The following is a 60948-nucleotide window of genomic DNA, read 5'->3' as shown; positions in this document are numbered from 1 at the left end:
ATCTACAGAGCACGATATTACAGCTACCACTTCTTTCCTTTTACACTCTGGTAGAGGGTCAGTATCGATGGTTTGTTTCTTGCATTGCAACTCTAGTGTTCCTTCATGGATTTTTGCATAAAGAATCCTTCTCAAAGTTTAACAAGGAATGGAATGATGTCCCATGTAGTAATAGTAACGATAGTACCTTGGGTCTTTCCTATCCTCTCTAAAAGGAAACTTATAGGGTCTTGTGGCTTAATGACTCTGTCACAAACACGATGTCGAGGATGGCATGGAATTCTTCATCACCACGACAATGGTGGTTATGTTTCTTTGTCTCCATCTATTTCATTTCTCTTTCTCGAATTGTAGCCAGGCTTGTCATCAATGGCTAGAGATTGATGAGTCTTGTTCTTTTCATTCTTTCAAGACCTTTCGGTAGTAGGTTTGATCGACATACTGGTTTTTCTTACTGTTTCCAAGAACCTTACGAACTAACTTATGCCAATGTTCTCGAGATACACTCTGTAGCCTGGGACAATGTTGTTCGTGGCTAGAATTTCCGTCGGGGATGTCTCCTAGCCGACGAGCACACAACTCCCCGAAAGGTTGGCGCCGGTTGATGCTTTCTGTCGGGCTTCTGCTTCACTGGCGGGCTTGTCGGGCAAAGCTTGTCGGGCAAGGCTCATCGGGTAAGGCTGAAAGAGAAGGACATATTTAACTTTGAAAGGTGCCTTTGTGGGGCCTTAGGTATAGGCCTTGAGGCACACAATCAAGATTAACTTTTAAGTGCTCAGGTATGCCACTGCCATCTTTAGCATGGCAGATGTAAAATGGATGTTGAGTTTTAGTTGTACATATACCCGAGAGGCCGTGTTAATTATGACAGGTGCTTTTGTGGGGCTTTAGGTGTAGGCCTTGAGGCTTCCGATCAAGAACTAACCCAGTACTCGAATATACGATGTCTATTTTATTGTTTGCAAAAGTGTTATAACCATTATAGTTCTGATTATCCGAGCCCGCAGAGCAGAATGAACCCAAATAGGTGCCCTTATAGGGCCTTAGATATAGGCATTGAGGCTTCCCATCATAATTCCTTCTATACTCAAACGTTCTATTACTCAAAGTTTATGCTTGTATTTGTTTGTTTGATTGAGTGTCCTTATTTCTGATTTCTCTTTCTTCTTTTATAGACACTTGGGTTTGGCCTCATGTAGCAGTAATCTTGCCCGAATGCAGCTTGAAGGGTAATGACTCATCAGCTATTTACTTGTACTGCCACTGTAAAGTGCTTTTGAGCTGATTAGCTGGCTGGTCTATACCATTTGGTCTCTAGGCAGGTGAGCAAGTGGTGCAAATGATCTGCACCTAGTCGGGAAATGCCTTTTATGCCTTCTGGGCTTTGGCTGGGCTTCGGACTTTTCCCATTTTTAGACCTACTTTGGGCCAACTCCTTCTTGAGCCCAAAGTTCAAGTTATAACCCAAACAGTGCCCCCTTCAATCAATTTTCAGACTGGAATTCCAGGCGCCAATATTGATTGAAAAGCTTCCCATTAATACCCACGTCTCTCTCTCCCGGGATTCGCACATTTTTCAAAGATAATCATCATTTTCCTGCGGTCATTCCATTAACTCACGAACCTTTTGCATTCTTAGCACGAAATTCCTCTGTAATTGAAAATTTCCTAACTTCCCAGTCGTTTTACTTTTCTAAATCTTTTAACTCTCTTATGTTCTCTGCCCGACCTCTTCTACCCTTGTTGTCTTCCTTGCCGTTCCTCTTCCAAACTTTATCAAATGGCTTCAGGATCCAGCCAAATCCATCTATCCTATGAATTTGGCGAAGGCACCGCCACTTTGCTCCGTTTACTCAACGGACTGCATCGTCCTAAAGCAGGTTTATATTCTGAGCTTTTCTTTGAAGTGCATGGGGTACAATCGTTGGGTCCCGCATGGATTTCCCGGGTCCCTGCAATGATATAGGACAATATGCCCAGGGACAATTAGTTTTCCCCAAATCCCTTTTTGGCTAAGTCGAGCATTTCTTCATCCAAGTGTTGTCATATCGTCGAGGCTTTCCTTTGATGAACGATCCAGCTTGGGCTCAGTGGGTTGATGAACTAGAGCTAATTTTTAAGAAGAAATGGATGAATAACGGCATTTATGAATTGATAATGCTCTCAAAAACTACCATTATTCCCCAGCCCGAACTACTTGCTTATTCTCTTCTTTTCTAGAATTCGGGCACAAACACTTTTGACTTCCGTATGGGTCCCATGTCTCCGACTGTTCTTAATATGGCCCAAGTCTTTGGGCTAAGGCCATCAGGCAGGATAGTGGATGTTACTCAAGACTGGGCTCCCCCCTCAATTGTTGAAAGCTTAGGTTCATCCGCCTCTTTCCTTTCCTTGGAATATAATGCTGCAACCTTCAAGAGTTACGGGACTTCCTTCAAGGGATTCATCCCTTTCGTAAAGGAGAATTTTGGAGCAGATTCTTCTCATGTTGATAAAGATCAAGAGCACATGTATTTCCTCTTATACTGGCTCAACAAACATGTATTCCCCAATAAGTCTAAGGGAGTAAAGGTTGAATGGATCCCCTTGGTGGAAGCTCTTCATAACTTTGATGATGTAGCTACAGGCTTTCTCATCTTTCACTTAAATCATACCCCAGTTCGGACGAACTTGAAAATTGGAAGGAGATGATCTAGGAAAAGAATCGGTTACTTCTGATAGGTATTTCCTTTTCATATCTTGATTCTATATCCCTTTTAAAGCCCTTTAAATTTTACCTTGCTTGATCCTGCAGCCCAAATGGATGTTGAATCGGTACCCATGGAGTCCGATGATGACTTAGCTGATACAGCAGTTCTTAATGAAGCTGCGGCAGAGGCTGAAAGACGAGAAGCTGGAGAAGGTAGGGATGTTTCCGAAGATTCAGGGGCTGAAAAAGAAGCGCATGAAGTCACCACCCAAGTGTCTAAACAAAGGAAAGCAGTTGTGATCGAAACCTCAGATTCTGATCCTGCATCCCCACCCAAGACTAAATGACCAATTCCTACTAGAAAGAGTAAAAGAACAAAAACCGTCCAAACTCTTAAGTCTTCAGCCTCATCTGCTCCAGTTTCTAAGGCAGACAGAAAGAAGCAAAAATCTTCAAGTGAGTTTTTGTTCTTCTTTATCAGATTGCCACCCTTCTTCTTTATCAAATTACCCTTGTTTTCCTTGAAAACAAGACCTCAAGCATCTAAGAAACCAACCATTGCTTCTAATGAGGAACCATTAGGAGCTAAAATGCACAAAAAGGCTGAAGAATTGTGAAATATCACCCTCAAAGAACTTGAGGTATAGTTTATGTTTATGTCTGCATAATCTTTCCTGCTTCTACAAAACCATGAGCATGATTACATGAGTCAGGCTGCAAGAGAGGAAAAGCTCCGTTCGCCAGAGGTCTCTTCGCCACTTACTCGAGAAACAAGCCTCTCTCCTCCCCAGATTAATCCTTTAGAGGTGCATTTCCTTCTTTCTCAAACCTTGGGTAACTTTATAGTCTCTGGAGCTAATGCCTGAACCTTTCTCTTCTTCTATCTTCATCCAGGTCGGGGTATCTGTCCCCTTGCCTAGTCAAGGTTCTCCTTTGAAGTCTTTGATTTCTCCTTCTGCCCTGAAGGCAACTCTATCTTCTCAATTTGATCCATCCACAGGAGTTATGTTGCACTTTGTGGATAAGGACAGTAAGTTGGTGAGTAACTATCCTTACATTGACTTTCTGTGCATTGCTTCCATATTAACTTCCATTCATATTTCTTGCAGCCTTCTCCATTATATGAACCACCCCAACCGTCAGTGGCAATATGTGATGAACCTATAGTCCCTAAGATTCCTGTGACCTCAGGGGTAGCGGTTTTGTAGGTGTTTGCTTACCCGACGGTTACCATTGATGAACCTCCTTCTTCTCGGAGTCAAACTCAGGTATGGAGGTATTTTCTTCCTGTTTTCCTCTTAGAATCTGCTTACTAACAATTGTTGCTATCCCTGGATACTTCTAGGGCATTGGCGAAGGTTTAGGCGCAGTTTTTTCCTCCCCTGTTAGTGGTAGAGAGTCTTCCCCTCAACCAGGAATTGGTACTCTTCCTTGTGAAGCCCCAGGGCTTATTCAGGTATATTTCTTCTTCCCAAAGCTTCCATTTGCTTCAAACTGTATTTTTGTCTTAATCTAGTTTTCTTTGGTCTTTGCAGCAAGTTCTGGAATAAGCATCTCCTCCTCGCTTGGTTCGTAAATCAAAGCTCCCCTGACCCCATTCAACTTTTGGAAGTGCCGGGATTTCCCATCCTGGAATTGAGAAGACCGGGAAGACAGAAACTGCCCCATCAGTAGGTACTACTTCATTAGAGGAAACTGGAGTGCGAAATCCTCCTCCTGCTTCTTTATTTTCAAAAACTGCTAAGTTGCCCGAACTTTTTGAAGAATTCGGGCAACTTGAGATAAGGCTTAAATCTTCAAAGCATTCTGCCGTATCTTCCGGTCTTCGAGAGCAGCAACAAGCTTTCCAAGAATGGGCTAGGAAGGACTTCTCAGCTTCATTCAGCCTCAAGGCTCTTCATGATATAGAGAAGGTTACAATGGACCTGTTCAAAGCCGGTCAGCTATCCAAAACTCAACATGATTAATTTCTCTCCTTCTTCGAGAACCTGAGGGCTCTCCGGGATCAACATAAGAAAGCTGAAAGACAAGCCAATCGTGTAAGATGTTTCCAGGAGAAAGAATCGAGTACTTCTGCTCAGGTTGAAAGGTTGATGGATGATGGTTTGCTGACAAAAGAAAGGATCGGAGTGGTGACTTCTGAAATCCAGAAGCTAGAGGAACAACTAGTTGTTCTTAAAGCTGAACAAGCAACTCTTCTTGGCACCCTCAAAAACCAAATTGAAGAAGTGAAGAAGTCAGACTCGGAATTAGAGCATACCAGGTCTCAACTTGCAAATAGCCATACTATTTTGGCCGAACCTAGTAGGATTTTTGCCATCGTGCAGACATATCAATCTCGAATAATCATCCTGAGTAAAGATGTAAAATTATTAGACTAGAATTATTTGTAACCCTTCTTTTAGCAGAATGAACATGTATTTTGTGTTTTGCTTGCTTTGCTTCTGGTTCTTGTCTGAACTTATTTCGGGCAACTCTTTGCCCCCTCATCTATTTTCTTTTTTCTTCTGCTTCCCTCACTAATACCAATTTTGGGACATGATCATGATCCCTTGGTCCCTTTTATGGTACTTTTATTTGAGCGAGGGTGTTGGGACAACCTGGGATCCATCTCTCTCCTCTATCGTAACAACTGATGACCCTGGCTTCCCCACCCAAATTAGATTGATCGTGTTGATAGTTGCTTCCGGGAAAGGATTGGTATCAACCATCATACTAGCTTGGGGCTTGTCAAGCAACAGTTTTCCCTTCACTATAAGGTCTTGTATCCAGTCTCTGAACTGGACACAATTGGTTATAGAATGGTGAAAGGTATAGTATAACTTACAATACTTCTTCCCCCTCAACTCTTCTGGCTTGGGCATCTTTTTAGTAATGTCGGGCAAAATTACTCTTGCCCGCACCAGTTCTTCATAAATCTCATATGCCTTGGCCAGATCGAACGAATAACTCTGGTACTTTGGAGGTTTCATAGGGACGAAGCCTCCATCGTTCATCACAATTTTCTGGTCTTTTAGGGGTTGAACTAATCCTTTCACCATCAATGGTTTGAAAGGCGTGGTCATCTCAACAGCACACACCTCAACTTCCTCTCTGTCATGACCACCTTCATGCTCTGGCCTGATTTCTCCTACCTCCACATGATGAATTGCAGCTTTGTTTTTGTATAAGGGATGAGCTTTGGAAGTATGCTTCACTTGCTGCTCTTCTAGCAACAGTTTTTCATACTTTGTGGCAGCAATTACCAACTCATGTAGCTCGTTAAACTGTGTATTATAAAATCTTTTCCTCAAAGGTAATCTCATAGCCCTTTGAGCAATTGATATGAGCTGAGCTTGGTTAACAGGGAATTAGCATCTCATCCTTGTCTTCCTGAACCTCATCATGAAGTCCTCTGTGGATTCATGTTCGTATTGTTTGACTTCAACCAGATCATTAATAGTCATTTCTGGTTCTATTCTATAAAATTGTTTATGGAAAGCCATCTCCATCTACCCCCAGTTGGCAATAGAGTTAGGGGGTAATAGAGAATACCATTAAGATGCTAGTCCCGCCAATGAATTCCCAAACAATCTTAACTTGTAGTTTGGGTTGTCTTCATATGCTACACAATGATTGGAGAATTTTAAAATGTGGTCCCTGGAGGACACACTGCTATCTTCACCTGTGAATGTTGGGAATGCAAGCATCTTGAAGTTGAGAAGGAATGGATTTTGCTCATCAATGTATTCAGGATAAGGCTTTTGATAGGTAACCCTGAACACTGGGCGAGTCTGTGGTTGAGCATTTTGAGCCAATGTCCTCCTTAATTCAGCCAACTCCTCCCTCAGTTGTTGAGTAGCTGTATTATTATTCTGGAATAGAAGGGCAGACTCGTTCTTCAGGCTTCGGTCCCCGCGAATGCTTCTTTCTTTGATTCAGGCTTTCTCCAGTTGGCTCTTCCTCCCTTATGAGCCAACGGGGGTGGCTTATAAGGAAGAGGTTTATCCGAAGTTGCAAAGCTTTCTTTTCCGCTGGACTCTCATGTTGTTATGGGCATCCCATACTTCGTCATTTCTTGCTCGCTTTGTTTCCTATTATTAAATGATAATAATGGGAAGCTAGGAAATTCTTTCTCCAGAACTGGTTCTATCACGGGTTGACTTCCTTCAAGAACTACTTTCTTCTTTCCCCTATCATTTTCTTCTTCTAACAATGGAAATAAGGGAATAACTGGTTCACTTCTGATGGTACCCTGACTTATCCCACTTCCCTGAGCACCTTTTGGAGTGGAAAACTCCAGATCTAACCTTCTATGTAGATTCCCTGTTAAGGTACACAGTCTACTGACTTCCCCCTTGGTTTCCAAAGAGATTTTTTCCATACTCCTTAATACTTGTATCATAGTAGCCTGTAATTCCTTATTAGTTTCTCTCCCTTCCGACTTTCCGGATGAAGATAGGCTTTCAGGGACCACCTGTCCTGATGGGGAAGAAGGATTTCCTGATTGATCTGCCATTTGTAGCAAAGGTTGAGAAGAACCGTCCTTCGTATTCTTTCTGCAAAGTTTATGGCTTTCCTTCTTGGACGTGCAAGATTAAAAAAAATAAGATCCTACCGGGCATGCCAAAACTATATTCATGGCTAGAATTTCCATCGGGGATGTCTCCTAGCCGACGAGCACACAGCTCCCCGAGAGGTTGGCGCCAGTTGATGCTTTCTGTCCGGCTTCTGCTTCACTGGTGGGCTTGTCGGGCAAGGCTCGTCGAGCAAGGCTGAAAGAGAAAGACAGAGTTAACTTTGAAATGTGCCTTTGTGGGGCCTTAGGTATAGGCCTTGAGGCTTACAATCAAGATTAACTTTTAAGTACTCAGGCATGCCACTGCCATCTTTAGCATAGCAGATGTAAAATGGATGTTGAGTTTTAGTTGTACATATACCCGAGAGGCCGTGTTAGTTATGACAGGTGCTTTTATGGGGCTTTAGGTGTAGGCCTTGAGGCTTCCGATCAAGAACTAACCCAGTACTCGAATATACGATGTCTATTTTATTGTTTGCAAAAGTGTTATAACCATTATACTTCTGATTATCTGAGCCCGCAGAGCAGAATGAACCCAAATAGGTGCCTTTATAGGGCCTTAGATATAGGCCTTAAGGCTTCCCATCATAATTCTTTCTATACTCAAACGTTCTACTATAATCATAATATAATAGAAATAAAACTAAGAGATAGATCGATTACTTGTGCCCTAAGTAACTTCGGACTTCTTGTTATCAAAGCTTGTCGTGGATGGGTTAAGTCCACATAAAGTTCTTTTTTATGCCTTGAGGCCAAGGACTTTTGAATGATCAATCTTACATGCCCGAAAGCTTAGAACTTAGATCTGGTTTAAACTGTGAAGACATATTCAAATCGGATTCAAGAACTAAGAGAGTCTTTTAATCATCATCTTACTAGAAATCACTTGAATACAACTGGAAGTATATAACATATTGCTAGGATAATGAATGAAAAGACAAAACCAAAGAGGGTCAGGCAAGGCTGATTCGTCTTGCAACTTCCTATCTTTGTGGTTTATCAAGGGGTTTGAGAGCTTTAGAAAATGAGGTAGGGAGTTGAGTTTGCAGAAAGAAATCGATACTACAGCAAGCTTAAGACAAGGTAGCAGAGCTATTACAAAGGCTTTTGATGAGGGTTTATCCCGAAAGGGATGAAGGCTTGGGCTGACTACAGCTTCATTTGAAAGCAAATCTGGCTTTTGAGCAGAGTTTGTGCTTGTATTTGTTTGTTTGATTGAGTGTCCTTATCTCTTATTTCTCTTTCTTCTTTTATAGACACTTCAGTTTGGCCTCCTGTAGCAGTAATCTTGCCCGAATGCAGCTTGAAGGGTAATGACTCATCAGCTATTTACTTGTACTGCCACTGTAAAGTGCTTTTGGGCTGATTAGCTGGCTGGTATATACCATTTGGTCTCTAGGCAAGTGAGCAAGTGGTGCAAATGATCTGCACCTAGTCGGGAAATGCCTTTTATGCCTTCTGGGCTTTGGCTGGGCTTCGGACTTTTCCCCTTTTCAGACCTACTTTTGGGCCAACTCCTTCTTGAGCCCAAAGTTCAAGTTATAAACCAAACAAATGTTGCTAAAGTAAATTTCCACAAGCGGTTCCTCATCATTTTGATCATAACAATCAAAGGCAAGGTCCCCAAAACGGCTGACGAAGCTTAGAGGATCTTTCCAATGCTTTTGTGGTGTGTGTGTTGAGTTGGGTTTTGGTGACCCAATCTTCATGCTAGAAGTACTTTTTACATAACTTGCCAAAACTTCCCAAGCTCGAATAGAATGGGGTGTACCAAGTATAGACACGATCAGTGAGGCCTTTTAAAAACTCCCTGGGACAGAGGTTATGGTCACCAGCATGAGGACCTAAAGCCTCAATGAAGCGGCTTATGTGCTTCTTTGGGCTACTGTCATGCCCCAAACCTAAGATCGGTGGAAAAAAAACCTGCACTCAGTGTTCAAGTAAAAATTAAAAAAAATAATAAATAAAACAAACTTCTCTTATTCAATAATCCGAAAACCCTTACAAGGTGTATAAAATAAATAAAAACCTTTAAATCCCTCGTCTAACACAACCTCAGCTTATCTAATCCCTGTCTTGCCAAGTAACTCATCTTAAAAATAACAGGGTGAGGGTGAGCAACAACTACCGTCGCCCAGTGAGTAGAATATGTATATGCCAATCAAGCGATGTTGTTTTTCAAGTGATGCTGTTTTACTCTCTAGAAAATAGAGTACATATAAAATCATATATCACATAATTCCATATTACATCATCCCTTTACGTGTTCATTATCCTTCATAATATGTAGCTCACCACGTGACCCTCAATGGTCTTTCTGCGCTAATGTCTCCGTGTGTTGTTTATAGTTATCCCTCAAATTGATGCAACACTAAATATCTCATGCTCCATGAACAATCTCAAGTAAATCCACATATTCTATTTATATCTCATCAAAGCGTTTCACAAAAACAAACATGCTTGACTTGAAAATAGAGAGATATTTGGAAATAGAAAACCCCTCAATAGCTTGTGGTTTTCGTTTATCAAAAAATAAGAATATTTTGAACACATTACATAAACCACACCTCAATAATTCGAACTTAGGCAAAACAACCCAATAACATCTTCACACACCTCAAAACCTAACTCTCTCTCTTGCTCTTTCTTTTGACTCTTCTATTTATATAAAAAAAAAAATATATATATATAATCTACGTGAATTGCTTTCACAATGCATGCAACCTTTTGCATGATATAAAACAATGGGGCATGCCTATTTTTAGGAGATAGGAGTCGGCTATCAAAGGGGAATGTGATCAAATAGCTGGAAAGGTAACTGTGACATCTAAGACGTTAAAGAACAGATGATCTTTAAATCTACTACGTGGTGGCCAAGTAAATGCAAGCAAAAGGTGTCATGCAATATGAAAGACCAACTGCCATCTCCTTTTACAGGAAAAGTGCTTACAAGCACCTTAAACCTCAATGTAAAATATAAAAGGAGAGAGCTATAATCTATGGTGTGCCACGTTAGAGTATAGCTTCCACCAGTAAGCAAACTAGACTAATGAAAGAGCACCTTTTGCTCTCATCCTAATATTAGGGTTCCATCTCCTGCTAAAAACTCTATCTTAATAAACTATCTAAAGTAGCCACCTCATAATCAACAACATATGGCTCATAATGGAGGTTAACTCTCAAACGAATAAGATGGGAAAATTCTAGAAGATAATACAAGGATAAATGAACATGAATTTGGTGGGTTACGAGGAAAATGAATGGTTGACATAAGGTAATTCTAATATAGGCCCCGTTTAAAAGTCAATTTGTTATAGTGTCTCTTGATGATGCTATAAACCATATAAACTTACTTATATAAAAAAATAAAAAATACGAGTTCTCACAGCTTTTCCTCCCGTCAAAGAGAACAAAACTAGGAGTTCCATAGTTTTTAGGATATGGCATGCGGAGGAGACTGGCGCGTATGGCGGTTCAGGAACATAATTTCAGTCTTCAGAGCTTCAGTGACATCTTCCTAGGTGACGAAGGATGTCCCTTCTCAGAATCCTTTCTTGTAGCAACGGCTGACTCCTCTTGAAGGGCTGTCTACGCGCAATCATTTTCACTCATCTTGTTGCTTAGTTGCGGGATTGAGTTATTTAACTCCTTTACTGATGCAAAAACCTCCTTTTGGACTTCCCCAAAGCATGAATAGCAGCAATAATGTCAAGCATGGCGTACTCTTTCAGGTTCTCTTGTCTTTTTTGTCCCTGCTCCTTGCGCTAGGATTCGTTCAGCCTGGAAGCAGCCTCGCCTGCGTCCTCTGAGGCGTTGCCACTTCTAGAGGTGTCTTCTGGATCTTGGAGTCATTAAATCAGAGTTGCGACCTGGTCCATAGTGAAGTCGCCAATTTATGTTGAGGACATTTTGATCGAGTTGGGTTTGAGTCTTGGTGGAAACTCTTTGACCCCTTGGTTCATTTCCAATAGCAAGCATGAGATACCTCGAAAGAGTTAATGTGCCTTAGGAAGTACCTCAGTTGAATCAATGGCTCAAAGATTGGATGATTATGTCAAGTTAGGGTTGTGTGTGTGAAGAGTGGCATGGAAGCTAAAAGCTTACTGGTTTAGCGTGAAAGAAACTTGTGCATGCTTCCATGGTTTTGGGAATGGCCAACCTAGGGTTCTTAATGCTCTGGGAATATTCGTAGTGATTAAGGAATTTAAGGGAAGCTTGAGGAAATCCCTAAAAGGTGAGGAAAGTTCCTTCTTTAAGAATCAAGGTGTCCTACACTTAGAAAACTTGCTTTACCTGGTGCAATTTTGCCTTGATCCCCTCTCCCTCTATGTTGTCTCCGTTATCCTCCTTCATGCTGACTTCCATCCAATTTTATAGACGTAAGGCTCCTTTCCAACTTCCACTAAGGAATCCTTTGGTTTCCCCATTTCTTCTTATTTTCGTTGAGTCATTCTTTCTCATTTACATGGGCGCGGCTATAGCTTTTCTTTATGGTCAATTTCCACATACTTCTTTTTTGGCAACGTTCCTCCTTGTTTTCCTTCCTTGTGTTCATGTGTGAACTTGGAAGTGAAAGATCCATTATCTCATCATTAATGAGGCTCACGACTCTTTGTTTTGAACGTGACCCTGTAGGCAGCTCAGCTTTGGGTTTTGGTTGTTTCCTAAGTATCATAGCTGGTTTGCAAGGGAAAGGGAAACTTAGTATGTTCTCTCTCAGATTTACCCACATGAAACCAAAGATCATGGGCATGAACTTCTTGTGCTCCCAAGCAGTCCAAAGTCTTTCACAACCTTAGCTCCCCATAAGCCCAATAAATTTCCATAACCATCAACACCACGATCCACTTGGCAAGCCCAATATGTGGCTTGACACACCCCAACCCGGAATATCCACTTGGACTCCGAAATCGAGTTATGTTTGCCGACACCTAGAGCTTAACGAAGCTATAAAGTGTAGTGTAGTGTAGTGGAAAAATGTGAATTAATTTAAAGGAAAACTAATGAAAAGGACTTCAAATCTTTGCATTTTAATAAAATAAAATAAAAAAAAACCATACACAAACTTTATTTAATGATAAGGAAAAAAACATAAAAAATAAAAATCGAGCTATGCGCTCTTCCCTTACCCACCCCCCAAAAACTCCATCAGACAACTTCGCTTCTAATCAACTACCACCCCCCCCTTCCCCAAGCTTAGACAGACAGTTCTTTCTTCTGCATCATTCCATTCACAACCGCAGCAGCTTTCCCACCTTGCAAGTTTCCTTCATGGCCCGTTCCCTTCACAGACCATGAAATACAAAGCTTGGCGGGAAGATCAAGCACCACAACATGAACATCAACCTGGGCACTACCACCAAGCTTCACAAACTCATCCATTTGTTCTTGCTATACAATGCACTTTCGTTTCAGCTTTATCATTTTTCATAGTATCCTACAAAAATATAACAGCATAAACAAACCCAAATGAACAGAAATGCGGAGTGTCATACTAAGTACTGAGATATACCTGCAAACGTGTACCTAAGGGAGAGTGGAGGAGGAGCGCATGACATGTTCACAAAAGGTGGACATGCCGGTTCCAGGCGCACCCACCAATATTACTACGACATGCTTTCCTTGCTTTTCTTCCCCTATCAAAAGCGCATACTGGTTTTGTAATCACCGAAGGTGCCGATGACCCAGAATGATACCCATGTCCATGTTTTGGAAGACTCTGTGTGGCAAGTTTGAATTAACAGTATAATAAGTTTCATAAATAGTGCCGTAAGTTTCATAAACAGTGTCGTAAGTTTTCATAAACAGCGCAGTAAGTTTCATAAACAGTGTTGTATGTTTCATAAACAATGTAGAAGTTTCATAAAAAATGTGAGGACGCGTGGGTCAACGCGTCAGATTTTTTTTTCATATTAAAATTATGTCTTTTTCATTAAAATTTAAGTTCTTTTGTCCTTTTTATTAAAATTTAAGGGTTTTTCATTAAAATTTAAGTCTTTTTCATTAAATAAAGTTATATCCATGGAAGAAAATGCCGATAATATCGGCGAAATATCGCCGATATTATCGGTTTTTCGCGCAATGGATATTTTAATTGGTATCCGAATGGTTTTCGTCCAAATATCGCGATATTATCGAAACTATCGCGATATTTTTGGAAGTGGGCTTCTCGGAGAAGAACGCCGGAAATGGGTGTACCGATTCCCGAGCCGATTTCGTCCCAAAAACCTTGCAAAAACACGATTAAGATCAAGATCTAAGCTACATAGCGATTGAAAACACAACCACAATTCATATGCATGAATCAATCGAAGAGGTAAGAAGGTGAGGGACCGGGAGTTGACCTGACCACCGACAGCGATGGCGGTGATGGCGACGACGGTGACGACGAATGCGCTACCTTCGCCATAGTCCCCTAGAGCAGTACAAGCTCCCTGTCTGTTCTTTCTGCGGTGGTGAACGAAGGGCAGTGCAGCAGATCGAACTAATTTGAGCTTCACACTAACACGGAGAGAGAGATCCGAGATTACCTAACCGGAAAATCAAAGAAGACTCGCCGGAGAGTTATGGGCTCCGCCATTCTCGCAGAGGCGGGAGAGAGAAGACTGATGATGTGTGATGATGGTGGTGTCCTCGATCTGCTCGAGTCGAGCAGATGGTGCTGCTGCGTGTGTGTGTGTGGTCACGGCAAGAGAGGGAGAGAGGTAAGAGGGTTTCGAACTTTCGAGAGAGAAAGACAGTGCAGAGAAGAGAGAGAGAGACAGTGCAGAGAAGAGAGTGAGAGAAGGAAATGGGGTCTCGGGGTAGGGGAGAGACCCACAAAATGCGCAGCGAAATGATTGAAAACAACAAACCATAGTGGAAAAAATGTAAAGAATAATGGAATGACGGGACCCAACTAGTGATTAATTATTGGTATATTATCTATTAGATTGCGTATATGGTGATCATATGATAAAAGAGGAAGGGGATCCTATCCTTTTCAGATCCCTTCCATCAAATCTATCCATTCGAGTTTTTAAAATTTGATCCAACGGTTAAAAAGAGTGATTCTTTTTAAAAGTTATAATAACTTTAACTGTTAGATTAAATTTTAAGGATCTGAATTGGTAGATTTCGTAAATTCTCTCTGGATCCCTTTCCGATAAGTTCTTTGTATTTTAAAAAAAAAGTTGTGGTCATGTTTTAATTATGAAAACCCACGTAGTGGGTTCTTTGTATTTTAAAAAGTTGTCCAAGTTTGAGATCCACCCACACTACGTGGGTATTTTATAATTTTAAAAGTTTGAGATATATTTTATATATATATATATAAAGGTTATATAAATTTAAATTATGAATTATTTAGTTGAAAGGCAAGAGAAAACAAAAGAAAAAAAGGAAAAGGAAAAGAAAATAAGAAAGAAAAAAAAACACCAGGGGGATTCAAACCCCTCCCTTTGTTAACCACACATCTAGACCTTATCCAACTCGCTATAGATGTGTTTGTAATTACATATTCTGCCTGTAATATTTATATGGTTGTTAATATTTATGGAGGGGCGAAAAACAAAGTTGAGTGGATCAGAAAATAACGTTTTGTAAAAACCTTGTCAAAAACATTATAACCCCTCGCCGTAAAACCAAGTATAGTTTCCAAAAATATACGTACTACATATAATAAGAAAATACTTACCGTAGCCTGCAAGTCTTAAGAAAATCAATAAAGTACAGCTATCAGATAAGAACAAGGTGAGCGCAATCACATAATCTCAAAATAGTAAACACATCATAACGAATGCTTATCAACCTATGCTGACACACGAGTTCGTACAGATAATTTCTTAAACAAACAGGAATGGGTGTAATCAATGCGCTCTAGTACTACGATCATGTGAAAGATGGCGCCAAAGCATGGTCACATACAAGTCGGAATTGCCTAATGCAATCTGTATGACAGGACTGGCACCTAACTTGGATCCAAGGCGAGCGAACGGTGCTGATGTGAACTTACACGTGAAAGACTGGCCCTGGCCCTAAGGTGAGTATTAACACCGGGGTGCAGCAATGATGAGCAAATAACATAAATATAATCATGCTATAACAATTCAATATTTCTAGTCAACAAAGTAACTTACCTGCGTATCCCGTAGGATTATTTTAGCATTTCACAACAACACAGTAGTTCTTATAACATTAATTAATCATAGTTGTAAAATATAATCATGGTATCTCATGCATACCTGTGAACCTATAGGGTTCAGAATAATTTCCTAAATTTCGTCATTTCGCTACTTCATGTAATTTTAGTCCAAGCAAGGCATACGTAGTAAATTCTTTTCAACGTATAACTGGAAACTAGCAAGTATGTGTATACTTATAAAAAGAAATGACCCACTCATAGATATGTAATCGAAACGAAGCCTCCGAACCTTGCTTGATCTCGTACACCCTCGGAATACGTTTCCCCTATATGTAAAATTACTAATTTAATGAGTTTAATAACACATATACGGAAACTTAAATAAAACCTCTGTAGATTGCTTAAACATAGGGTTTGAATATATGAAATCAATCTACTCGACGTCACGGAGCTACACAAATTGACAGACGGTCAATCGGAGGCCAGACGTGCCGCCTAGGGCACGACCATACGCACCACCACGCGCAGGCTAACCCTAACGGCCGTTAGGAATATTTCGTTAAAAAGTAACAGAAGTTAACGGCTTCAGGTGACGCCATTAGAATATTCCATCAACTTTGACAAAATATTCCGTCCTCTTCTCCATCAAGCCTCGCCGGTTGCAGTCGATCGATGTTTGGTTCGCTGGAATCTGGAAAAATGTCCTCGAAAACTGGGTAATTTTTCAAACCTTCATATCTTTTTTATTTCTCAACCATTTTTCACAAAATTTATATAGAAATGTAGCTTATGAAGAGTAGAATCACGTTATACCTTTCAAAGGTCCAAAAAGTAGACGAAGGTGGCCTAAAAATGGCTCGAAAGGTACGGCCAAACTGGAACTTCTTGAAACCTCATGTTTTTTTATGTCAACTCTTCACCAAAACTAATCTAGGATCTTTAAGGAGTTTAGTAGTAGCTTCCCTAAGTCCTAAAACGCCGTGACTCAATCTGAAAATCGTTGATCCAGAACTCACCGAGTCGGAGCTTCCGAGTTGGGGAGTCAAACCTCAACCAAATCGAGATCTGGTTACATGGTTGTGTTCGTGGGGTTGAGGGGAGTTCAAAGATGGAGATTACAGGTCATGTTTGGGTGGTTTGGACGTCGGTTGAGAAAGTTGCAGAGGGAGGGTAAGAGAGAGAGTCTTCGGGGAAAGGGAGAAGAGAGAGTGAGGTTGAGTGTTTTGATTAGTGACTGGGTATGTGGAGGGTGTTCACTGGTTGGGTGCCAGTTTGAGGATGGCACTTGATTGGTGAAGAGGAAAACGGGGGGAAAGGAATGGAGGGGAGGAAATGGTTGAATGTGATTGGTGAAAAACAAATTGAATAATTTGATTGGTGGAAAAGTTGAAACTGATTGGTGGATGGAATGGGGGACATGGATCCACCAATTAGGGAAAGAAAAGGATTTTTCAGATTTTGTACAATTTCAAATGTACAAAATCTGTATCCTTAACAGTGTTTCCGACACTGATATTTTTGTAGGCTCATGTACAAAAATACACGCGGCTAACGTACTTTAATGGAGCGTAACGTTTTCGTTACAAAACTGATTCGGGTCTAACTCACGTCTACGCGTTTGTGACAACGAGTACTAATTAAGTACGAAACCAGGGAAATGAAACTGAAAGCCGAAAACCACGTCCACGTCAGATTCCACTTTTGTCCAAAAAGGGTAAAATCGCCAAAACACACCAATGGAAAATAAATCACAGTGAAAGTAAGGACGGGTCGTCACATGGCTTGGGCCCATTTTAGCATTTAGCATGGTTGGCGTGATTTAATTGCAACATTAATGTCATAACATGGCTTGGCATGATAAATGTGAATGAATTTGCATGGGCTTGGCATCACTATACAAACGTCTAATTTATAAATTATTATTTTATTGACATGACGTGATCGTAAATCCACATAACCCTTGATTCAACACTTTTGCATGAATTTAAGCTTCGCTTGTTACGCTTTTAAGATGATTGGGCTTGTAGGTGAGATTTTTGGGCCTCAACAACTTGGAAGCTGGTAGATTTACCACCAGGTTGTAAAATTATAGGTGCAAATGGGTCCTTAGAAAGAAACTCAAACCAAATGGAAATATAAATAAATTTAAAGCCAGACTTGTTGCAAAGGGCTTCAAACAAAAAGCTAATCTAGATTTCTTTGATACTTTTTCTCCAGTTACTAGAGTAACATCGATTAGATTGCTAATTCTTGTTGCTTCTATTCATGATTTGATTATTCATCAAATTAGATTGCTAATTCTTGTTGTTTCTATTCATGATTTGATTATTCATCAAATGGATGTTAAAACAGTTTTTTTTTAAGGGTGAACTACCAATTTAGTCCATGAATTATCATATGAGTGAAAATTAGGTCCCTCAACTATTTTTTTTAAGAAAAATCAGTCCTTGAATTATAAAAATTTGCCTATTACATCCCTAATATTACATTCAAAGCTACTATATTCAATTTTTCATCAATTTAAGTCACGTTACTTACTTGTGATTCACATTGGATGGTAGATTGGTAGTTTTACATAAAGAAATATTGTATTGAGTTAACTTTGGGGGTAAATTAGACGTTAAATTCGCACCCTATATGAAATATTAAGGGCTTATAGGCGACAAAATGACGGTATTACACTCTAAAATGTGTCAAGTGACTTAAGTTGACAAAAAATTGGATAAAATAGCTTTGAATATAATAGTAGGGATGAAATTAGCAATTTTTAATGAATTTAGGGACTTATTTTATCGGAAAAATAATTCAAGAACCTAATTTTCACTGAGGTGATAGTTCAAGGACTAACTCGGCACTTCACCCTTTTTGTAATGGAGATTTAGATGAAGCAATTTACATGTACCAACCAGAAGGTTTTGTTGAACCTGGCCAAGAGAACAAAGTATGTAAGTTGACGAAATCTATTTATCATTTAAAGCAGACACCTAAATAGGGCATAAAATTTTTGATTCCTGCATAATTAACAATGGTTATAAAAATAATGAGAGTAACAAGTGCATATGTTATAAATCATGGAAAGATTTATAACATGTTATAGCCCCACTGATAAGCTGATTATTGCTTCCCCCATTCTAGCTTGGTTTGTTGGCTCAACGTTTCAAATTGCAGATGTACTTACAAAATCTCTTTCTGCATCAAGGTTTCAGTTTTTGAAAAGAAAAAAAAAATTTAATTAATCCATAAGTTGCATGATAACGTTGTATTGGACTGCCATGTACGATACCGGACTAGGCTAAGTAGGAAGCATTCGTGCTTGAAGAGGATACTTAATTGGGAGAAACGTCCAACTAAAATAACTGGGATTTGGATTGAATAACCATTGAGTTTTTTAATTTGACGGAAGTCCTGAGCTTGGAGGTCTTTGTTTCTATTTAAAGTACTAGGGAAGCTTCCTCGATCATGTTCATGAGCTGCGATTGAGGGTAGATCAATCTTCTGGTTGGCCATTAACTGCAATTGCAGCAACACTTGTCTCTACAGTCCCCGGCGTTCATGCGAAATCACGTCGCACAAAGCCTACATGGACCACGTGGCATTTAAAGGGTGTACAATGTTAATATTTTACTGCTTTTTACAACTTAGTTTGAAAGGAGCCACTGTGTTTTTCTTAATGAATTTTTCGTGGACGATTCACAAAGTGTAATTAGTTTAATTAAGTTTTTGAAAATAATTTTGGAAAAACAAATCTTTGATTGCGCGATGAGGGGCCGAGCCAGACATTAGGACGACAGTTCACCTTAAGTTCTCAAAATATTTTGTGGCTCGTCGAAACAAGTTCACCTTACGTTCTCAAAATATTCTGGAATGAACAAAAAGTTGATTGTAGGGATGAGGAGCTGAGCTAAGCACTACCCTTAGTGCTAAGGGCCTTCGCGTGAGCGTTATAACTTATCAAATCAACTGTTATTTGCACTTTACCCATGGTGGATAGGGTTTGCCTTTAGGGCTCAGGGTCAAACTCAATCACCCCATACAACCAATCACTTTAATGCTCTGCTTGGTTACAAGTCTACGCTACTAGACTCGGCAGTAAAAGAGCCTAGTGCAAGTCCTTATAAGTTTTATGATATATTTCAGTAAGTTTCCGATGTGCGACTCTAGGTATGAGAGACGGAGATAACTTGTATGTATCTTAGAAGTAAAGAAAGGGATTGAATGTGAGTTGCAGGCATCAAACGCTTTGTTTCTACAGTACCAGTTCATAAATGGATTTTCTCTGGAGGTTCAGACAACGTTAAAGGAAGTAACCATGGTCGTCATTGCCTTTGGTCAATATAGTCCAAGACATGACATAAACTTTCTTTCATCAATTCCGAAACCCGCACAGCTCAACTTCCCCTTGCAATGCCCTGCTTAGTTACAAGCCTCTGCTGCGAAGATCGCTGAACCAAACATGGGCTCCATTATTTATGATACTAGTTGAGTCTTCTCAGCTCAGGTGACATTAGAGAGTTGCTTATCATGCTGATTCCGCAGACGAGAGCATACAGTTCACCATTCAACATGCACAGGCAAGTCGAGAAAAACGCATGTTCTGTAATTCCAAAGTAAGTTGAGGCCAACATTTTGAACCCGCACGGGGTTCGTAACATGTACGAGGAGCCTGAAACTGCACTGAAAGAACTCCAATTGGGTTTTCATTCTTAAGAAAAATAAGACAGCAACGTGGCAAACGAGGGAGCCGAAAGTAACGAGGCTGAGAAGATGGGGCACCAAAAAATGAAGACCTCCGGTAACTTTTTAACTTTGAGGAAATCTGTAATCCACTACTTTCTTACCCTAATTTTACTCTTTCGTCTGAGTAGCAGCCGGGGGTTTTATAGCAAACTTCAAATGTGTAGCAAAGTTCTTTCTCATACGTACCATAACAGGCCCTCCTAGTTAACCCAAGCAGTGAAAGGCGGGCCGAAAAATTGGTTTAGGATTAAGTTAGTTCAAGAGTTCGTTTTTGTGGTTCTACATTCCTGGAAAGTTGGAAACAGAATAAGATACTGCTGACTTGCAAACAAATCACGTCCAAGTACATAGAGAACCCGGACACTGGCGGCCGATAAGTCAATAAAACTGTTTCTTGGCTATCAAACATTAGTACTGAACTAGTGCATTTAAACTAAAACGAGCCATCGACCAAACACAAAAAATTCTGAAACGAGCCAAACTTGAACACAATCCACCACGTATACCACGCCAAGATAAATCATGTGATCCCCAATTCCATTTTCTTATGAAAGTACAACAGTGTTCATAGAAATTAAGAAAGCAAAGTGATGGGCCTCTATCCATGTGACAAAGTGACAAAGCGCCAAAGCATGCTCAAAAATCAGAGAAGAAAAGAAGTACGAAAGTATCCTAAATCACCTTAGAACCACCCGAGTGTATGTGAAACTAAAGGATTCCCGATTACTACAAATGCAAAGCTTCAAGTATAGTCCTAATACCAGTTATTCATCTGTATTGAAACTCTACATCAACATGAACCTTCAAATCCTGCACCTGAAACACGACGTAAAGCTTCAGTCTCGCATAATGTCTAATTCGAGGAACAAGATAATCAAATTGTACAACTTAAGTTGGTTCAAACTTACATACAATTCCAACCGCATGCTATGTAAACCCATTTGAATTAGCAAGGTAATATCGAGGTATAGTCAGGCTTAGAGAATAAAAGACTCATCAGCATAAACAAAAAACAAAATGTAACTTGCCTTCAAATCTAACAGCAGCATCACCTACATATAAAAACTAGCGTCTGAGCTCTCTACTGAAAATTTGAGAGAGCCCTATACGGCCATTTTCATTTCTATCTTCTGATGAGGATCATAACCTATCAGTTTGAAATCAGCCGCCACAAACGAATCTATATTCTTTTTCTCAGGATTGATCTTCAAAATCTGCATTGAAATAGAGGTAAGCAGTTGCAAATAAACAATATATATAACAGGTAGAAATGCATGAGGGGGTAATAAAGTCTGCTTCTGAAACCAAAACAATCATTTATGAAACATTGTCAAACTTACTGGAAAAGGCTTGGGCAGCTTTTCAAGCTGCTCCTTCAAAGGCCTGATGTGAGTGCGGTAAACATGAGCATCCCCTAAGGCATGAATGAAATCACCTGGAACAAGACCTGCACGAGATAAAAGCATATTATGGACAGACTCTAAAGACACAATATCAGATGCAAGGTTCTTAAATCCATCAGATAGCCAACGAAGGCAAAGGTGCCAGCTAAAAGAGTGCAAAGGTGCCAGCTAAAAGAGTATTCTTTAGAATGCATACCACAAACATGAGCAATCATGCATGTCAGAAGAGCATATGATGCAATGTTAAATGGAACACCAAGGCCGAGGTCAGCAGAACGCTGATACATTTGACATGATAACTCTCCGTTGGCTACATAGAACTGCAAGGAGAAAGAAGGATGTAATAAAACAAAAGAGATGTGATAATAAAATAAAAGCTAAACCACCTCAAGACAAACCTGAGCAAACATGTGACAAGGTGGGAGTGCCATCAATTTGAGATCAGAAGGATTCCATGCTGACAGTATAATCCGCCGATCATCTGGCTTATTTTTAATCTTGTCAATAACATCTAGCAACTGATCAAATCCTTGACCGGTATAGTCAGCATGCATGTCAGTATACCTGGATAATGGAACAGAAATAGGTAAACTTGAAGCTAGACTTCATTATGTAAACCAAAAATATAGAACTTAACCTAAACTGAAGTTCACAAACCTGGCACCAAAGTGTCGCCACTGGAACCCATATACTGGTCCCAAGTCGCCCTCTTCCTTGTCAATTAAACCAACACTGAAGTGGCAGATACAAAAATCACTTAAAACTGCATGATACTTAGAACTCCTCACACACATTTGGGCAGTCTAATACTTGCCTGTCAAGGTAGTCTCTAGATGCATTTCCATCCCAAATGTGAATACCTTTCTCCTGAAGGACCTGCCAAGTAGTCAAATATCCGTATTAGATATACAAGGACGAGCCTGCTTCTTTAAACTTCTCTGTGGGGATGAGCAAATCAATGGGAATTATGTCGCCAAACTTGCTTTTGACAAACTAGAAAGGCAAGCATTATCCGTACTCATGGAAAGCTAAAATAAAAAATAGAAATTATGAGAACATATTTTTAATGCAAGAAGCTTCAAATGATCCCTTTCAACTTCTGTAAATTCATATAAATTGTACACATTTTCAAAACCACAGTCCTGAAAACATCAAAATCAGTCATCAGTTTTACCAATTTATTGTGGAGAAAAACACAATTTTCAGTATTCTCGACTTTGTACAGAAATCAACTTTCAACATGCTTGAAAATCAACTCACTCAATTGTAAGTCCCCATATTATGTAATGACAATGAAACAAGGAAAACATACATATGATTCAAAAGGTAAACGTTCAACAAAATCATAATACCTTGGCATTTGTTGAACCACTGATGAACCACAGAAGTTCTTCAACAACCCCTCGCCAAAATACTTTCTACGGACCAAATAGTCATAATGAGTGTCAGTTTATCAACTGAAATAGAAAAGAATCAAATATCTAATAATCTAACCACATGCCAAGAGAGTAAAATGGTATCTATTAAAGTTCAAGAAACCCTTATGTGGAAGAACAAATTTAGTAGCACATAGTAGGTTGAGAGAGAAACAGAAATCTTAAAAAGAAGAATATGCATGCCTTGGTTGTCAGAAGTGGAAAAGTTCTGCGCAGGTTAAACCGCATCTGTGGAGAAACAGAGAAAATGAGTAAACATCACTTATCCGTTTTAATCAAGCGACTGTTAAATGAAGCATAACGGGACTTTCTCAAAAATATTAGTTTGACATTACCTGGCAACCGAATTTTGACAAAGTACCAGTCCCTGTCCTGTCATCCTTAGAAGTGCCATCTGAGAGTACTTCTCGTACCAGCCTTAGATACATGTGCTCCTCATGTTTCTCAAAAATCATCTTTGGAAGAAAAGAGAAATTCTTCACCTCACATTTAATGGAGCCTGACTTACTATTAGAGATCAGATCATTGTTTTCACAAAGGGATTCAACTGCAGAACTCCTTACACGAACATAAGTTGTGAAGGAATGACGAATGCTATTTTCAACCTTGGGAAAGGATGAATACCACGGCTGAAACACAGAGGAATCAATTGCAGGGATAAAAGTGTCACATTCAATGTTTGTCTCTATTTCTGTAATGTGAATGGCTTCACAGCCAGGCGCATTGAGAGCTTCCCTGGATACAGAAATGTTAATAAAAAGAAAGGATAGAAAGAAGAAACATGATTTACAATACAGAACCAAACAACAATGTCACACCTTAATATCTGGCCACCTCCAATGAGAAACACTCTCTCAATTGACAGACAGTAAGGAGAAGCAGCTAACAATTCCAAAGCAGATGCCATGCTTCCGCATATCACAACATTCTCTGCAGTAGCAATATCAAAACTCCCAGAACGAGTCAGAACAACATTAAGGCGGCCAGGTAGAGGTTGATGCTCAGATGGAATGCTCTCCCATGTTTTTCTACCCATTATAATCGCATTCTTTTTCGCAGGATCTGATGTGGTCACAGTGACGTCCTTAAAGAACTTGAGATCAGAGGGCAGTCTCCAAGGTAGTTTCCCATCCTTTCCAATACCCATTTCTCGGGTCGCAGCCACAACAACTTGGTAAGTCCTCTGTGGATTGGGCTGGGTGTTACCATTTCCATTCGCACTCACCAACAATTCACCAGCCATAGTTGAACCCTTAGACCAAAACAGCCTAAAAGGAGAGCTGCACAGCCAATTTTTGTGCAAGCGCAGTAAACCCTACAATGTAACATGAATACATTACAAATTAACGAAGAAACAAAATACAAAAGTGCAGACGCGAGCATACAACACCCAAATGAGAAAACAACACAACATATGAGATCGGAACAAGTGCAAAAGAGTATCGGGTACATTGTATACGTTATCATCTATTTCAAACAATTCGGGCATCTACATGGAAACCCACCAAACCAAACATTTTGTTTAGCTATAAATCAACATATAAACAATTAACAGAGACATGAGTGTTGCAACACAGTTACCACTGCTATCGCCGACTTCGACATCAATCTGTGCAAGTCAGGCGGCGAATTCAGTTAAGATTTTTGTGGATTTAAAGGAGTTTTTATGCTATAACTATAAATTAATTAATTAAAATAAAAATAAAAAACAGAAACCTTTGCAATTTTAACATAAGGTAAAACTTGCATGCAAATGTGAAAAACAATTAGAGAAATCCTGATCAGACCTAAGAAAATAATGAGTCCAAAAAAACACAAATGCCATTAATTTCAAGCAATTCAAACCCTATGATGATAAGAAATATATGAGAAAATAATAGATCACAAAAATAAATAAATAAACAAACACTAAATTAAATTAAATACGAAAACTAATAAGATAAAATGTCTCCATAAAAAAAAAAGGAATGGAATGCGAGAAGCAACTGACCGATCCTAAAGCGAAGCGCGAAATCTTGCAGTGGTGGAAGCAGCCAAGAGCGGCGGCAATTTAGGGTTTGGGAGTGGAAGAAAGGAGTGAAAGAGCGAATTGGAGAGAAGGAAATAAACGAGGCGACTTTGGGGCTGAAACCACTTTCTTCGCTTTCAATCCTTTTCTTTCTTTTCTCTCTCTTGGAATGTACACAGACTGAGTGACAGGTTATACAGCACAGAAATCCAAAAGCGCAGTTGACGCGGAGTTCCGCCAGAAGACTGGTTGTGAAGAGATTTTCAAACGTGGCGGATACGCGGCGGTACAGCAGGTTATTATATTAAGTAGATGAATGGTTTTTTAAGTGTTTATCCTCTCCTTATATATTGCCTATGTGCCCATGTTTCGGCACTAAAAAATCTCTTTTGGTTGCGGTCGCATTAGTGCACGTAACAAATTAAAATAATAAATCTTTGGTAAGCTTGGGATATGAACAAAAATGAAATAGACTCGAAGATTGAAGTAATTCACTCTTCATAACTTGGCTACATCCATTGTATTGCCCGAATTGTATTCATTTCGAGACTACAAGTAGCGCTCGGCAAATTACATGAGCTCTTCATTTTCCCAATTGTCCAACCCCCTTGCAACAGATTCCTAGCCCTTTATATAGGCCCTCAATGAACCCCCAGCCTTGGGTTTCCCCAATTCAACATTAGTTGATGAATGATACCTGATGCTCGGAGCAAGCACTTCAAACTAGGTATTTCCTTACAAACCACCGCACTGCCACTTCCCATGTGACCTTCATGTTCGGCATAGCAATCGGGTTGCTCAGCAACTATTGGGGTCTGATGCGGGTGATCCTCCAAGCGTTTGCACAAGCCACTGGGTCGTCACCTTGGTCTTCACTTTTACCGCTATAGCATAACATACCATTGATGACACCTTGTCACCTCTAACCATTCATACCCCTGCAGTGGTCAGGAATTTCACTACCAGCATCTTCTAGTTGATCGTCACATTCATTTCTATAGGAAACGATCGTCTTAGTATCACGATGTAGGAAGAAAGGCAATCTACAATCATGAACCCTGTCGTCAAACTCATTTCTCTAATTGGGTGTAGCATACTATCCTCGAATGTTATAAAGGTGCCACATTCCCATACAAAAGATCTCTGTTAATTCCTAACTGGTCAAATGCCGAGAGAAAGATTACATTCACCGAGCTACCGTTGTCGATGAAAATCCGAGTGACTTCACATACTACTACAATATTAGCTTTAGGTGTCGGATGATGGTGGCAGTTTAATAAGTCATTATGTCGGATAAAAGATATCTGACACATCATTCAGTTAGTGTCAGATAACAATGAAATTTTGTCGGTTATATCCAACATAAATTCCTAGCAGATATTTAGTGTCGGATGCAACCGCCATAAAATTATTATAACCGCCAATATTTTTGTATTCTTTTTTTTTTAAATATTTTTAACATATTCCGGCGGTTTTTAAGTTAATGGTGGTGGTTATAATCGATAGAAATTGATTATTTTATTAATTTAGTTTCTGTCGATTATTATTTTAGTATTCTGGCGGTTATAACAAACAGAAATTGACTATTTTATTATTTTAAAATGTTATATTGATTAAAAATAAATAAATAAACACATGGTTTAAATATTTTTTTTTCAGTCATGGCCCTGTCGGATATAACCAACACGAATAAAGCAAAATTTTGGGCGGCTGCCAGAATAATCTCTGAATGTTTTTTTTTTCACTCATGGTCCTATTACCTAATCTCTTAATGTTTTTTTTTTTTTGCAATTTTTTACACATGCTATCTCGGAGTATATACAAACATATTTGACGGTTGGATCGTTGAAACTAGTTTCGTAGAATGCATATCCTATCAAATTAATAGATTTAACAAACACTTAAGAGTTAATGTTATACTTCCATTAAGTATAAAATAAGGTTTATCCACTAGTGTACATATTTTAAATTGAAGATCGAATTCATTCATTGCATTCTTATAAGGTCAATGAGTGTAGCTGTAAAAAATCATCAAAATCGGAGATAAAATAACCGTTAAATTGTGATTTTTCGTTTATAACCGTCGAAAACTTTTGTCCTGTTACCTAATATCTGAATGTTTATTTTCTGCAATTTTTTGCGTATGCAATCTCGGAGTGTGTACAAACAAGTTTGACAGTTAGATCATTGAAAAATGTTTCATAAAATGCGTATCGCATCAAAACGGTATATTAAACAAACACTTAGAGTTAATGTTATACTTCCCCATCAAGTATAAAATAAGATTTTGTGGTATCCACTAGTGTAAATTTTTTAAATTGAAGATCGAATTCGTTCAATGCATTCTTATAGGGTCGATGAGTGTAACTGTAAAAAATCATCAAAATCGGAGCTAAAATAACCGTTAAATTGTGATTTTTCATTTATAACCGTCGAAAACTTTTGTTCTGTTACCTAATCGTTGAATGTTTGTTTTTTGTATTTTTACGTATGCGATCTCGGAGTGTGTACAAATAAGTTTGACGGTTAGATCATTGAAAAAAGTTTCGTAGAATGTGTATCGCGTCAAAACGGTAGATAAAATAAACACTTAAGAGTTAATGTTATACTTCCACTGAGTATAAAATAAGGTTTGTGATATCTACTAGTGTAAATATTTTAAATTGAAGATCAAATTTATTCATTACATTCTTATAGGGTCGAGGAGTGTAGCTGTAAAAAATCATTAAAATCGGAGCTAAAATAACCGTTAAATTGTTATTTTTCATTTAGAATCGTCGAAAACTTTTGTTCCGTTACCTAATTTCTGAATGTTTGTGTTTTTTGTGATTTTTTACTTATGCAATCTCGGAGTGTGTACAAACAAGTTTGAATGTTAGATCATTGAAAAAAGTTTCGTAGAATGTGTATCGCGTCAAAACGGTAGATTAAATAAACACTAAAGAGTTAATGTTATACTTCCATTAAGTATAAAATAAGATTTTGTGGTATCCACTAGTGTAAATATTTTAAATTGAAGATCAAATTTATTCATTACATTCTTATAGGGTCGAGGAGTGTAGCTGTAAAAAAATCATTAAAATCGGAGCTAAAATAACTGTTAAATTGTGATTTTTCGTTTATAACTGCCAAAAACTTTTCTTCCGTTACGTAATATCTGAATGTTTATATTTTACAATTTTTTACTTATGCAATATCTGAGTATGTACAAATAAGTTTGATGGTTGAATCATTGAAAAAAGTTTCGTAGAATGCATATCACGTCAAAACAGTAGATTAAACAAACACTAAGAGTTAATATTATACTTCCATTTAAGTATAAAATAAGATTTTGTGGTATCCACTAGTGTAAATATTTTAAATTGAAGATTGAATTCGTTCATTGCATTCTTATAGGGTCAAGGAGTGTAATTGTAAAAAAACATCAAAACCAGAGCTAAAATAACCGTTAAATTGTGATTTTTCGTTTATAACCGTCGAAAACTTTTGTTCCGTTACCTAATCTCTTAATGTTTTTTTTTTTTTTTGCGATTTTTTTACATATGTGATCTTATAGTATCTACAAACAAGTTTGACAGTTAGATCATGAAAACTAGTTTCGTAGAATGCATATCTCCTTTAAATTTGCCTAAATTTGGAAGTGGGAAAAGTAATTTGTGTTAAATTTTTATTTATGTTTTTCAAGTATTGATTAGACAATATTTAGTTTATGTGATGACATTTTCACTGTACAATTATCTTTTTGTTTTTTTTATCGCATATTTTATATTAATTATTATCCAAACAATTATTTATTTATTTTTTAAAAACGTATTCTATTTAAATACATAATATTTATTATTTATTAAACCAAATTATTATTATTTTATTTTTTAAAATCGTAACAAAAAATTTTTTTGGGGGGGGGGGGGGGGAATTTAAAATTATGGGAGGGAATTTTGGGGGGATTCTTGCCGCCATTTTTTCTGTCGGTTGTAACCGACAGTAATGAAAATTTAATGTCGGTTTTTATTTTAAAAAATGTTTCTGTCGGTTTTAACCAACAATAATGAAAATTTTCCAAAATAAAACACCTCTATATCTTCCTTGTGCTGGTGCCTTCTCCCTTCCCCCTTCCTTCCCCCTTTTCTCCTCTCCTCATTTCCTTCTCCGTCTCTTCTCCCCTTCTCCTTCTCGCTTCAATCACCATAGATGAACAAGGCAGAAGCTATGCAAGCACTTGAGCACATAGACAAGCAAAGTGCTATAAGTCCTTCCACATGCTTCCACCTATGATTTAATCTATCTTTTTGTTGGATATGAGTCATTCATATTTTGGAAGATATCAATAAAGGCTCCATCTTATTGGGATTTCATAGATATTTAGTTACACACCCCGACCAAAAATCAAGGTGTGCTGGCCGTCACATGAGCATGACGTAGCCATGTGCACAGTGCGGAAGCGATAAGGATAAGAAATATACGAATAAATAAAAACCGAAAGCTACTAATGTGCACTTATAAGCAGAAAGTATTAGGAATGAGATACAAGTGTAAATACTTCTAATCAATGCATAGAAAGTCTAGGTGCAATCCAGTAGAACAAGTACTAGTTATACAGTACCAGAAGAGGTCCTACGAATATTATATTTTGTCAGAACCGTCGAATCCTCAAATGCCACCAACAGCAAGTCTACCTAAAATCTGGAGGGGCGCAAAACAAAAAACGTGAGTGGGCAAAAACAAAGGTTTTGAGAACACATTTAACTTTCAAATGCTCTAACCCCTCGCCGTAAAACATGTATAATTTTTCCCATAAATAGAATATAAACATATACATATATCTATATATATATATATATCAATTCAAATCATGCTATACATATTCATAATCATAAGTATGTCATGCCAAAATATAAATAGGATAAGTAACTCAGGTGAAAATATATTCATGGAAAATAACACATTAGCCGGAACCCCTGCAGAAGTCTGTACGGCTGAATTCATAGCTCATTAGTCAATCTGGCCGGAGTCACTACAAATGACCTATACGGCACTACACTGCACACAAGTCGTGTCTGTATGACAAGACTGGGTGTAATATAGTTATGCTCAATGCTACGCACTCATGATAGCTATGCGATAAATCGCTAGTCACCTACGAGTCGGAACCACCTATAATGGTCTGTACGACAAGACTGTGCACCTAAATTAGATCCAATGTGAGCATAGACTGCGGGAGGTGGCATTATAAACAAGCATGTACCATATCTCTAGCTAAATCACAATCACCCGGGGTGCAGGTTTATGAGCTCTATGCTTATCAATTAATCACAACCGTTATTCATATTCACAATTCATAAACTCACCTAGGCTAACCTAAGCGTCCATAACACCACAATTATATATTATGCATCAAATACTAATTCATATACTAAGTGTAAATTTATATGCATGGCATTTCAAAGTATACTTTCATTTAAACACATTTTCTAGGAAAATATCAAGTATATAAGTATATACTGAAAACCAAAAGCCCACTCACTGGTATGTCGAAAGGTCGTAGCCCCCGAGTCTCCCTTGACTGCGCTCGTCCTCAGGATAAGTCTCCCTTATATACGAAACAACTATAAAAATGTTAATCCAAAGCACATAACCAATACTAGCTAATAACTTCTCATACATTGCTCAAATGGGGTGTTTAAATATACCAACGTGATCTACACAACCTTACGAACACCCCCATATTTTTAGAAAAAAAATTCTGATGCCCCACGCACAGCCCACGCTCGGGCAAGTGCCGTGCACAGTGACGGTAACCCTAACGGCGTTAGGGAATATTCCGTTAAAAAGTAGCATATACCGTTAAAACTAACTTGACGCCGTTGGAATATTTTGTCAAACTTGACGGAATATTCCATTGTCTCCTTCCTTGGTTCGCCGGACTATCGCCGTCGCCGAAAAACTAGAAAAACTTTAAACCTTTATATCTTAGTCGTTTTTCATCCAAATTTCATGAAATCAGTACCAAATTGAAACTCTTAACTTGTAGAACATTCCCTTACTTGTTTAAAGCCCCAAAAATGACGGAATCTTGCTAGAAAAATCGCGATATTCTTGTCACCTCTCCAACTCACTATTCCCGAGCTTCCTGACGTCCAATTCACCTCGTTTTTCTTCTCCAAGCTTCGTGGAGATGATCTAAAGCTCCTTAGAAGCTCAAAATCTCCTAAAAACCCCGCAATAATTAGTGCATGAACAATACCTCAAACTGAGATTTCGGGTTCTCGGGTTTTCGAGGGTTTCAAGTTCTAAAAATAGTATGGATCAACTCCTGGACTCACAAGAATGATGATGATGGCTTCCAAAACCTCGATCTGTGACTAGATGGTTCGGTTTGGTGTTGTCTGTACGGTTTGTACTGACATTGCAAAAAATCGAAAAAGGGAGGAGAGAGAGAAGGCACGGGTGTGTGTGTGTGTATGTGTTTTTGTGTGGTCCAAAGTTGTCCACTCCCACCAACCAAAACAACAAAACAACTTAATTTCCAATTAAGTTCACATACTTAGGAAAATAACTTGGACCTAAAACTAAGTCATGTACACACACCATTACCCACGTTTAAAGGTAAAACCGTCCTTTCATACCATCGATAAAATTATCCCAGGACGGGCTGTGACAATCTACCCATCTTATAAAATTTCGTCCTCGAAATTTATACAATCATACAATCCAATAATAATCATAAAATAGGCGTGGATACATCTCTCTCATCCGGTCCTCTGTCTCCTAAGTAACTTCTTCCACTAAATGATTTCTCCACAAAATCTTCACCAAACGCATTGTTTTATTTCTCAGAACCTTGTCTTTCCAATCCAAAATAGTCGCTGGTTCCTCATCATAAGTCACATCCGAATTAATTTCCAAAGGTTAAGGAGGTATCACATGTGAAGGATCTGAGACATAATGTCGAAGCATAAAAACATAAAACACATCGTGTACCTTAGACAACTCTGAAGGCAACTCAAGTCTATAAGCAACTTCACCAACTCTTTCAATGATCAAATATGACCCGATGTACCTAGGACTTAACTTGTCTTTCTTTCCAAACCGCACAACACCTCTCCATGGTGATAGCTTCAAAAACACCCAATCACCCACTTTATACACCTGGTCAGTGGCATGCTTGTCTGCTAAGCTCTTTTATGGATCATGGGCCGCTTTCAGGTTAGACTTAATTACTTGAATATTCTGAGTGGTATCCTCAACTATCTCAGGACCCATTAAAACTCTTTCAGCAACCTCTGACCAACATAAGGCTGCACGACAAGATTTACCATAAAATGCCTCAAAAGGTGTCATACCAATACTCGAATGGTAACTGTTGTTGTAGGAAAATTCCATCAAATCCAACCAATCATGCCAACCATCGCCAAACTGCAGCATTGAAGATCTCAGCATATCTTCTAATGTCTGAATAGTCCTCTTAGATTGTTCATCTGTCTGAGGATGATATGCCGTATTATAAAGTAATCTTGTACCAAAAACTTCCTGGAATGTTATCCAGAACTTAGAAGTACATCGAGGAACACCATCGTACTTCACAATCTTTTATATGAATAACTTAGTTGATCAGCTTAATAGGTATTTTGAGGAATAAAGTGTGCTGACTTAGTAAGCCGATCAACTATCACCCAAATGCCGTCATAACCATTCTGTGTACGAGGAAGCTTGTACACAAAATCCATGGTAATATTTTCCCATTTCCACTGTGGAACGGGAAGTAGTTGCATCAACCCAAACAGTTTCTTCCTTTCAGCTTTAACCTGTTGGCAAATGGCACACCTACTCACATACTCGGCAATTTCTCTTTTCAGACCTGGCCAATAATAAAACGGTCGAATGGTATGATACATCTTGGTACCTCCTGGATGCATTGCATATGCCGAAATATGTGCTTCATCAAATATTTCTTTCTTTAACTCTGCATTATTCGGCACATACGTTCTGCTCTCTTGCATAAACATGCCATCAGTTTCTCGAATTTTGAAATCTTTCTTCTTCCCCTAATTCCTTGCTTGAATTATTTCCTGGATCTCTTCATCATTCGTCTGGGCTTCAAGCACTCGATTAATTAAAATTAGCCTAACTTGAAAATTAGCAAGTAAGGCTTCCTCTCGATCTTCCACTCCTAACTCCACTCCAGTGGACCTCAAATCCGCAAGAAAAGGAACATGACAAGCATAAATGGCATTAAGTTTAACTAGAGTCTTGCTACTACGTGCATTCGCCACTGCATTTGTACGACCAGGGTGATATTCAATCGTGCAATCGTGCAATCGTAATCACTAAGTAGCTCAATCCACCTCTGCTGGTGCAGATTAAGATCTCTCTAAGTAAAATGGTACTGAAGACTCTTATGATCCATGAAGATCTTAGATTTCTCACCATAAAGATTATGTCTCCAAATCTTTAAAGCAAAGATGATAGTCGCTAACTCTAGATCATGAGTAGGGTAATTCCTCTCATGAGGTTTCAACTGTCTCGAAGCATAAGCAATCACCCTACCATGTTGCATCAATACACAACCCAGACCATTCAAAGAAGCATCACTGTGGACCTCGAAATTACCACTATCATCCTAGAGTGCTAAAACAGGTGCATGAGTGAGATAATACTTCAACTGCTGAAAACTTTCCTCACAATTATCATCCCACTCAAACTTAACATCTTTCCTAGTCAACCTCGTCAATGGTAAAGCAATCACTGAAAAATCCTTAACAAACCGTCTATAATAGCCTGTAAGGCCAAAAAAACTCCGTACCTCAGTGACGGTTCAAGGTTGCTCCCAATTCTCCATAGCTGCCACTTTTTGAGAATCCACTCGAATGCCTTAAGCTGATATAACATGTCCCAAAAATGCCACTTGATCTAACCAGAATTGGCATTTGCTAAACTTAGCATATAACTAGTGTTCCCTTAAACTTTTCAACACCAATTTAAAATATCTAGCATGCTCAGCTCTAGACTTAAAGTATATCAGAATATCATCAATGAAGATAATGACAAACCTGTCCAAATATGGCTGGAATACTCGATTCATTAAATCCATGAAAGCTGCAGGTGCATTAGTTAACCCAAATGGCATCACAAGAAACTCATAATGACCATATCAAGTCCTAAAAGCTGTTTTAGGGACATCTTCACTTCTAATCTTCAACTGGTAGTAACCAGACCAATCTTAGAGAACACACAGGCACCTTGAAGTTGATCAAACAAATCATCTATACGAGGTAACAAATAACGGTTCTTAATTGTTACCCGATTCGATTGCCTGTAATCAATGCATAGCCTCAAAGTTCCGTCTTTCTTCCTCACAAATAAAACTGGAGCTCCCCAAGGTGAAGTACTAGGTTAAAGAAAACCTTTATCCACTAATTCTTGCAATTGAAATTTCAATTCCCTTAATTCAGCAGGAGTCATTCTATAAAGAGTCAAAGATATAGGATCCGCACTTAGAAGCAGATCAATAACGAACTCCACATCTCTGTCTGGCAGCAATCCAGGTAAATCATCAGGGAACATATCAGGAAAATGCATGACCACATGCACATCATCCACACTACTAGGAGCATTATCATTCAACACCACATGAGCCACTGCAACTTTTCGACAACAATCTTTTGGCTTTCATGACAGAAATAACACCATGTCTTACCCCGCTCGGCTATCCTACAAATGTAACTTCAGGTAATCCAGGACGATGAAATGTGACTGTCTTTCTATAACAATCTATTTTGGCATGATTGTAGTGCAACCAATCAGTGCCTAAAATCACATCAAAATCAACAATGTCTAACGGAATAAGGTTAGCTGGCATAACAACATCCTCCACCATCACTGGACATCTTGGATAGACCCGATCCACATAACATCTCACCCCTCTAGGCATAGAAAACTCTAAATCGTATCCTAGAGGTGTAGGATGAGGTTGGGTCATTTGAGCAAATGCATGAGAAACAACAGAATGCGTAACACCATTATCATTCAATATTCTAGCAAAATGACCAAGAATATTTAACGTACCCATGATTAAATCAGGATTGTTCTGAGCATCTTGCAGTGTCATGTTATGGATACATCCCTGATTCTGCTGTTGTCCACCACAACCTCTGCTAGCATGAATACCTCGCCCTTGTCTTGGCTGACCAGACTGCCTCGAAGATCCTGCACTGCTAGTAGCAATCTCTACCCACTAGGGCTGTCCTTTCTAGTACCATTGGGATCCACTTGCTGAATGTGGCTGATATGGCATAGAACCTCCCTAATACTGAGGGTAACCACCCTGATAATGAGGATCCTGTGAGTACTGATACTGCCCTGTAGCATAAGGAGCGACGTCGCTCTGATAATGATAAACACCTCCACTACCAGTCTGAGCATAACCAATAGGTCTTGAAGCTTGCTGGGTCGACGTAGGTGGTGGTAAGGAAGGCTGTTGGGGCCTCTGTTGATTTTAAGGGTAATGTGTAGCCCTATACCCCATCTGTCCATAAGTATAGCATGTACTGCTGCCTCTCATACACTCTCCAAAATGCCTATTATTACACATGCGGCATAAAGGAGCACCTGAACCACCAAAGTCCCTCTGCCTGTGAAATCTTGGGCCTCTAGAAAATCTACCACCTCTCATCTACACATTAGAGCTCAAACCTCCACTAAAAGAGCTGGAGCTAACACCACTTCTCTTAAAACTCTGGGTCTTACGAGATCCCTAAGATGATTGACATTTACCTTTATCATCTCGCCTCTAGTTCCCGTTCTTTTCTTCTTCATCTTCACTTTCACTGGGCATGTTCTCTGAGTCCTCAAGCCGCAATAAAACCTCATAAAACTCCTGGTAAGTGGCACAGGGAGTCGATGTCACTATAGAACACCATTTCTTCTTAGTACCCAACCTGAAACGACGGAGCATCTCGACCAGATTAGCAGCAACCTCTGGATCATATCGAGACAAATCAGTGAACCTCCTGTAATACTCATTCGCTGACATATTTCCTTGTTTTAGATGCGTAAACTCTTGTTTCTTACGATCAATGTACTCAGGGGGAATAAAACCTTTCCAAAACAACTGTTAAACACTTCCCAATCGGCTACAACCTCTAGTGGCATCTGATATGACTCCTCTCTCCACCGGGATGCAGGCTCCAGACCCAAAAACCAGGTAGTCGTCTTGACCCACCTATCAGGAGAAAGATTCCCCTGACTCTGCATCACAAGGAAAGTCTTCTCAACATGATTAAGCCACTTTTTCGCTCCCTCATGTCCTTCATTTCCTATTAAATGATTCAGCTTCAGGTTATACATGTGTCATTTGAGGAGGACGGAGCAAAGACTGGATGGCATTAGCTATAGCTTCCCCTAATTGAGCAATATCAGGGAAACTAGGCTCAGCTGAGTGACGTGGCTCTCTACGAGGCGGCATAGTTCTGACAGAAGACATCACAATGATTAAATCATTCACAAGATATACAGGACTGCTAAACCTAGGCTCTGATACCAAACTAACACACCCCGACCAAAAATCAAGGCGTGCTGGCCGTCACGTAAGGGTGACGTAGCCATGTGCACAATGCAGAAGCGATAAGGATAAGAAATATACGAATAAATAAAAACCAAAAGCTACTTACTAATGTGCACTTATAAGCAGAAAGTATTAGGAATGAGATACAAGTGCAAATACTCATAATCAAAGCATAGAAAGTCTAGGTATAGTCCAGTAGGACAAGTACTAGTTATACAGTACCAGAAGAGGTCATACGAATATTATATTTTGTCAAAACTGTCGAATCCTCAAATGCCACCCACAGCAAGTCTACCTAAAACCTGGAGGGATGCAAAACAGAAAACATGAATGGGCAAAAACAAAGGTTTTGAGAACACATTTAACTTTCAAATGCTCTAACCCCTCGCCGTAAAACATGTATACTTTTTCCCATAAATAGAATATAAACATATACATATATCTATATATATATATCAATTCAAATCATGCTATACATATTCATAATCATAAGTATGCCATGCCAAGATATAAATAGGATAAGTAACTCAAGTGAAAATAAATTCATGGAAAATAACACATTAGCCGGAACCCTTGCAGAAGTTTGTACGGCTGAATTCATAGCTCATTAGTCAATCTAGTCGAAGTCACTACAAATGACCTATACGGCACTACACTGCACACAAGTTGGAACTACTGAAAAGGTCTGTACGACAAGACTGGGTGTAATATAGTTATGCTCAATGCTATGCACTCATGATAGCTATGCGATAAATCGCTAGTCACCTACGAGTCAAAACCACCTATAATGGTCTGTACGATAAGACTGTGCACCTAAATTGGATCCAATGTGAGCATAGAGTGCGGGAGGTGACATTATAAACAAGCATGTACCATATCTCTGGCTAAATCACAATCACCCGGGGTGCAGGTTTATGAGCTCTATGCTTATCAATTAATCACAACCGTTATTCACATTCACAATTCATAAACTCACATGGGCTTACCTGAGCGTCCACAGCACCACAATTATATATTATGCATCAAATACTAATTCATATACTGAATATAAATTTATATGCATGGCATTTCAAAGCATACTTGTTGGAAATGTGCCCTAAAACCAATCATGTGATGATACTTTACGGACATTTCACATGTTAAACTAATCTGGTTTAATATAAAGGGCAAAGATTATTGTTTGAGCCGTCTCATATAAATGTTATATGCTTAAACGATAAAGTCCAAGGAATATGTGATTGGAAGAATGTAATCTAATGAAGTTAGATTCATGAGACCATTCTTTCATAGACACATCCTAAATGTTCCTGATCATAGGATTGTCAATTGGGCATTGACAGTCCGTCAAGATCGGTACGTGTTATGTCTTCTCTCAGGGAGAGTGACTAGTCTCGAGTCATTGGTGTGTGTGACATCAAGACAAGTACGTAGGTGCTCAGTAGAGAATGAGTTCACTGAACGCGATCAACGAAGAGTTCTCATACTCATGTCACATGAGAACTCATGTTTGGGATAATGCAAATTAGTCCTTTGACCTGAGGCATCACAGTTGTCTTGTGGTTAAGTCCTTGATCTTTGATTATGTCAAAGTCACCCCATCGGGGTGTCCACGGCATCGTTGGGGTTAAGCCACTTAGTCATGGAGGCAAGTGAATGCGCAACAAGGGATCTCTAACCTTCAAACCGTTTGAGGGAGAATACTCTATGATATGATTTAGAATCTCTGGCCAGAGTATGAATGAGATTTAGGAATGCGTTCCAAATCACATTCAAAGTAATCATATATGCACAAGATTCACATTGGATAGTAGACATGAATAAACTATCAAACCAAACAATGTGGTCAAGAGTATTGTATTAGAGAATGACCGTATTGCATTTGTAATCCTAAACTGAATAGGTTCTTAACCTCTTCTGATTAGCTTGGGTAACCATGACATACGGCTAGGTGTCACTCATGGTTTGTGGAAGCCCTAAAAGTGTATTATCACTAAAGGGAGAATTGAAAGTAAGTTTCAATTCATAATCGATTTGAAAGAGTTTTGATCGCCCACTGCCTCGCTAAAAGGAACCTAATGGATCGTACACCGTATAAGGTGGAGATGGATGAAACAAACTAAATGAGTAAGAATGATTGAATAGTTTAATTATTTATGGCAAGGATTAATTAATATGTTAATTAATCAAACGAATAAGTTCGTTAAAGACCTCGGGATAGGTTTTGGACCTTAAGGCCCAATGGGCTTCGAACGTCAAGCCCATTGACTTAAGTTGTATGACAACTTAATGAATAATGATTCACTAAGACCCAAAAGCCCAAACAACCCCCCATGGCCGGCCATATAGAGAAAGGGTAGTGAACTTGCTTTAATTACAAGTTTGCCACTCAAATGAATAAAGGTATAAATATGATTTTATAGCCTTTTATTCATTAAGGGTTTGTTTTTGGGGAAAATTGGTGAGAATGGTCTCTCCATTTCTCTCTAGAAAGGCCGGCCACCATGGAAGTTGTAGCTAGCCATCTATTCTTCCATGGTCACTCATTTATCATCCATGCTCTCCTTGGTGTAGATCCATCCAAATCCATGGATCTAAGATGCAAGGAATGAAGGCCCTATCTCTTGGGTGATTAGCCTTTGTTTAAATACAAAGAGGAATCTACAAAGGTATATATATTTCAACTCACTTTGTTTTGAGTTGTTTATTGGTTCACCAATCTACTAGGCTTTGAATTTCATGGTTAATGTTTTGTTTTTAAGTGCATGCTAGCATGATTCCGCCTTTAATTGTTAATTGCATGCTTATAGATGTTGCTTAAATGAACATGTTTTCACAAAATTATCCTTCAATACTTTCATTTAAACGCATTTTCTAGGAAAATATCAAGTATATAAGTATATACTGAAAATCAAAAACTCACTCACTGGTATGTCGAAGGGTCGTAGCCCCCGAGTCGCCCTTGATTGCGCTTGTCCTCATGATAAGTCTCCCCTATATGCAAAACAACTATAAAAACGTTAATCTAAAGACCATAACCAATACTAACTAATAACTTCTCATACATTGCTCAAATGGGGTGTTTAAATATACCAATGTGATCTACACAACCTCACGAACACCCCCATATTTAAAAAAAAAATTCCGATGCCCCACGCCGTGCACACTGACGGTAACCCTAACGACGTTAGGGAATATTCCGTTAAAAAATAGCATATATCGTTCAAACTAACTTGTCGCCGTTGGAATATTTTGTCAAACTTGACGGAATATTCCGTTGTCTCCTTCCTTGGTTCGCCGGACCATCGCCGTCGCCGGAAAACTAGAAAAACTTTAAACCTTTATATCTTAGTCGTTTTTCATCCAAATTTCATGAAATCAGTACCAAATTGAAGCCCTTAACTTGTAAAACATTCCCTTACTTGTTTAAAGCCCAAAAAATGATAGAATCTTGCCGGAAAAATCGCGATATTCCGGTCACCTCTGCAACTCACTGTTCCTGAGCTTCCTGACGTCCAATTCACCTCGTTTTTCTTCTCCGAGCTTCGTGGAAATGATCTAAAGCTCCATAGAAGCTCAAAATCTTCTAAAAACCCCGCAATAATTAGTGCATGAACAGTACCTCAAACTGGGATTTCGGGTTCTCGGTTTTCGAGGGTTTCAAGTTCTAAAAATAGTATGGATCAACTCCTGGACTCACAAGAATGATGATGATGGCTTCCAAAACCTCAATCTGTGACTAAATGGTTCGGTTTGGTGTTGTCCGTACGGTTTGTACGGACATTACAGAAAATCGAAAGAGGGAGGAGAGAGAGAAGGCACGGGTGTGTGTGTATGTGTTTTTGTGTGGTCCAAAGTTGTCCACTCCCACCAACCAAAACAACTTAATTTCCAATTAATTCCACATAATTAGAAAAATAACTTGGACCTAAAACTAAGTCATGTACACACACCACTACCCACGTTTAAGGGTAAAACCGTCCTTTCACACTATCGATAAAATTATCCCAGGACGGGCTGTGACATTTAGGGATTTATTTGTTCATTATAGTCCTTTTTCGAAAGATATTTAGGGATTTTATAGTTAAATTGCTTATATATGATGTTATAAATACCCAAAAAATTTGTATTTGCTTGAAAAAAAAATGTATTGAAGAAACATATGGATTTCAAATGATCCATATATCAAATTCGTAACTTTATCATTTGACATTAAATTATTTCATTTTTTTTTTCAAATGTCACTTACTACTATGGTTTAATTGTATGATTCTCTATTTGCAAGTAGGAGATCTTAAATTTGAATCTTGTAAGTAGTAAGTTCATAACCGATGAGTTTTGTAGAAACTAATTATGACTAGCTCATTGTGTGGCTATGCCCAAATCTCATCACCTTTGTGTTTTATTTCAAATAAATTTTATTAGTAGTTAATCAGGTTCAATTAATAATAAAATAAATAAATTTTGGAGTAGAATAGATTTATTGAATTGGTTATTATTCTTGATCGTAACCAACGAGTTTTATTCTTGAAAGTTGTTTATATTTTTTTTTATTATTAATATATTTTCTGTCGGTTTTATCCAACAGAGAATACTCTTATTTATTCATTATTAATAAATTCTCTGTCGGTTATATCCAACACAAGTTCTGTCGGTTCTGTAGGTTTTATCCGACAGAGAATGCTTTTATTTATTCATTTTTAATATATTCTCTGTCGGTTATATCCGACACAATTTCTGTCGGTTTTAGAGTATTTTCTGTCAGAAAATTCATTTCCTGACACTGGCAATTCTGTCGCTTATTATATTCGCTAGTGCATCTATTTTCTGTCAGATTTTGCTTAATATCCGACAGTAATATACGTTTCTTGTCGATTATCATAGTGACACTAATAAATGGTTTCGTAGTAGTGACAGTTGGCTATCTCCGCCGAGATGACCAAGAGGTCATCATGATGAACCCCATCACAATCTCCTTGAATCAATCCCAAGCCGCTTCTCTGAGGATGGTTGGAAATAGCCTACACTTGTGGCGCCGTTAGTTACTCGGCCCTCGATAGCGTAAATAAACCCGTCCAAGTGGTCATACGGATCAGTAAGCCCTTTGTAACTTTGCATTTTGAGTTCTTGAGTATCTCTACTCGTCAGCTGGTCGAGCAGTTCATTGGAAAATGGCGAGGGAACTTCTTCCTCAGAGTAGTCGGGGTTTTTGGGCTTATACACTCGGTCTCTGTCTCCCAGTGGGCCTCACACTCTTTTCATCTCTTCACCCATGACTTATTATACTAACTCTGTCAGGGAAATGATTTATGATACTCTTTTTCTCGTCTGGTATACCATGTTTATTTTTGTTCCTTTATTTTTTATTTTTCTTTATTTGATCTAAATACCAGAAATAAAACATGAATATAATAGTAATATTGTGAAATGAAAACTTTCCAAATGACAATTATAATATATAACGAGACAAAAAAGGTTCAAAATGGAACTCTAATTTTTTTTTTGGGTAATAAAAACCCAATCATGTGGTGTTTTATTACATTTAAATTATAACACATTTATTTAATTGTGACACATCATTATATATCGTCGGCTTATATTATAATTCGTAGACTAATAACATCAAGTGAGGCTTAACCTAATAAACACAAAAATATTTAAGATCTCATAAGAAATGTCAGAATCAGAGTCGATGAATTTGGTAGGCCGTCACACCACTATGACACAAAAATTGACATAGAAGCTTCTTTAAGTGGAGGAACACGTGTCACAAATTTAGAAAGGAGACACAAAGGAGACACAATGTCCTACAGTATGGTGCACAAGCTCACGCTGCAACTGGAACTACATTAGTATGGAGGCATAAACTTGATTATGCAGTTGAGAAAGGTTGGTAATGGTTACATAAATTCTTCGCTGCTTATCAATCTTTTATTCTGTTTCCTCTCAAGACAGCTACAGTCGTAAACAACAAAATAAGGTGCGACACATCACGTTAAGGAGCTAACTTCGTATCCGAACACATAAGTTCCAGTGTTACAACAAACAACCAGGAATTAAGGGGAAATTCAGGCCTGTTCAGCTAGCGCTGACTACCAACCTCTTGCAATCAAAGACCCTCAAAGAATCGCATGTGGTCTTCAAATGTCTCTGCATGACGGATCTTGGCTACGGATCCATCTTCTTGGACCTGAATGCATTGTAAAATCTCTTAGAAATAAGTTACTGGTAAAGAGCATAGATAGTGGTGTGGACGCGTAGAGGCTGTTTGCAGTAACAATTACATACCCAATACTCTGGAGGGCGCATTTTAAGATTGTAAGTTGAAGCCATGCTCATGCAATAAGCGCCTGCATCGTGAACCACCAGACCAGCTCCCTGAAATGGGCAACTCTGGTTAGCAATCAAGCACCAAAACCTCCAGAACAGAATAACTCAGAAGAACATCGTTGTTTGATCTCCTAGTTATACAAGACAACAAATGATTATAGCTCTGACCCTCCAATAAACAGTTTACAATTACCTTAGGTGGAGTCGGAAGTTCTCTGTCCTTCCCTAAGAAATCTGCAGACTCGCAGACAGGGCCCACCACATCAAAAGTCGAAATCTCAGCATCAGGTGCTGTAGGAGCAACTAGTTCTATATGCTGCAAGAAAGTTCCCACAAGTCAATTGAGATCTAAGCCAAAAACAAAATGGTAAGTCTTAAAGGGCATTATGAATTCAATGATAAATTATTATGAGGCTGCCAATGATATTTCGAGTCTAACATTATAGCTAATCAGAAACAACAAAAATGTCAGATAAGGCCACTGAAATATACGATATTTGATTAAAGGTAAATGGTCTAACAGAAGCATGATAAGATACTTCAGTCATTTTTCAATGAAAAGGAGCTGATAGAAGTTTCCATAACAAAGTGACATGGGAACACAGCAAGCCACTAGAAATCACTCGCATGCATACAGTGCACACAAAAGATCCAACAGTCTACGCCATAGACTATTTTGAATTTTCTCTCACACATGGGATAGATTTCAAAATTGTCCATCATCTCCAGTTAACATTAATGAATTGACATCAAAAGAAACACTAGCAGTCGACTACACTTGAAAACTTACTTGGTAAGCATCGTAGAGACTGGGACGGATAAGTTCAGCCATGCTTCCATCGATCACAATAAAGTTTTTGGTGCCATTTGTTTTGACACCTGTTACTCGGTTGACCAAGCAGCAAGAATTTGCAATAAGTGATCTACCAGGTTCAATGATAAGATTCAAACCTTGTGATAGGACCACATCACGAACCTACACCCTCAGCATCAATGTTGAGAAAATATTAGTGACATTACATCAATAGACAGAAAAAACTGTTAATTTTCTTGATACAATACCCATAAGGAAGCAAGCCCTAAAAAAACCCTGAAGAAAGTCTAAGCGTTTTGAAAAAAAAAAAAATAGTAAATACGAGACCTGGCATATTGGTATGACAATTGATCATTTGCGAACAAAAAGCTAACAGGTCGATATGGGCTACTTAATCCCTTGTAGCACTTACATGATCTTCGTGAGCCAACTCCTTAAGAGGCTATACATTCTTGTAATAATTGTGGATGCAACTATCATACATGGACTCAAAATTCTAAAGACCCATCATAAAAACATCTGTAAGGTCCCAAGGATAGGACAAAGTCGGTAGTCTACAGTTGAGGTTTCAAAGAGCACCCTAACATGCATGTACGTACTGCAGTGTTAATAACTCCTTATTTGTAATACTACATTAAGGTGTTATCCACATTACTCATGCACACATGAATTGCATACTTAAGTTCGAAAACAAGATTCAAAAGATATCGTACTCACAGTGTTGATGAGATCTCTGGGTTTCGGAAGTACGGCACCAGAATGATAGTAATCTATCCCAAGTCCACCACCAATGTTCAAGTAATCAACTTGAAAACCTTGAGAACGGATTTCGTCAATGTACTTAACCATAAGAACAGCAGCATCCCGAAATATATCCACCTGGCAAAAGAAAGGGAGAGAGAGAGAGACTTAGATTTTGTAATAAGAGAATTGGGTGCACCTGTCATAGAATATTGACAAACAATCAACACATACAGACAGCATAGCAGAAAACAAAAAAACAAAGAATCATAAGTCAATCAACAGAAAAAAGAAAGAAAATGAGCTGATCAGCTTTAAAAAACATGTTCTTTTTTTAAAGCTGTAGCTCTATAATTATGAAGTATAAACCAGTTATCACCAGAAAGAAAAAAAAAAAAAAAAAGAGAGTATAAACGAGTTGATTATGGTTTTTCTTAATGTGTTCCAGAATGACCACAAACAAACATGGTTGATAAATTTATCCTAGTTGGCAAAATTATATTGATAATATAAAAGGATATGAACAAGTAATCAGCATACCTTGGTAATGGTTGATCCGAGATGACAATGGGCTCCAACAAGTTTTAGCTCATCAGGATGCGCCTTCACAGCATCCAAAAACCATTGCAGCTTCTCATTTCTAATACCAAATTTCGAATTCTTGTTTCCAGTGGCAACATAAGCATGAACCTATGAAAATAACACATATGTTAAAACAGTACATCAATGATTTAAAATCAATGGAAAGTTCAAATGCACAGTACAACTTTACAATAATATCCAAATATAGCAGAAACTTGATATTAAAGATGGAGGAACTGGTGTGTTAGGGGTGATTTGAGGAGGGATATCTGCATCATGGTAGTGTTCCATGCCAAACATCTGCCCACATGTTTTTCTAAAATATAAAAATGGGCATCAAGTTCACAAAAGAAACTATCTGAAGCAAAAGCATTGGGTGAAAGTAATATTTCACTGTATAGTAAGAAAGTAGAAGTATATATGTGGTGGTCGTGGCCTAGTTATTTAAACAATTTGTCCGTGTAACATCATAAACAGTTTCCCATGCCCAAGCTAACATAGCATGGATAATGTTTTCAGAAAAGGCGATGCCCGCGTAGTTGGAAAAAAACACTGCTGGATAGCTAGGTAATTGACAGCTTAAGATGCTGATGATATTAATCTTACTCTATAATGTTGACATGGAAAAACTATTATGCATTGGTATATTCTTATTCTTATCAAATTCCTCTGCCACGAACCATAAGCACATTCTTTAACTTGAATATTCTGGCAACTGTGTTTCTAGAGCTAGAGGTATGCATCAAGAACCTTCAAATCATAGAGGTTTAACTCAAGTATCACAATGATCAAACAATGGCTTTCAGTTAAAGATTTACTTCCTAATTTTTCTAAAAAGCATACCGAACATCTCATATGTCTAACTAGTAATATCCTCGCTGACATGATTCATGTGGTTCATGAATATCATCACATTGCAGTTTATGTATGCCATACCTGAGGATCTACATCCGGGTTGATCCGAAGTAGAACATTGACCTTCTTGCCAGCAATTCTCGCTGCGGCAACAATGTTTTCCAAGTCGAATTCACTATCAATATTGATAAAAACACCTTCTTGGGCAGCCAAAACCAAGTCCTCCAACAATTTTCCATTCCCATTAAAAATGCACCTGCACTTACACAATTGTACAACCATGAATTCAAATACTCACACAAACAATTATATATATATATACACACACATACATATAAACTGGGTTATGCAGAATTTTTACTTGGTGGGGTCGAACCCAGCTTGAAGAGCCAACCGGAGCTCATTCCCACTGACAAGAACAGCACCGCAACCCAATTGCCTCAAATGTTCCAAAATCTTGAGATTGTTGTTGGCTTTAATGGCGTATCCGATGACAGAGCTCAACCCCTCCAACGCCTCCTTGTAGGCCTCGACGTTTCGGGTGATCTGTGGCTTGCTGTAGAGGTAGAAAGGGCGCCGCTCGACCGAATCTAAGACGTCCTGGACCTTGAGGCCCTCGCAGTAGAGAAACCCATCGGAGGATTTGGAGAAGCAATGCTCGAACGGGGTCGTTTGGGACAGGGATTTGGAGGGGTTTTGGGAGACGACGGCGGCTCGGAGGACAAGGGGTTTTAGGGAGGTGGAGAGTCGGAGGGGCAGAATGGAGTTTTGGGAAAATGGGTTTCGGGTTATAGGGTTCTTCAGGGGTTTAAGGGAGAGGGATGATGAGGTCTGGAAAGGGAGCTGTGCAGCAGCCGCCATTGAAACCTGAAGGGGAAGAAGAACAGAGGAAGTGACTGCTACGAGAGAGCTGGTTTTACTGACTGCGTTTAGTTCGTAGTGCTGCACTTTCGGTGTTTTATTTCTGACCGTTAGATGTTCATTATCTGATCTAACGGCCCATCCGAACTTTGGGAACAAAGTTTCCCTGGTAGTTTAGCGTGGAAATAGGGGGATGCCGTTTGTAGAAAAGTTTGTTAAATTAGAAATAATTAATTTAGAATCATCTCCGTAATTATCGCATTTATTCACATACTCTCTTTCTTTGCCAACAGAAACCCAAAAGTGGGAACATAGAAGAGACCGTGTCAATGGAAAATGAAACAAAATCCTCATTGCTCCTCTCTAGCCATTCAATTTCAGAGATTAATACGGGTCATATGTATGCCTACCACTTCTATCTCTTACCCTCTACATCCTTTTTTTTTTTTTTTGGATACGAAGAAGGTTTAAGGCGGAAGAAGGGCGGAGGAGGGCGATAGTCGAACTCTGTCCATGGATGTGGGGGTGTAGTGTTCAATCACTGAAGTTATTAGCCCCACTTAACCCCTACATTCTTGTCAAAAGGTATTAATTCTCTCGTATTCTTGAATTCCTGCATTCGATTAATCCAAAATCTTCAACCTCCATGGTTAGTTACCCATTTTTTCCGTCATGATCATGTTAGTTTCATTTTAAATGATTTGAAAGCATGCTAATAACAAAATTGTTTGGATTTTTGTATTTTTTTTATTTATGTGTTTGTTTTGGTGTACAATTAGGTTATCGGTAGGTATATCCCCCGACGGTCTCTAGTTTGAGTTTGAGCACCTTGTGATATAGATATATCCAATTCCAAGACCTTACGTAAATCGATGGTTATATATATATCTGTGTGTGATCTTCTGAATGTTGAATTACACACAATACTTTTGGAGTTCTTAGAATTAGGGTTTCATCTTGTATATATTAGAGATTTAAATATAAATAAATGCACATTACATATTTAGGTTTAGGGTTTATCTTGGTGTTCTGGTCAAAGATTTAGTTGCCCGGAGCAGAAACGCAAAACTAGTAAACAGTACTAGAATGGCAAGAAGATTGCAGAGAAGAAACTGTAATTTGTAATTTCCCATCCTTCACCTACCTAGTCTCTTTCTTATGGTTAAATTAAGAGATAATTTGCATGTCATTGATTTCTACCATTTTATTTTTAACATCACCTTCCTGAGCTTCCTCTCAGTAACTTTACCCAATATACCTCGCTTACTTAAATGTGCTTAATTATATAGGTTGTGTCGATAATAATGTTACTGGCTGTGAGTCCCAAAAGATCTTGTAGTGTCTTGCATTTAACATATTCATAGATGACGAGTTTGATACTAATTATTCTCTTACCTGGTAATGTAAATATATTATTGTATCAAAATAAAATTGTTCTCAGTAAACATGCTAAAGTAGAGACTGATATCATATTGATGACATATTTTTGGTTAAATAAAGCATAATTATTAGGGTTGGGAATATAACTATTCCTCACAGGGCATATACCCTATACGAATCCTAGTCCAATCATCAACGCTTGCCTGAAATTCACATCTATTATAAATGTGACAATTGTTAATATTCTCTAAGGATGCGTTTGTTGCATCAGATTATCTCAGACTGGATTAGCTTCAGGGACTAAGCTGGACTAGCTTAGACTAGACTAAGCTAGACTAGCTTAATGAATCGTTTGGTGCAGTGTCGGACTAAGAAGCTGAACTAACAATAAATTATTATTATTATTATATTTTAATTTATTTTCTATTAAAAATAAAAGAAAATTATGAAAACCTCCAATTGAATTCGTAAAATTCCAAGCTAACAATCAATGCTTATTTCACAAACCCAGATCACACTATTATTCAAGACAACCCAGATTCTCAAATTAATTAAGACTTCAAAAACCCATCTCAAACCTTCATCGCTAACCTCTTGATCCCTAAAAACCCCCAACCTTCATCGCTAACCTCTATTGATCCGCTTCTCGATGTACCGTTTGACGACAATAGGTCGCCATCGACACACCGATTTTGGCCGTATTGTCTACTGACAACAGTGATTTGCACATAAGAAGAAGGCGGAGTATTGCGCCTTTTTCTTTCCTCAATTTTTGTTCTTGTTTCACAAATATTCGATAAAATTCCATGGAAATTGTTTGCTTGCCTTCTGGATGGTTGAATGTTATTGCCGGGTTTCTTTGAAGGTTGGGTTAGGTACTTGGGTGGTGCAGCGACCCACAACTTGGCCATGGTGACGGCACCGCAGAAGAATAAGCGGAGCACGAAGGGATTAGAGTGAAAGTTGGGAATTGGGGATGTTGGCCTCGTTTCCTTTCTAGTCCGCCTTAACACCATGGGAAAGCTTGGGATTAGATAGTGAGGGTTAGCGAAGCGTGGAAGGATTCTGAGTCGGGGCAAGTCTCATTCATTTTAGTCCAAGAACCTACCAAACGCAGGATTATAATCGTATTTAAGCTAGTTCAAGCCAGTCCCTCCTAAGGAGGTGTAACAAACGCCCCTAAGATTAGCTTTCTATCAAGTCTCATCTTAGATATGCGAAGACAACTATATGAATTCTTGTTCAATCATTAACGCTTACCTAAAACTTGCATAGGACTATTATAGAGGTGACATAGAGTTGTCAACATTCTCTAAGATTAGCTTTCTATCGAGTCTCATCCAATGTTCAAAATATCAATATCGATGGAAATATTGATATGTTGCAGAAATATCGATAGATATATCCGATATCAAATATCGATATTGGTTGCCTTCCATAGAATTGATGAAAATTTGATTTTAAAAAAAAAACATGAAAACATGAAATTATTGTTTAGGGAATGTCATATGAAGCCACAACACATGTATGAATTAATAATTAATAATTAGATACTATGTAAAAAATAAGTATGTGATATGTTAGAAGGAAAACTTCCTTCTAATGACAAGTATTAAAATAAAACATTTCACTAGAACAAATAAATTATACATAACTTAATTGAAACTTTCATCATGAAAACAACACAAGTTTTATTGAATTAAACTAATACCATATAGAATGCATAAGTTCATGTAGTTAAAATGATAATCAATCTTCATCTTTCATTTTGATTAGGCCTTCTTGCGTAGTACTTTCCAATTGCACTCTCCAAATATATGATAGATTGAAAACTGAATTCACATAATAAAAAAAGAAACGAAGAAGAAAACTTGACCACTAGTCTATAAATTTCTTTACGAAATTTCTGTAAGGATACATAAAATATCGAGGAAATTGACTGATTTCCGAAAGTATCAGGGATATGCGGTGAAACGTACACTTTACTCCCTCCATATTGTTCCCTGATTTTTTTAATATTTCTATGGAAATATCGAGCATATTTAGGATATTTCAAACACTGATCTCATCTTAAAGTATATGTTAAGACAAAACATTTCATGTTAAGCAAATGCTTATGGATTTGCCTCATTGAAGGTCTTGTACTCACTATTTTAGCACTTAGAACTTAAATTTTCCATCTTATTAGGGCTCATTAGGTAATGCTTTTATCGAAAACACTTCTTTACATAAAAAAAAGTTTTGTTAGAAGTGTTTTATATTAGAAAGATGTTGATTTTGTTAGAAGTGTTTTATATTAGAAAGATGTTGAGTCTGTATATAAAAAAATCATAGTGCTTTTTGAAAAAGCACTTCAAGTATCACTTAACATTCGCTTGTTCAGAAAACGCTTATATGACAAAAAATACTTAAGTTTTACTATCAAATAAAACCACTAACACATTTAGCTACCTAAAAGCGGTTTTAGGTATTCTAAAAGGAGTAGGATTCTTTCTTATCTTATTCCCCTCCCCTGCCCTCCTATTTCCCTCCTCCCACACTTTTCATTTTATCTCTCTCTTAATAAAAAAATTAATATAAAATGTTAACGTGACATAATAATGATTGTTCAAATAAGAGGAAGAGAAAAGAAGAGAAAAAAAAAAGGAGAGAAAATCGTACTCCATTCTAAAAACAGTCTCAAATTATCACATCCAAACAATGTATGACGTGTATTAAAAATACAATAATTTGAAGAATATAACATTACAACTAGATCATAGCAAAAAACAAAAGAACTCAAAAAAATAAAATTAAAAAAAAAAGTAAAAAAAAAAAAAAAACAAAACAAACAAACAAACGTTTGCAACTAGATAGATAATATCATTTCCACAAGGGGGACCTGAAAGAGATATCCGCCCGCTGCACTGGTTTCCAAAATAAGAAACACAAAAAGATTCCTATTTGGCGCGTGTGAGATTGCGTTACCGCCGCTGTGACATCGTTTCCATGCGCCGGGAGCGGCCTGTGAAATCCACGCGCCACCTTTGTGGCCTCCAGACCACCTCTAGTGGAGGAAAATGTGCCTCCCTCCATCTCTTAGTCTCCTTCTTGTGGCTGAGGAGGGGAGGAGTGCAGGCATGTTCTTCTCCACCAAATAGTCAGGGCCCTTTGCCTTTGGGATCCGTGAACCACCATGTTTGGCGGTCATGTATTCAGAATTTTGGTTTCAGCCCCATACATTTTTTACAGAAGAATATCAAGATTTGATTTCCTTAATCAAAACTTAACACAGCTGGGTGAGTTGAAACTTGAAAGCCATTATTTTCTCTTCTTTATATATTTATAGAGAAAAATGTACCCATTACTTTACAAGTTGATGTTTAGTAATTTCGAATTGAAATTGTTTTGGGTTACATTTATAATTTCATAGTTTGAGTTTTGACTGATTTGGTTTGTCATACAACATAATTGATTGGGTTTCTCCCAATTCATATGAATTTCATGTTTGCTATGTGAATTGTTTTTGCATTTTGTTCGGACATCCGATAAAATTGGAGCGATACAGAGAAGATAAATGTATAGGAGAAAATGGAAAAGAACAAGAGAGACATCTGTGTTTGTGGGTCAATTTTTTATTTTTTATTTTTTATTACTCGTGTGTAGATGAGAACTCTGAGGATGAGAGCAAAACAAAGCTTATGTCTTTCAAGAAGGCAGCAAACATGATTACAAACTCCTTCAGTAAGGGTCGAAGGAACAGTAAAGTAATGTCTTTCCCTATAGACGATGGCATTGATGCCGAGGAGCTCAAGGCAGCTCAGGAATTCCGGCAAATACTGGTATCCGAAGAACTACTGCCCTCAAAACATGACGATTCTCATATGTTGCTAAGGTTACTTATTCTCTGTTTTGATTGGCAATAACAGTTTTTGATGCCTGAGTTGCTACATGCGGTTATGAATAGGTTGTTTGTTATACTGTTGTATGATGGTGCAGATTTTTAAGGGCCCGGAAATTTGATGTTGAGAAAACAAAGCAAATGTGGTCTGACATGCTCCAGTGGAGGCAGGAATTTGGTGCTGACACTATTATGGAGGTAGTTTTTAATGCTTATATTGAAGTTGGAATATAGTGGAGATGGTTTAGTTGGAGTAGCTATTGTTTGTCTGAAGTTTCCCCTTTTGTTTTTTTTGCTAAGGACTTCGAATTTAAGGAAGTCGATGAAGTCTTAAAATACTATCCACAAGGGCATCATGGAGTTGATAAGGATGGGCGGCCTGTCTACATTGAGAGACTGGGTCAAGTTGATTCTAATAAGCTGCTGCAAGTGACAACAATGGAACGGTATATAAAGTACCACATACGGGAGTTTGAGAGGACCTTTATCTGTAAATTCCCCGCCTGTTCCGTTGCAGCAAAGAAGCACATTGATCAGAGTACCACTATTCTGGATGTCCAAGGAGTGGTACGTGAAAACTATCTTAATTCAGGACAATTGGAGATACCCAATTATTCTGTAGACAAACTGATACTTTAATTCATGTATTAATTGGTGGAGATCTTCTGGTTAGATCTAACTAGCGTGGTGTCAAACATGACATGTGGTATTTATGTGTGTACTTGATCCACAGGGGCTTACAAGTTTAAATAAATCTGCAAGGGAACTCATTCAGCGCCTTCAGAAGGTCGATGGTGACAATTATCCTGAGGTATCCTGTAAAAAGCTGTATGATTTCAAGTTTACGTGAATCAAGCTTCTTGGATTGCTTTCCTATCATGAAAGGTAGTTTTTGTATTCTGTGGCGCTGATTGAACTTTTTGTTTAACATAGACCCTGAACCGTATGTTCATCATCAATGCTGGTTCTGGATTTAGGCTCTTATGGAACACCGTCAAATCTTTCCTTGATCCCAAGACCACTGCAAAAATCAATGTAAGCTTTTGTCCTTTGTTCACTCTAAACTAGTCAATTGGTTTAAAATTTGATCTTGTACTGTTGCTAAATGAGTTGATGACTGATGATTATGAATTAGGTTCTGGGAAATCAATATCAGAGCAAGTTGCTTGAAATAATTGAAGCTACGTAAGTGTTGTTCTAGGAACATTTTAGTATATACCTAGTTCAATCTAAGCTAATTAAACTTCCTATTGTAACTTATAATACTCTTTTTTCTATTAAACCTGCAGTGAGCTACCAGAGTTTTTGGGTGGTAGTTGCACTTGTGCCGATAAGGGTAGCTGCATGATCTCTGATAAGGGCCCGTGGAACGATCCAGAAATAATGAAGGTGATTTTGACAGTTAGAATATGAAATAATTCTTGACGCATAATGTAACAACTTAAGCTTTTGGAAATATGGTAAACCAACAGCCTTAGTCGAACACCTGCATTTACCTCTCTATTTTAGTGCTGGAGAGAGTCTATACGTGAGGGAGAGTAGTGGAATATTAAATAAATGTTGGCCAACAATTTAACAGCTTTTCCTTTGGGGATAGTGGTAAACTACCTGACGTTATCAGCAAGTAATTGAAATTTATTTGTTGTGATACCTTTTATCTATCCTAATTCATATTCTAATGTGAACAAAAGATCTCTAAATCTGTTGCTTTGTTGAGGCAGATGGTTCAGAGTATTCGTGAGGCCAAATGCACGAGCAACACTTCAGGCGATCTGGAGAAGAAAGAGGAGAAACAGGAGAATCAGGAGAAACAGGAGAAACAGGAAGAGAAAATCTCTGAGGAGAAGAAAATCTCTGAAGAGGAGAAGAAAATCTCTGCAGAGGAGAAGAAAGTCTCTGAAGAGGAGAAGTTAATCTCCGAAAATGAGAAGGCTTGCACAAACGTACTCAGACCTTGGCTCAAGTTTGCCTTTTAATTTTTGTGTGTTTATGGCCTTTATTCAAACCGTCTTGCCTCAGTTTTCATAAATGTTCAGTTTCCTGACTTTCCTTATGTTTCTATTTTCTCTTGGCATGCTACTACATGAAGAGAATGGATTCTTTCTGCTCAGATACGTTTTTAGAGGCTGAAATGCATGGGGACTATCTCTCTTCTGTGCCTGAAGAAGTAAGCATGGCCCTTTTATCTTTTTCACATACTTATCAGTTAGTTAACACAAACTCTCTCTCTCTCTCTCTCTCTCTCTCTCTCTCGCTCTCAACATTTTAGTCTTATTATAGTTCAACTTTGCCTCCGTAGATATAAAATTCTGGACCTGGCACTTGCTGGGCTTTATTGTTTGATATACTAATTTGCTTCATCTTGTTCAGCTTTCAATTCCAAGAATGTATCCAATGGGATATGACGATGTTGATCCAATGGTTAGCAAGGGAACTGAACGAGAGGCAGAAAGGCTGAATGCTGCTCTGAATCGACTCGGTGCCTTGGAACAAGAGCTATCTTCAACCAAGCAAGTAGTCATCTTGACATTTTTGAATTCTGTTATTGAAGTTTATACCAGAAAAAGAAAGATCGTAATCAAGACAATAATAAACATAACGATATACATTTTCTTTTTGTGCGAATGGTTTTCAAGGTTGAGACGCAGAAAGAAGAAAAGCTAAAGGCTGCTCTTGACCGCGTCAATGCTTTGGAACAAGAGCTGACAGAAGCCAAGAAGGTAATGTCTTGATATTTTTCAATTCTATTATTGCAGTTAAAATTGAAGCTAGGAAAAGAAAACTTACACGTTTTCTTTTGTTTCATTTTTTCAGGCACTTGAGGAAGCCCGCCATAAACAAGAGGAGCTTCTAGCCTCCGTTGACAAGGAAAAGAAATCTGTATGTAACTAATTACATAATAATTGCTTAGCCAGTTCAAGTTTATTTGTATATCAGATCTATTGCAAGTTTATGTTTTCACCTGCTTGTGTTTTGGACTGTAATTGCAGGGCTTATTCTGTTGGTGACATGATCAATGTAAAAACATTTATCTAGTGTGGTGGATTTAGTGGCTCCGGCTTGTGTGGTTCTCTGGAGAGATGAAATAGACATTTGTTATCAGTGTTTCGCTATTTGGAATGACTGGAATTCTACCTTGCCAATGGTTTTATAACAGCAGGCATTGTCATTAGTTGAGGTGCTCCAAATTAGCAACGGAAAACCACCCTCCAGAATATGCAGAGTACTCCTTCAAAAAAGTAAGAGCCTCCTCCTGAGTTGTTTTATAAGATCAAATGTATATAGATGCAGCTATCAAGGAAAGGGAAAACATGCACCTAGGGTTTGGAACAACTATTAGAGATTCATGGGGCGCGACATTGGCAGCTAACGAAAAACCATGAAAGGGGTAATTTTCAGCAAACAAAAAAAACTATAGAACCACTACAGGGCTATTTGGAAAGAATACAATACAATTTGCAGAGGATATTGCAGGATTTGGCCTGGTCGTGCAAACCACAGAAGATGAATCTATGGCTGCGAACGGGATTTAGTTTAATTTGGTTTGCACTTGTATGTGATTATGGAGAGAACATATGGATGGAGGAGGGTCCTTTGTGGATCTTACCGTACATTGCAAGTAACTCTTCTGCAATTGTAATATCTTGATATAAACAGAATTTCAGTTTTGAGATAAAAGAAAATAGTAATTAGGGTCTAGTCCACAGTTTCAACTCTTGTAAAAAAGCAAAAACTTGTACCAAATATTTGATTAGATGCGGTTTTTAGTTTCTCTACGCTCACGTTTTTGTTCTTGCTTGCTTGCTTGGTTTGACACGCTGTCTGTACGTACCCTCTTCATTCCTCTCTTCCCTAAACGCTTCTCTCTTCCTTGGTTGCCAAGAAAGTGAACCGGAATTGGCAGTGGAGCTTCTTAAGCGCTATGAACAAAATTGGGTGTCAAGTTCAGAGCCTCACTGCACCAGGTGCTAATCCTTTGCTGTTTCCGTGAATGATTCTGCACAAGTCTTTCTCAAGTTGAGTCATGAATAGTGAACTTTTGGAGCAATCTACGTGAATTCGAGAAAAATGGTTATAAATGTTCTTCGGATGAATTATGCATCCAATTAGCTCAAGTAGTAACCCAAAACACACATACTTGAGTAACTAGGGTTGCTTGCTGCCTCTTGCATCCTCGTCAAAATCTTCGCGACCAAATTTAGGTATGGTTTGGGGTTGAGATGATTTTAAAAAAAAGTTGGTATCAAAAAAAGCTAGGGGTCATTTTTGTGTTTGGTAAACTTCCAGCTTCAGCTTTTTTCATAGTTTTGGGTGAAAAAAAGCCAAAATGCAGCTTTGAAAAGCTGGCTTTTCAACTTCTGCGCAAACCTCTAATACACGGGTGAACAATGACCCTTTAATGAAAGTTTCTGGCAATCCTACCTTGAGCTCTCTCTTCTGCCTCCACACTCCTCCGTCAAACCCACCACTCTCCCACACCTCTCTGCACCCCCTCTGCCTCTCCCGCTCCTTCAAACCCACAAAACCCCCCAAACCACCTTCTCTATCCGCCTCAACACTGCCGCCTGCCAGAGACAGAGTCATCGACTTCAAAAAATACAAGGGCAAGATGCTGGGCACCCTCCCTTCAACCTACCTCAAGTGGGTCTCCAAAAATCTTCGCGCTTGCAAATTCGAGGACTAGATGAAGCTCGCCGACCAGGTCCTTGACGACACCGTTTACCGGGACCGGATCGAGTGAGAGCTGGTGGAGAACGTCCTGAACAAAAATCGGAGGAAAACAGACCCAACCTCTGGCATCGTTTCGTCCACCGAGCTATGGCGGCTCCAAACCCATCAAGAACCCTAATTTCCCAAAACCCATTTCTCCATTTCACCGATACATTCATCAGCTCAAGCTTAGGCGGTTGATTCCGAGCAGGAGGAAGAGAGAGTGCAGAGAGAGAGAGAGAGAGTTGAGGTGAGATGGTCTAAGATCGAAGGTTTGTGTGTGGGGTTGTCTCGGTGGAGGAGAAGTGCAGAGAGAGAGAGAGAGCTGAGAGTTTTCGAGAGTGGAGAGGGAAAAGAAGACACAGGGATAACGGAAACGGGGTGTGGGCCCCACGGCCACACAAAATCCTCACATAAAAATAATAATATTAAATAAAATATCATAATAATAATATAGTATTATACATTTTTTGATCATTTCACACAATCACAGCTGTTTTACATAAAAGTTTACCAAACACTATCATACTGCTTTTTTTTTTCTTCCAAAAGCACTTTTACAAAAAAGTTTACCAAACACTCTGCTGCTTTATTTCACAACTGCTTTTTCTCACAGCACAACAAAAACAGATTTTTTTCAAAGCACAGCAATACCAAGCTAGCAAGGAATTAATGTCCCGTTTGTTTCACCTTCTAACATATATATCTTCCACTATGTCAATGGTTAGAGGTGGCTGGGCAGCAGGAAGGTGTCAGTACAGCAACTTTAACAATGCGACGCCACCTGCTAAGCCTGGGGATGGTAAACTGGGTCGTTCTTTATAATGTTTCAGAAACATGAAACAATATATCACTCACACAGCCTGCAACCACAAATACCAAAATAACAAAAACAAAAAACTTTCCGTGATCCATGCCTGTTCACTTTATTCCTTCAACATGTGGTCAAATATACCAATCCTATAGTTTGGAATTACCATCAGAGGCTGCGAGGCATTTTACGACATCTTCCTCTATACCACGACTAGCAGTCGTGACCAAGACATCCACCATACAGTGCTCCACCAAGTAACAAATTGTACCTTTAGCCCCAGACGATACCAAATCAGAACTGAAACGCACAAGAATTTGAGGACATGTTGAGATTGAATGTACATGTTGTATTTGTTTAACAAAATTAACGAAAATTGTATTTATCGTATATATGTCTGTATTTGTTGTCGAAATAAAGATTGGTGTTATTATTCGAAAAAGTAAATGAAAGTATCTTGACAAATAGTCAAATATAATGTGAAAATAAAACCAAATGTATGCAGATATATGCAGCTATTAAGGAAAGGAAAAACATGCACATCTACGGATTGGAATAACTATTAGAGCTTCATAGGGCGCAACAGCTATCGGAAAACCATTGCAGGGGCATTTGGAAGGACTGCAATACAATTGCAGAGTTTAGCTCAGTCATGCGAAATACAGAAGATGAATCTACGGCTGCGGAACGGGATTTTAGTTTAGTTTAGTTTCGGTCTTTCCGTGCATTGCAAGTAATGCTTCTGCAATTATGATATCTTCATATAATGAATATTCCAGTTTTGAGATGAAGAAAAATAATACGTACTTAAGCTTAAGTTCACAGTTTCAGATCTCGTGTCGCTTCTCTTTCCTTTGCTTGTTTGACACTGGTTTTCTCCAACAAAATTCTTTTACCTTCCTCAGTTTTTTTTTTTTCCATCTTTTGATATATAACCCTTCGTATCCAAAATTCATATAATTTTTTCTAGTTCTGAAACAATATCTAGAGAAACTTTTTAATAATGTAGGTGAAATAATTTGCATATTAGAAATTTATTAAGTTTCTATCATTGATGCTTGTGAGTACATAAGTACATCCATATTGAAAAATTGGCAAAAAAAAAGATCATTTTTCAATCCCCAATTACTTAAATAATCAGTTTTCCAATAGCGGTCGATATCTAATATTTATGTTGTCAATATTTTTTTTGGCTAACAAAAGCGTACATAAACTACTCTAAAGAGGGATTAAAACTCAGGTGCAAGAAAGCGAGTCACTATCCTAACCAACAAGTCTTAACTCATAACCTTATATTTTTTGTAACAATAGTGTCACCAAAAATTGCCACAAGTCAACATGAAAGCATCTTATGGCATCACATCACATAGCTCAAATATTTGACTTAAGTCCATGATTGGCACATTAACGCTTTAATTTCCTACCCTAATTAATTCAGCAGCGGGCAAACAATTGCAAACCACCACGATGAATGAAAACTTAGTGGAGAACCACACTTGACAACTAGAGATATATACGTGACTCTTTTTGGGGCTACAACTTCAAAATCTTATAAGAAAGAAGAAAAGTGGTTGACTTTCTCTTCCAAACTTCAACAACCAACTGATGACTACAAATAGAATAAACCCTAGAAGCAAATGACACAAATTAAACTACGTCCAAAAGAGCAAACATTTTCGTTTCCATGTATAACATGTAGGTCAATTTAATATGATTAGTCGTTAGAGATGCTTTATAATAATAACAAAATAATAATAAAAAAGACTTCAAAATTTTGAATTTTAACCAAAAATCATATAATAACTTTATTTAATGATAAAGACAAAAGAAAAAAAAAAGAAAAAAAAAACTCAACCAAAAGCGCATGCAAGACGCACGCCAACCCGTGTTTAGTTCAAAAATAGTACCATTATTCAATTTAAGAAATAGTCAGTTTAAGAAATAGTTTAGTACCCAGGTCCAGTTTAAGAAATAGTTAGTGTTCATTTTAAGAAGCAGTGAGGGAGAGGAGAGAGAGAGTGTGTGTGTGTGTGTGTGATGGGGCTAGGGGTCTTGTGTGCCAGTTTTTTTTTATTATTTTGTGTTTTATATATTAAACGTCATTTTCATTAAAGTTTAAGTCATTATCATTAAATTTTAAACCCCTTTTCATTAATTAAAATGATTAAATAATTTTTTATTAATAAAAAGTCTGAAGAAGCCCTTCCTATTGAAATTCCCTTATAATTATTGAGGAAAGTAGTAAAAAATCATTTTTAACAACAATTTTAGGGGGTGATTGAGCAATGAGTGTGTATGCAAGTCTGGGGAAGTAACTCATATATATTCCCACGATTTGTTTCTTTAATCTATATATTCATAATTGTTGTAGTCAATACTATTTAAAAATGTGATTGTGTAATTTAAAAGTAGGATTTCAATACGATTTGAGATCAACCTAATATTTTATGACTTATATTACTTATGATGCAAGTAAACTCCAAGTAACTAGTATAATAAAAGCATAAAACACCAAGGAGCATAAGCAAAAATACAACCGATGAGCTTCCTTCAATAGCAAAAATACAACCGATAAGCAAAAACACCAAGTAACATATTTTTCCGTTTATATTTAAATGAAATTGCCACTTAGTACTACGGTTTAGTAGTATTTCTCCTCACTTGTTAGGAAGAGGTTTTAAGTTTGATTATCACCAAATGCAAAGTTGAACCACATTATTATGGCAAGCCTATTGTAAGGTTTAGCCCACTCCCCCACCCCCTTAGTATAAATACTATGGTTTGTTCAAAAAAAAAAAATTCATTAATTAATAAGGTCTTAATTTATCGGTATTTTCATTTCAATGATTCTCTCGAGTTTGAATTATTTCTTCTCCCCAGTAAGAAATGAAAATATTTCATCATCGCCTTTGCTTAATTGTCAATGGATTGCTAACACTAGCTTCAATACGAATATCGCAGAGTTTTCCTTCTTTTATATAATACCAAAGTACAAATGCAATATTTCAGTTGCTAGTTTCTTCGTAAGGTTCCACAAAGATCCTCATAATTTCAAGGTGTCAGTTTTGACTCTAGCAATTTCAACGAGTTATGCTCCTTCTACTCTTTACTTAAAAAGGGGACATGTTAGTGACTTGCCATGATAGTCTACTTTTTAAGAGACAGGGAAGACTCACACATGTATTTTAGTGTTCTCTTGAACACCATCGTGTGATCTACCAGTACCAAGAATCGAACTCAAAACGTGCCTAGTAGAATACGAACGTGGAATTCGTTGACAACCATTGGGTCATCCCTTGGTGGTTATTATGCATCTTATACAAAAATTTCACATTAAAAATATAACAGTATAAAATACGATATAAAATCACATTCACTTTCACCAATGTGGCTATGCCCACGTCTACAATTTTTCGTTCGATTAAATCAACATATCAAATTAAGTCATTATCCTAAAATCGCAACTCTATA

The 60948-nt window shown here is 38.2% G+C and overlaps 4 protein-coding genes and 3 long non-coding RNA genes across 7 annotated transcripts; 3 read left to right on the top strand and 4 right to left on the bottom strand.

Annotated features, from left to right (window-relative positions):
* The first annotated feature begins 289 nt into the window (after nucleotides 1–289).
* On the top strand, nucleotides 290–4026 carry LOC126585260 (uncharacterized). Its single transcript, XM_050249665.1, has 4 exons — nucleotides 290–674; nucleotides 1176–3495; nucleotides 3584–3727; nucleotides 3799–4026. The coding sequence occupies exons 2-4, from the start codon at nucleotides 3394–3396 to the stop codon at nucleotides 3895–3897; spliced, it is 345 nt and encodes a 114-aa protein (XP_050105622.1). The 5' UTR covers nucleotides 290–674; nucleotides 1176–3393; the 3' UTR covers nucleotides 3898–4026.
* A 6-nt stretch (nucleotides 4027–4032) lies between these two features.
* On the top strand, nucleotides 4033–5121 carry LOC126585261 (uncharacterized). Its single transcript, XR_007610386.1, has 2 exons — nucleotides 4033–4145; nucleotides 4225–5121. It is a non-coding gene; the product is annotated as an uncharacterized LOC126585261 (long non-coding RNA).
* Nucleotides 5122–12258: 7137 nt separating this feature from the next.
* On the bottom strand, nucleotides 12259–14608 carry LOC126585156 (uncharacterized). The gene is made up of 2 exons (XR_007610337.1): nucleotides 12760–14608; nucleotides 12259–12684 (listed from the first exon to the last, which is right to left on the bottom strand). It is a non-coding gene; the product is annotated as an uncharacterized LOC126585156 (long non-coding RNA).
* Nucleotides 14609–20624: 6016 nt separating this feature from the next.
* Nucleotides 20625–24260, bottom strand: LOC126586977 (bifunctional dihydrofolate reductase-thymidylate synthase-like). The gene is made up of 11 exons (XM_050251941.1): nucleotides 23764–24260; nucleotides 23281–23680; nucleotides 23129–23173; nucleotides 22862–22927; nucleotides 22324–22385; nucleotides 22167–22241; nucleotides 21908–22073; nucleotides 21706–21829; nucleotides 21447–21553; nucleotides 21135–21320; nucleotides 20625–20922 (listed from the first exon to the last, which is right to left on the bottom strand). Exons 1-10 carry the CDS (start codon nucleotides 24186–24188, stop codon nucleotides 21210–21212), a joined length of 1581 nt encoding a protein of 526 aa, XP_050107898.1. The 5' UTR covers nucleotides 24189–24260; the 3' UTR covers nucleotides 20625–20922; nucleotides 21135–21209.
* A 17984-nt stretch (nucleotides 24261–42244) lies between these two features.
* On the bottom strand, nucleotides 42245–46763 carry LOC126586755 (diaminopimelate decarboxylase 1, chloroplastic-like). The gene is made up of 8 exons (XM_050251696.1): nucleotides 46197–46763; nucleotides 45917–46091; nucleotides 44939–45088; nucleotides 44375–44536; nucleotides 43634–43819; nucleotides 43037–43159; nucleotides 42802–42891; nucleotides 42245–42703 (listed from the first exon to the last, which is right to left on the bottom strand). Exons 1-8 carry the CDS (start codon nucleotides 46694–46696, stop codon nucleotides 42623–42625), a joined length of 1467 nt encoding a protein of 488 aa, XP_050107653.1. The 5' UTR covers nucleotides 46697–46763; the 3' UTR covers nucleotides 42245–42622.
* A 4190-nt stretch (nucleotides 46764–50953) lies between these two features.
* LOC126585551 (phosphatidylinositol/phosphatidylcholine transfer protein SFH1-like) lies at nucleotides 50954–55732 on the top strand. Its single transcript, XM_050249988.1, has 14 exons — nucleotides 50954–51354; nucleotides 51722–51950; nucleotides 52055–52154; nucleotides 52257–52523; nucleotides 52690–52767; nucleotides 52890–52991; nucleotides 53092–53141; nucleotides 53246–53345; nucleotides 53678–53899; nucleotides 54046–54123; nucleotides 54327–54470; nucleotides 54593–54676; nucleotides 54771–54836; nucleotides 54947–55732. The coding sequence occupies exons 1-14, from the start codon at nucleotides 51252–51254 to the stop codon at nucleotides 54962–54964; spliced, it is 1641 nt and encodes a 546-aa protein (XP_050105945.1). The 5' UTR covers nucleotides 50954–51251; the 3' UTR covers nucleotides 54965–55732.
* LOC126585552 (uncharacterized) lies at nucleotides 55583–56988 on the bottom strand. Its single transcript, XR_007610584.1, has 2 exons — nucleotides 56095–56988; nucleotides 55583–55953 (listed from the first exon to the last, which is right to left on the bottom strand). It is a non-coding gene; the product is annotated as an uncharacterized LOC126585552 (long non-coding RNA).
* Nucleotides 56989–60948: the final 3960 nt, after the last annotated feature.

The sequence above is a fragment of the Malus sylvestris genome, chromosome 10 (genome assembly GCF_916048215.2).
Source record: "Malus sylvestris chromosome 10, drMalSylv7.2, whole genome shotgun sequence".
NCBI lineage: Eukaryota > Viridiplantae > Streptophyta > Magnoliopsida > Rosales > Rosaceae > Malus > Malus sylvestris.
The sequence above is the reverse complement of the archived record's forward strand: the minus strand, read 5'-3'. Positions and strand labels throughout refer to the sequence as shown.

Bases quoted from the DNA above. Each gene is read 5' to 3' on its own strand.
- LOC126585260 (XM_050249665.1), top strand. From the start codon at position 3,394: ATGAGTCAGGCTGCAAGAGAGGAAAAGCTCCGTTCGCCAGAGGTCTCT. The intron at 3,496-3,583 runs GTGCATTTCCTT...ATCTTCATCCAG, and splicing joins CCCAGATTAATCCTTTAGAG to GTCGGGGTATCTGTCCCCTT. The intron at 3,728-3,798 runs GTGAGTAACTAT...TATTTCTTGCAG, and splicing joins TGGATAAGGACAGTAAGTTG to CCTTCTCCATTATATGAACC.
- LOC126586977 (XM_050251941.1), bottom strand. From the start codon at position 24,188: ATGGCTGGTGAATTGTTGGTGAGTGCGAATGGAAATGGTAACACCCAG. The intron at 23,681-23,763 runs GTGTGACATTGT...TTCTGTATCCAG, and splicing joins GGAGGTGGCCAGATATTAAG to GGAAGCTCTCAATGCGCCTG. The intron at 23,174-23,280 runs GTAATGTCAAAC...GTTTCTCCACAG, and splicing joins TGTCAAAATTCGGTTGCCAG to ATGCGGTTTAACCTGCGCAG.
- LOC126586755 (XM_050251696.1), bottom strand. From the start codon at position 46,696: ATGGCGGCTGCTGCACAGCTCCCTTTCCAGACCTCATCATCCCTCTCC. The intron at 46,092-46,196 runs GTAAAAATTCTG...GTGTAAGTGCAG, and splicing joins GCTGGGTTCGACCCCACCAA to GTGCATTTTTAATGGGAATG. The intron at 43,820-44,374 runs GTGAGTACGATA...CTGAGGGTGTAG, and splicing joins CCAGAGATCTCATCAACACT to GTTCGTGATGTGGTCCTATC.
- LOC126585551 (XM_050249988.1), top strand. From the start codon at position 51,252: ATGTTTGGCGGTCATGTATTCAGAATTTTGGTTTCAGCCCCATACATT. The intron at 51,355-51,721 runs GTGAGTTGAAAC...ACTCGTGTGTAG, and splicing joins TCAAAACTTAACACAGCTGG to ATGAGAACTCTGAGGATGAG. The intron at 53,900-54,045 runs GTACTCAGACCT...TACTACATGAAG, and splicing joins ATGAGAAGGCTTGCACAAAC to AGAATGGATTCTTTCTGCTC.